This window comes from Camarhynchus parvulus, chromosome 7, assembly GCF_901933205.1.
Source record: "Camarhynchus parvulus chromosome 7, STF_HiC, whole genome shotgun sequence".
NCBI classification, from domain to species: Eukaryota; Metazoa; Chordata; class Aves; order Passeriformes; family Thraupidae; genus Camarhynchus; species Camarhynchus parvulus.
The window spans coordinates 32,352,710-32,405,147 of NC_044577.1; the positions used below are offsets into that span (position 1 = coordinate 32,352,710).

The 52,438-nt window shown below is 42.7% G+C and overlaps 1 protein-coding gene across 1 annotated transcript; it reads right to left on the reverse strand.

The window, feature by feature from the left end:
• Window positions 1–3,636: 3,636 nt before the first annotated feature.
• On the reverse strand, window positions 3,637–38,567 carry NXPH2 (neurexophilin 2). Its single transcript, XM_030952754.1, has 2 exons — window positions 38,306–38,567; window positions 3,637–6,473 (listed from the first exon to the last, which is right to left on the reverse strand). Exons 1-2 carry the CDS (start codon window positions 38,357–38,359, stop codon window positions 5,730–5,732), a joined length of 798 nt encoding a protein of 265 aa, XP_030808614.1. The 5' UTR covers window positions 38,360–38,567; the 3' UTR covers window positions 3,637–5,729.
• Between the last annotated feature and the right edge of the window lie 13,871 nt (window positions 38,568–52,438).

Genomic DNA, 52,438 nt, shown 5'->3' on the forward strand with positions numbered 1-52,438 from the left:
TGGGATTTGCATCCAAGGGGGCTGAAATGTAGGATTGCCAAGGGCAAGTGGGCAGGGTGAGGACTTAATGCTGGTCTGGGACCAGGCTGCCAAAAAAGCTGCTTTGTTTTCCAAGGATGGTTTGCATGAGAGGCAAGGGGAGCCCTGGGGTGCCTGGAAGGTGTTCCAGGGGCAGCTCTTGCTCAGGGGCTCCTCTGTCATGGCTGTGCTCAGCTCCTGCTGATGCCTTGTGCAGGCTGAGCTAGAACAGAGGCTAGGCAGAGCTAAAGAATAAAGTAGGGATTTATTAAAAGGCCTCAATGGATCCACCTCGGGCAGCATAAGAGCCAGGGCTGCACCCAAGATGAACCAAAATGGTCACAAAATGCACAACCAGTCACAGGGTCTCTCACTTTGATCAGTTTGGCTCCATTTGCATATTGGAGTTACTTGTTCAGTTACAGTTTTAGCTTATGAAGTCCCATCCCTCTTGTTTTTCTCCCTTCAGTCCATATTGTTTGTGCTCTTGGGGCTGAGATTTGGATCATTTGTCCTTGGTCCCCAGCTAGAGCAGGAATTGTTTTGTCTCCCTACTCTGTGCAGAGAGCTCACCATCCCCTAATATGAAGCTCAGAACTGCACACTAAAGCAGCACAGAATCTGAAAAATATAAAAGCTAAAACCTGAGGCATCACTGCCACCAGGCCACATCCTGTGGTGCTCCCGCCCTGCTCCCATGGCCCAACTCAGTGGGAGCTCCAAGTCTGGCCTCCTGACAAGCCAGCAGACACCATGGTGTCCCCATCACTCCTTTGCTGGTAGCTGGGAAAGGTGTTTGAGCTTTTGACTCGGTCAGGGGGATGCTCATCACCCCTGAGCCCTCAGTGCAGCTCAGCTCCTCGTGTCTGGGTGAGGAGTCCCTGTGCATTCCGAGTGGGAAGTGAGCCAGGAGGATCTCTGGGTCCAGCTTTAAGTGTCCCATGTGGGCTCCAACCCATGCCCTTGGTGTGACCAGCACCTGCTCTGGCCAGTTGAGCTCATCTCAGTGCATTTGCCAAAATGAAGAAAATGTATTTAAAAGTCCTGCATTTGTCATAAAATGAAGAAAATGCATTTATAAGTCCCTGAAGCAGTGGAGTTTTTTCCCTTTGTTCTGGCTTGAGGACAAAAGCAGAGAGCAGTGCAAGGGACTGACCTGGTTGCTGTTCCATTCCTGTTGAATAGGAAGGTGCTGATATTTCTTTTGGAGTCTATTTTAGAGTCTCACCACTGTTTATGCAGGTAGGATTTTTTCTTCTCCAGCTAAACTGTTTTCCCATGACTGTGATTGCTTTTTAATTGGGCTGCAGCTGGTGCTGGATTTGTGCTGAGTTGGAGACTGAATTACATCTTTGGAAAAAGCATTTTTTTGTGTGATTTTTTTTCTTTTTTCCTTTCAAAATTCAGTCAGGATGGCTGGGCTTCTTGCTTGAGGGTACCAAGAGCTCTGCCCTTGCTTCTGGCTGACCATCCCCCAATATTTGGGGCTGCAGAGCTGTGCCATGGAGGCAGCAGCCTTGGCCATGTCCTGTGGACTCTGTTCAGTTCCCATCGCTCCTGGCTGCAGATCTGAGCAGGTTTTGCAGCCCCAAGCTCAACAACCCCCGAGGGAGGCATGGTTTGACACCAAGTAGGATATTTCATGATAATTCAGCTCCTCTTCTGTAAACCCACTTGATTTGCTAGCTCCAAAACAAAGGATGCTGCTCCTGATGGACACGTGCAGGAGGTGCTCACGAGAGGGAGAGGTGGGAATGGCAAAGTCTGGTTTTTCAAACTAGACACCCTCCAGCTAAAAATCTACTTGATTGATGTGTGTTTCATTGAGCTACTTAGTGTAGAGCAGCTTGTTATTGTCTTTTCAACTGTGCAAATTTGAATAGAGACGGTGCTAATGACGAATCATTATTATACTATAAATAAAACATTATCCAGATTATGCTGGTCAACAGAGCATAAAACAAATAGCAAATTCTAATGTCCTTGAATTACAATTTAAAAAGAAAAGCAGCACAGGATGCTGATCTGCACGGAGTCGCTTGGTTGCTGTGAGAGTTTTTCCAGTTGCATCAGGATCATCCAGGGGTTTGCTCATTTGCAGATTCACCCTAAAAAGCAAATGTGTAACCCCAGAAATCTGAAGGTCCACAGGACACAATTCTTCAGGGGAAAAGAGAAAAAACCCCGAAGTTGTTACTTCCTTCTTTTAAGTTGGAATGATTAAAAAAACATGGATGTGCATGGTTCCTGCAGCTCTGCACAGAGTGCTGGCTAAAGAAAAGAGCTGAGGCTTTATATGTTTGTCATGAATGAGTTTTATTGGAAATTTTTAATGTTCTCCCCATTGGGTGGGGAGAACAATAAGAAATGTATTTAGCAAGAAGTTTATATATTTAATATGAACTCCCCAGGAAAGTGGTCACAGCCCCAAACCTGCCAGAGTTCAGGAAGTGCTTCAAGCACAAGGGGGGATTTTTGGGGTGTCCTGTGCAGGGCCAGGAGCTGGACTCAATGATCCCTGTGGGACCCTTCCACCTCAGGATATTCCATGATTCTGTGATATTTTCACTGATATAAATGTGTGCAAAACTGTCATGTGGAGACTGGGATTAAATAAAGGCTGTATATTAAAAACTTCTAGATTAAGTTGCTGCAAACATAAATTGTCATTGCCCACTCAAGACACTTGTTAAATATGGTATTTAATCATTCAAGTTTCAAAATCCTTTGAATAAGATCCATAATAGCAACATTTTGAAACTTGTCTGAAACAGTCACCTGCTACCCAGGAAAATGTTTTTAAAAACACAGCCTGTTCTGTGTGAAATGAAATCACATTTATTTTTGTTTACATGGGCAGCATGACATCTGACCTAATCAAGCCTGTCATCACTGCATTGTATTTTGCTTACCCTGCTGGGTGTAAATAATTTCTTCTTAAGCAGATTTTGACTGCAGTAAGAATGTAACTGCTTTTTTTTCTTTTGCTGTGACGTTTTCAAAATTGATCTGAAAGAAAAACCAACCATCTGCTTTTAAGCTGATTCATAAAGTATTGTGGTTGGAAGAAGAGTGGTGGGGACTTGTTGGGTGAGATGGGGTTTGGTACCACAGCTCCCTCCCTCTGCCCCAGCTGCCAGGCTGCTTCCCTGTGCCAGGGCTGCATGGCAGGAGACTGGGGTAAGGTTTTCTCCCATGGTTTGTCTTCCTGAGCCTGGAAACCTCAGCCTGGGAAGTGCCACAGCAGGGAGGAGGAGAATCCAGCTGCCCTTTTGATGAGGAACTGAGCAAGGGCTGAATCAGCAGCGAGCTGCCTTCTCTCCCAGCATGGTCCTGCTTGGGAATGTTGTCCAATTTAAACTTTCCCCTTCACTTTTAATGTACCTGGTGCAATTATTGAACAGTTTAGGATTGTCTTTGTCAAAACATGTGCTTCATTTCTCAAACCTCATGGAATGCTGCTGAACCTACTCTGCCTGGGCTTGTGCACAGTTCACTATAGCACACATTTAAATATCTCCTAGAAAAATTCCAACTCGGCAAAAATTGTTGCTGTGCCTTAGTTTTACTTTGTCTCTTCACACATGCAACATTTAAAACCAAACATCAAACGGGCCACAGGCAAGTGCCAGATTTAATAAACTCTCTTTATTTACATACAAATACATGTACACATGTGTTCTGTATATGTACACATATTTAAGTGTATATACATACATGGTTTCCACATACTCTACAATAAATAGCATGTAGGGTTTTCTTTTAATTGCCTACAGTGCTGAGTAAAAATACATGGCAATAAAATCATGGCTTACAGCTAAGTTACAAAAGCACCAACCACTGAACTCGTAGCAATAAATCCAAGCTCATGTACAGCTGGGGCGAGGACACGCTATACAGAATACAAAGAGACCAACTCGTAGGAATTGACAGGAATAGGCAAACTAAAAAAACATCATTATAGACCAGGAGAGACTCTGTATGAAATAAGATGAAGGAAAACATTTAGATTATTGATCAAACTAAACCACACGTTTAAATTTGTCACCTAAAGAGAAAAACAAATCACCCAGTTACTCGCATATTTTTAACAGAGTAATTTTTTTGTGTGAGTCTTTACCAAGGAAATCAGAATTAATCTCATGAGTGAGTCCTTCCGAGCTGCCACAGTCACTTGTCTGTGTGCACATCACCAAACAGTATTTCAATAGTGCTTTATTTAAGCTGTGTGTAACTCCTTGAACCCTGTGTGCAAGTCTGACTGGAGGCAATCAGCACTTCCTCAGCCAGCTCCTTCCACAGGACCTGTGACATCGAGCTGTCACCAAGGAGCAGGAGAGCAAACTGGCAGCAGCAGCAGCAGCAGATCAATACCCAGAGCAAGCACAGGGGTGATGCTGGAACTGCATGGGCAGAGCCAACCACTGCTGACTGCAGTGGGACCACAGCTGGTGGAGCACAGCCACAGCTGGACCCTCCCTTGCTGCAACTGCACTGCAGGGAGCTGGTGCTGCACTAGGGGAAAGCCTGGCTGAGTATTTATATTAAAAGTTTCAAACCTGCTTCATGAGGTGAAGGTGCATAGATTTTTGTTCTCTCTCTTTGTCATGGCTGATACTTTGACTTAAGATGTGCAGTGCAGTGCTAAGGGAACAACTGGTGCCAAGAAGGAGAAAGCTACTTGTTCAGGTATCATCCTTGTGCTGTGATGTGTTTTCCTTGCTGCACTTTAATGCTCAGGGACTGGATAGCAAAATAATTGTTTCTTTTTCCTGGAAGTCAGCCCCTGCTACAGTTCAGAGAATCACAGAATGGTTTGGGTTGGAACAAATCTTAAAGATCATCCAGTTCCAACCCCCCTGCCACGGGCAGGGGCACCTTCCACTAGACCAGGTTGACTTAAACAGAAATTATCTTTTCCTCAGGTATTTATAGACCCTTTGTTGCTGCAAAATTAATACTGGGGTGTGTGTGCTTGTGTGAACATGTGAGCGGAATCAAACCCAGCGGTGGGCACGGGAGGAAGGGATGTATACCACATGTGCACACCTGTGGGGTCTAATAAACTGAAGCTCACAGAGGTCTAATTACATCATTGCATATCCATGGGTAGGAAGTCTGAAGGAAGAACTACTCACTCTTCACTTCAATGAACACCTACAGCTACTACAACTCATAAAAATGCAGATTTCTCTCCTTTTTTATCAAAGAATTAGCACTTCCTCTTAGTATTTGGGCTTGACTGCTTGAGCCCTCTGTGTAACATTCTTTATGAAATCAGTGGGAGAGCTGTTTATTTGAAGTTTGGGTATGAGCAGCTTTGAGGCTGCTCCATCACTTGTTAATTCTGTTGTCACCTAAAGTTCCCAATGAGAAACAGGACCTGCTAAGTGCTGTCCAATTCAAGTAAAAGATAACCTCTCTGCCGTGGAGTTGTTCAAAAGAGTGATTTTTAAGATCAATGTTCATTCCAGACATAATTTAGTTTGATTCTCGTCACGTGCCTGCCTGGCAGTTCCCTTACGAATGATGAGAGAGCTGAAACGCAACGGCCTCAAAGGAAAACGATTGTTACATAAACAGCTGGATTAGTTACGATACAGCACGAACACAGCTACGGTTTTTAGAGACTTTTTAACCTGATAGGAAACCACATTCCTCTCCAGAAGGTTGATGGGAATGCTCGTTTCTGTGAGGGATCCCCGGGCGGCTCAGCCGGAGGACAGGTAGGGCGTCTCGCTGTGGTAGTTGTAGTCGGGACAGACCTTCTGCACCAGTTTGTAATCTACGCTGTAGAAAGCGATGTAAATGCAGATGACTTTGAAGGGTTTGGAACACAACCAGGAGACATGGCTTTGGGTCTGCTCTTGGTAGCAGATCTTGGAAGGGTCAAAGTTGCACAAGGCAGTTTTTTTAGCGCGGTCTGTTTTCTCGTACTCGATGCGGCAGTTGAAGGACTTGGACTCCTTGGTCTCCAGTGTGGACTGTGGAGATGGCTCAAACTCTACCACTTTGGAGGGCGGCACCAGGCTGACAGAAACATTCCCTAGGCCCGTGGAGTTGTGTCGGAAATAAACGCTGAAGGTTCCGTTGCCGTGATCAACGATTTTCCCCGTGATCAGGAGGTTCAGCTTTACAGTTTTGATGTTGGAGTGGAAGTCACCCCACCCAAACATTTTCTTGAATTTCCCAGTTTTCACTATAGGTCTGCGTTTAGTTCGTGCCAGAGATTCCTGAACCTCCGTGATGTTGGACAACCAATCCCAAAAGTTTTCTATGCTGTCCGAGTAGGACACCTGGCCGTGTTTCAGCACTGGGGATGGTTTAACAAAGAGGCGTAGGGGGTTGATGATCCTGGAGTGGACCACGTTGTCAACCAGTGTCTCTGCAGCATCCTTGTCTTCCCAGTCCAGCACCTCCGCGGCTTGCACCACCCGGCTGGTGTCACAGAACACCTGCTCCAAACAGAAACAGAGAGCAGGGTCAAGGTGGGGAATGAAACAGCCAAGACACAGAAGGAGCCATTGATATTTAGTTTTATACCCATAGGGTCTGAATCGGTCACCTGGACCACTGCAATGAGTAATTTCTACTGCTCTATGAGAGTTCAAGGATTTAACTTAGAATAGCTTATGGAAGATGCAAAAATCTCAATAGGAGCCATCCATGGGGACTCCATGGGGACTCCTGTCCAACCTCTGGACAGGCTGATGGCTGTGATGTGCAAGAGCAGGTGCCCCATGCTCACAGATTTGTAAGATGAATACCTGACTGGGGAAAGTGGAAACCCTGAAGATCAAAGTGGCCCCTCTGCTAAAAGATGGAGTGAAATAGAACAGCATGAATTTCCAGTCCCTTCCTTTTTCTCCCCACAACCTTCCAGCAGGTTTAGGCTTAAAATCCTGTTCTGTTGGTGTAAATTGTCTCCTAAAGCATTTATTGTACGTTTGTCTTTTCTGGTGTTGCTTTTTCCATTTGATCCAAACCTAGTTTGCATGTTTGTGCCCTTAGTTTGACACAGTGACCATGGCCCTGTTTTGGTGTGCTGGTTTCAGCTGCACAGCTGCCTGTGCTTAGCAAGGCCCAGCCTTCCAGAAGTGCTGAGCACTCCCAGCCACACAGCACAGCTCAGTTGTAAGATCCATGACAAGGCCAAGCTGAGTTTGCAATCAGAAAGCAAAACCTCCTTCTGGTAGTGACAGAATGGCCTTAAGCTTTCAGAGTCAAACACACAGGTCTCAGTAAAATTTCCAACTCAGTGCAGACACACATTTCCCAGGTGTTTTTCTGCTCTCTCTGGCAAAGAAGTCCTGTTGGAAATGCAGAACTCTAGTGTATGATCCAGAGGAAGGAAGATCTGTGTTTCAACGGGACAGAAATGATCATCTGACTTTTTTTAGGTCCTTTAAATCTTGAGTATATCTTTGGAGAAGCTTTTTGTAGAATGCCTTTGGAGAAGGCATTTTTAGGCTCTGTTCTGTTTAGAACTGCCTTACACAGTCATCCTAATGTACAAAAGAAAAACTTTTTCAGCTGCATCTATTTCTACAAAATGTGTGAACAGAACAAAGAGAAAATGGGAAGAAGAAAGGACACTGTTGTCCTGCCCACATCCCCAGTGACAAACTGCTGCTGGCCCTTCCTCCTGGCCAAATGCTGCTCTTGCTTCATCACTGATCCCACAGTGCCAGGGTCCAGGTGGATCCCAGTAAACCTAATGCAGGGATGGGGTTTTCACTCTCCAGCAGCAACATTACAGGGTGGAAGTTTTCCTAAAGCAGCCAAAATATGGAGTGCAGACATGGAATGTGTGGGATGGAATTTTGCGCTTCGTGTCTCACAAGGGAAACCTCAATGTTGGGCTTGCTTTTCCCTCTGCTCCTGATCCCAAAGGGTCTCCTACACCTCTGGTACCTCACAGGGCTCTGTTTTTACAATATCCAGCTGTTATTTCTATAAATTGCAATTTTTCATTTCATCATCTGGCAAAGATTAGAAACTCCAAAGCCCTTAATCTTCACTGGGGCCTGTTCTGCAGCAATAGGCTCCAAACCAGAGCCCAAACCCACTATCACATCCTTCCTGATCACCCCTAATGCAGTGATTATGATGAAATGTGGAACAGCAGCAACATTCACAGCTTGAATGTTGAAAGGTGACCATCACTATTGCTAAACCATAAAATCACAAAATGGTCTGGGCTGGAAGGGATCTTAAAGATCATTCACTTCCAAACCCCACCTTCCAGCCTGCCTTGAAAAATTTCAGGAACCTGTTCCAGTGCCTCATCACCCTCACAGTCAAGAATTTCTTCCTAATAACTAATCTCAACCTCCTTCAGCTTAAGGCCATTCCACTTGTCCTATCACTTACTTTTCGCTAGAAATAAATCCACAGCTGGGTGGAAATGCAGTGGGCCAGGTGTGTCTCTGCAAAAATACCTTATTTCCTTCTTCAGATTAAAAGCGGGGGAAGAAAAGACAACAGCGATCACTCTCAGCCCCAGACCTTGTATGTCAACTTTCTGCCTCTATCTTATATTTTTTTTATGGCTGAGCTAGGAACCCGAGGAAATAGGAGATTCTAATGGAAACAGTGACAGATGCTGATCTGTACCAGCCCAAATAGCACTGTCATAATGATGCTGGGGGAAACATGACTTCTGCTGTGATGGAAAGTTCCTGGTGAAGCTCTGTCATGTTTATGTGTGGCTCTTCAGCCACTCCTAAGCCTGTCACCAGCCCAGGATCAGCTGTGTGATGCTGAGAACGCTGGCCATCCCCACTGGCAGGGAAATCACTCCCCTGCTGCAGAGAAGTGACTCTGCTCACATGAAGCAAGAAGTGCTGCACACATTCACCCATACCCAACCTGACCTGAGGCCTTGAGAAGCACAAAAAAGAGACTTTTCTGCTGCATTTCTAGATTACAGCTGGGCCCAGGGGCCTGGCAGTGCTGGAACACCAGAAACTTTCCTCATTTGCACAGCTAAATGAAATGCTATTTAAAATGCTAATGACCACTCAAACCATGGGCACCTACAGCTGGTATTGCTGTTAGCAACTGAGTCACAGGGAACAGTGGTTGGGTATTTTAAGGTGAAATACATGGAAAGGAAGCTGTTTAGTTCACAGGGGAATCTGGCTTTGCTGGTGTCTGCACCCAGCTCTGACTGTCCTCTGGCAAGGGCACAGGAACACCCTCAAACATCCTTCAGGGCTACTTGTCTTGTGCAATGCTTATTGAAATCCTGCAATGGCTCTTTGGCTTTTCTCCCCTGGCCTTTTATGAGGAGATGCAGAGGACATTGAGCCATGTGCTCGGTGTATGTCTCTTCTGGGGGCCCTCACACCAGATGAGATGGCAGAGTGCTGCTTTCCCAGGGCTGCCTTGCTGAAGGCTCTGACAGGAAAAGAAGAAATATGTGGGTATAGGGCTGGGGATGGCTGAAGGGTGGGAAACATTAACACATGCTGAAGCCAGCCAGGTTTGCCACATCAATAACGTATCAGGGCACAAGTATTTCAAGACTATGATGGTGAAATCGCAGAATTGCACCTTGCTAGACTAGTGCTACTTTTATTTATGTAATTGTTACACCAAATGAGGTTTACTCATGGGGTAATGAAACGCACCCCTGAAGCTACAGTGACCTGGGCTATTTCATGTGGTAACAGAACAGCTTTCATAACACAAGAATGTGAAATCATTGATAAATTGAATTATAAGGATGTAATACTCCTGTTTAAGGCCCAGACAGCAATTCCTAGGCAGAAAGCTGTACCTTACAGCTTGAGCTTACTCAAGTTTACTTTGCTTGAGTATTTTTTCCTCATTTTTTAAGTATTTTGCAAGGCTGTGGGATTCTCCAGTCTTGCACAGCCTTAATTCTTGACTCTGCTCCATCCTAGTGCTGTCTTGTTCCACTAATTTCATTACAGGGGTGAGAGACTCAGGAGCTGTCAGAATTTCTGTCAGCTCAGAGGGCTGCAGGGAAGCCCTCACGGCTCAGGGGGGTAAATTGTTGTGTTTTGCAAATATTCAGTAAAAAAAAAAGGAGCTTAACAAAGAACTGCCTGGTTCTGCTCACTGCCTGCCTCAGCAGCAGGAATGAGGGGACACTGCTCAGAGATGTGAATGGTGTTTGTGCTTTTGTAATGTAAAACCTTTGTGGAGTGCAGATTTTTTTCCTGTTTTGAATAAAGCTTTCTGCAGTATAAAAGAACCCAACTCTAACACTTGTTCTTTCCCAAGGCCCTTCCCTCACTGGCTGCATTTTGCTGTTAGTGAGGAAGGGCCCACGGCTTTGTTCAGCTGTTTATTCACATTGGTTAGCAATTTCCGGGCAATAAAAAAATCTGTATTAAAAGAATGCAGCACATGCTGGAAAAAACGACTTCCTCAGCATCTTTCCATTTCACTATAATGCATCACTATAGTGAAAAATATTGCTGGTAGGGTATTTGAAAAATACCAGCTTAGGGAAGTTAGTGTATCCACTTAAACAGATGGCTGTTGCTGGAGTTCTCCTCTGCTGCACCAGTGTTTTCCCATTCCCTCCAAACCATCAATTTCCACACAGAAATCACCTAATCTTTTTCCTTATTACAGAGGCTGTAAAATGGCACCCAGTTACCCTAAAATTCCCATTTGCCTGTAGATATTTTCCAGTAGGAAGCACAACCTTGGCCCCATCCACAGCGCATCTCGCTGTTTTCTCTCGCTGTGTAAACGACGAGAGCAGCTCAAATCAGTGCAGCGTGGTTTGTATTTATGGAGTTTTAAACTTCAAACCTCTGGTTCTTCCTGTGCTCTCCTCTAAAAGATGGTGACTGCTCTTCACACTCTCCCTCTTTCATTCATGATCCTGATCAGAGCAGCACAGGGTTAAATAACATTCCCTGTGAGCTGTTTTTGAGAAATGAGCTGACACTGATGAAACACTGGTATCAGTAAATGCTCTGTTTTCTCCATTTGCCCAAATTTGGGTTCATTTGGAACTCACTCCAGTGCCTTTCTCTGTGGGCAAGGCACTAAATAAAAGCAGGTGTCCCCATGCAAGAGTTAATAGTTCTGGTGCTTTGGGAATTTTATCCAGGTTATTCATCAATCACCAGCAATCATTCCTTTAGCTTCACCCCTGCCAGGAATCATTTAAAAACTCTCAGCAATTAGCTGCAATGAATTGGTCTGTTGGAATAAACAGCTCTGAAGCACCATTCTGCTGCTCACTGGGAGCTTTTTATCCCACTGCTGGAGAGGAGGGGTACCACCACTGCTCTAGCCCCCAGTTTCACCAGTGAAAAACTCATACTGGGGGACAATTCCAATGTCTCCTCACTCTCTGCTGCTTCCATGCCCAAGTGTCCCATGGGTTTGCACTCGTGTCCCCTCTGCAGCAGCACAGGACACCTCTCTGGGTTCCCTGTGCTGATTTTGGATCCTCACAGGCCATGAGATAACGTGGCCCCATCGAGTGGCTGCACAAAAGCCCCAGTTTGAAGGGGGGTGTGTGGCAGGGAAGAGAAATAACTCTGCTTTATCGGTTTGAAAATTCAGTGATTTCAACACATTTATCAAATTTTAAATAATTTATGTCTTGACAGGGCTTATCAATTTTGCAAAGCACACACATTAACCAGATACAATGATCTCATATTAGCTTTTTCAGCATCTTACACTGGAGCCCAGAAATATTAATAAAAACTCAGCCTGTCATCAATTAAATGGAAAAAACCATAAAATTGTGTTCCATTATAGTCTTTTAGTCTTTTTTTTCCCCCAAGAAAATGATGACGGGCTCCAATAATTCATCACAACAAGCTGAGCTTGAACTTTACTGATTATTAAATTTTTTTTCAAAGACAGAGGCTGTGGAGGGTTTTATGGCTGCAGATGTGATTGCTGTCAGGAATGCTGTGAGGAATTTGGGAGCTAAGCAACATCTTTCAGCAGGACTGTGTAAGAGTGCCATGCTTGTTGCATCCAGTCACAGCCTCATTTTTCAGGATGCAGGGGAGCTGCTCTGCAATGAAGCAAAAAGGCAGAGTTGGATGTGGCTTGGAGCAATCTGGTCTGGTGGAAGATGTCCCTGCCCATCCATGGCATGGGTTGGAATGAGATGAGCTTTAAGATCCCTTCCAACCCAAACCCTTCTGTGATTCTACAATCCACCAAGCACTGAGCTGGTGGTGGGCTGGTGGGATGTGAATATCCAGAAGAGAGGCCGAACCTTGTGGCTGAGGGTGTCCTCACTCCTCAGGCACCCAAAATGCCTTTCCAGGTTCTACAGCCTCGTCCTTGCTAGACTCTAAGTAAATAAACAGGTTCTTGTGCCTGGTTTTCTCTCTTCTGGGGTAATGATTTGCTCTTCAAAACACTCTGGTGCAAAGATTAAATTAAGTCAAAATTCAGAGTTCACCTGCTTGATTTCTGTTTCATTTTGAATGTGATGACACACAGGGACTGTGGGGTTCAGTGCACCAAATCCAGCAAGGATATCCATCATGGGGGGAAACTGCAGAGCTGGGAGTCAGGGGGGCTGATCTCCAGCTGGACAGTGGCAGAGTACTGAGACCTTTCAAAATCCCCCAGACAAGTTAGGGAGGTTACAATTAAGAAATCTTTAAAAGCTATTGCAACCTTCTTTCACTCAGGGAAGGTAGCCAGAAACCCCCTGTTCAATAACTAACAGAACTGGATTATTTCAGCAATTTTACCCAGCTTTGTGTAGTTTAAAATACAATGAGAAGATGCTTCAGCAGAAAAGAAAGCCTTCATGATTGAACCTTGCAGCCCATTAGATTTTCTGCTTGTAAACAGAATCACTGAATCACTGAGGCTGGAAAAGCTCCCTGAGATCACTGAGTACAACCAGTGACCAAGCACCATTTCAATCAGACCGTGGCACTGAGTGCCACATCCAGATTTCCTCAAACATTTCCAAGGATGGTAACTCCACCACCTCCCTGGGCAGCCCACTCCAGTGTCCAATCACCATTTCTGTGAGGAAATTCCTCCTAATGTCCAACATAACCTCCCCTGGCACAGCTAAGACCACGACCTCTTGTCCTGTTGCTGGTTCCCTGGGAGCAGAGTGTGACTTCCAGAGCCTCCTTTTCTCCAGGCTGAGCCCCCTGAGCTCCCTCAGCCACTCCTGGTGCTCCAGATCTTTCTCTGGACATGCTTCAGCCCCTCACTGTCCTTCCTGAATTGAGGGGCCAGAAGTGGACACAGCACTCGAGGTGTGGCCTCACCAGTGCCCAGTCCAGAGTCCTGCTGGCCACACCATTCCTGACACAATTTCATTATATATTTTTAAAACAAAATTGACACTTCAAACTCAGCATCATATTTTACAGGGGGAAAAAAAGCCACTTTAAAATTCTCCATTTTGTGCAAGCAAGCAAAATACTATTTTACTAAAACAGCATTTCAGTAAAGAAACAAAACTGGGAGGAAGAAGCAGCGGAAGAGTGAAAATTAAAAATAAAGCCTGCAAAGATTTCCTATTTCAAAACTGTGCCTTTTTCACAACCCTGACAAGTAGTTTTAGGTTATCTGAAGTGTTCCCTCCACCCGCAATCGGATAAATTGCTTAGAGCATAGATTGCTTTTAAATTATATCCATGCTTTGAATTGATCTACCTTTTTGCTGAGAGAACAGAAAATTTGTTCTGAGAAATGTTTCTTGCCAAAAAATGTGCACCAATTCTCTTCTTGAAGACTTTGACTGTTTGGGTTCCCCTTCCCCCGCCTTAAATCTAAATTAGAGATCTCTGAGATAAAAATTAGGTTTCTTGTTTGTATGTGTGTTGGGGAAAAACTTTTAAATTTTTTTCTTAGATATCACTAAGTAGTTTTAGTTCTTCACTATATATGAGGCATTCTGGAAGGGTGGGGAAGTAACAGAAATGTAAACCTTTCTGTGAAGGGTCTGAAAAAGTCTTGTATAAAAACATCAAATTGACATATAGTAGGTACAGAAAACTTAGATTATTACTATATTAGCACCAAATAACTTCCACTGATTCTCAAGTGGCTTTTTCAGTCACTCTGTGCATTTTCTTGATATTCAGGCTGAATTCTCACAATCTGTTTTGCACTGAGCTTCACTGCTACTATGGACACATGTACTGTCTTATGAGACTGAGATGTGCTTTTAGGGTGGAGATCTGGCATTAGGTTAGTTTTAGGGCCATTTAGAAGACAATCCTATCCACCTGGAAATCCTGCGAGACATGCCAGGTGTTTTCAATCTACACTGAAGTTGTGCTGCTTGCAGGTGCAGCTCATGGAGTCATTTAGGTTGGAAAGGACTGTAAAAAACATCGAGTCCAAGCACTGATCCGGCACTGCCAAGTCCCACTAAACCCTGTCCCTAAAACCCACGGCAGCTTGCAGGACCAAAGCCCATCCCAGCAAAGGGAAGCAGGGACACTCAGCCCCTCTGCCAAGCCAGCACCTTCCCACCAGCCCTCTGCTGAACTTTACAGTTAATAATTTCCCCTCCTGCTTATTTCCTTAATGCCTGGGAGATTTCACTCCACGTTTGCAGGACCAGTTCATTAAAATCCTAATTTCAAGCAGTAATTATCTGTGTGTGAGCGCTGCCTGTGGAAGCGGCGCTAGCGCTGACGCGCTCTCAGCTGCAGGAGACTTCCCAGATGCTCCAGTCCTGGAAGCTCTGGGCAGGAGCCACCCTGGTGCTCAGCTGGAGCCTGGCTGGCCAAGATTTCTAGGTGGGAAATGTTTTCAGAATCACAGTTCACCATGAAGGTTGTTTTGTGTGGCAGGGAAAATGTGTGAAGGGAAAACAGCTGTATCTGTTAGAAATGAACCTGACTTTACTGAAGTTGTCATGAGGGGTTTTTTATGCCTTGTAAAGTTTAAATTAAAAATCAATTATGGAAGAGCCCTTAATCTCCTCTCTGGAGTTGTTTTGTGTTTGGATGTTAACTCTGAGACCCCAATGACCTCTCTCAGTGTGAAATGCGACACAGCAAAGGCTGGTTTTCCTCTCTTCCCACTCATGTGCAATTATTCAATTTTTTACTGCATTATGCAGAGGAGAGTTTTAATAATCGAACCAGATTAAAAGAATGAAAGGATGCTTCTGACGAGTTAGAAACAAAGAGAAGCTGTGCATTTCTAGCAGATTTCAAGCTCTGTATTATTACAAGGCGTAAGAGATGATTAACAAAGAAAAATATTACAGTTATCTACTCCCTTTGAGAGCTTAACTAATGAACCTCTACCAGCTGCTCTTGAAAAACCAGTAACACTATCACTATCAATTTCAAGACAAAGCACAGCTGACAGATGTTTGAAGTGATAAATCAGGCTGCACAAGGATTAAAATAACAAGCCCCAAATGGCCTTTAAAAGACAAAGGTGCTGCAGTGAACTATTTTCAGCCACTTTGGATCCTGTCAAAAGTTGGATCACTGATACAATTATCTTGCAAAGCAGTAATGACCAAAGTAATATGTTATGAAAAATCTAACAATGGTGATACTCGAGCCAGGCTTTTGAAAAGTACAGGTTTGATAGTCATTTGTGCTTTTAATGGCAGAACTGAGAATGCCTTGCTTCCCTCAATACTACTTCTGGGAATGAGTGATGAAAAGTGAGCACTGGGCTGAAGCATTAAATGTAACTGAATTGCATTCTTGTACATTTTAATTAATCTTTTTTTTAAAGCAAGAAGTTACATTTTAATAGGCAATGAACACCATTATTTAAATCAAGCATAAGATTTTTGTGTTGCTTCACTGCAGGCTGCAATTTCTAACAACCTGCCAGTGACGTGATGGAGATAAAGATCCCGTTCCTAGAGAACAGCCTGTGTGCTTCCAAACTCCACTGCCTGTAATGAGAGACAACTGCAGCCGGGGGAGAGTGAGCAGAAACAAATCCCAATTTGAAACTATTTCTGGACTTCGCCCCAGCTTTCACAGTTTAGTGCATCTTGTCAGAGCGTGCACTTCCTTGCTAACTCTCAGCTGGGTTAGAAGGAAATGCTCTGTTTAAAGCATTACAAGGTGTTTTTCTGGCACCACTCTTGGCTCAGCCAGGGTCACCACAGAGCTCAGCGTGGAAAGCTCCCAGTGGAAAAGAGCTGCCCTAAGTGCTTTTGGCACTGACATCTCAGGAAAACCATGGTCACCCCAAGTTCCTGGCAGGCTCCTGCTACAGAACCAGTTAACTCAGGTTATCCGGAGACTCTTGAATTCCTCCTGAATCCTCCTGCTGTTTGAAGGAAGTGTGTGGCTGTATCCAAGAGTCCATCAGCTGGGCAGGGACAGGGGAGATTGACTTTGACTAATAATACTGTCAGGTTAAAAGCTCTCTTCCAGCGAACATTTTTGTTGTTTTCTTCAGGGATGGTGTTTCTCCCTGGAAACCCTGCTGCCCATGAGTGCTGTCATTAATACACCCTGAGCAGCACAGTCAGACCAAGCTCTGGGAGCTGCTCTCTGCATTCGTGGCATCTCCCTAAGAAAAATATTTCTGCTTCAAAGCTTTGTGACAGAAGCACGTGGGAAGTGCAGGAGCAGCTGGATTGGTACTGGCACAGAGGCACAGGGCACCCACTGCTGCTCAAGCAGTGAGATCAGGGAGTGCAGCAATGCAAACCACGGGCAAAGTTTGGAAATTCAGCCCAGGGATGTCAGGGTCACACACTGTGGAGAAGCTCCTCACTCACATCCTTTCAGTAAGTAATCCTGCACCACCCCAGGACTGCACCAAAACCTGTCCCTGGCTGGGCAAGCCCTTTGTCACTGCCTTTCCCCACGTGCTCCAGATGACAGCACAGATTTGGGATGAAGGCCAGGCTGAGGGTTGTCCTCCTCCCCACCATGCAGCCAGAGTGGAAGCTGGGGCTGTGCTGGAGCTGCCTGTCCCCATGCCTGCTCACAGCTTGTGCCCTCCCTGCTCAATGTGTGGAAGGCCACAGAAGTTTTCTAAATTAAATTAAAATTCTTTTCCCTTTTCAAAGCACTTAGCTTGAGATGGCACACTGGGGCACTTGGAGGTATTTCATTGCTGCCTACACACATGCATGCATGCTGCTTTCCTAAATGAATTACTCCCCTAAAGAAGAGAAAATCACTGACTGAGGCTGCCTGATTATTAAGTTTTAAGGTGAAACAATATTAGCTTTTGCCTGGCATGAGCCAGCCACGCCTGCAGTCATTGTGTTCTTCATAATGGTGTACTAACAGTGGCTTCATACTGTGAGGTCCTATTGAAACCCAATTTTAATCTCTTTTAATTTATTCAGGCATTTTTTATGTCCCCAAGAATAGGAAAATCAGAATTCCTTTTAGGAAAAAACAAAATAACACGTTTAGGATGTTTTGAAAATGACAAGGTTCAAATCTGAAATCCAGTCACCATGTAAGTTTTAACAGGGCTTATAGAAGTTGGTCAGTCATCTGCCCTGATATAATAAATCCATGACTTGTGTTTAACAAAGGGAGATGAGTTTGACACCTAGATTGCCTGGAAGAATGTCACAACATGTGCCTGGTTTGTTCCCTTGCAGGAATTTACCAAGATAATTAATATCTGAGATCGCTGTAAATGCACTGTAAGAACAGAAAGAGGATCTGAAGACAGAAAGACTCAGATCAGATGAAAATGTTACATTCTAGCACAATAGGAGTTAATACAAATTGCTGTCATTTGCATGCAAAAATATAATTTCAAACCTATTTGCTCCACATCTGTATCAAACAAGAAGGGAGCACATTCAACACATCTTTACATCTTCCAGTCTTTCTTTTACTGTGAATTACAGTGCACATAACCCCAAGTGTTAATTTGGTCTCATTTCACTATGCATTTGATGTATTCCAATTGGCATATAAAGAATAACATTTCCAGGTTGTGCAAAAGAACTGTACTAGCAGGGTGCTTGCAGTTGGTGAAACAAGCCCTGACAGCAGATACATCATCCAGGGGAGCTGGGGGTGAGGAGAATGGTGCTCTAACATGTGGCTTTTAAGGCACACATGTCTGAAACATAGATCCCAGAAAATGTACAATCCTAGCAACAGGGCAGGGGGAAGTGTTCTCTTCAGAGGCTCACTAGTGGTGTTTTACAGGAAAGGCTGTATAAAAGCATAACCTGAAAAAATCTTTCCTGTGTTAGCACAAATAACGCAAATATCAGTGGATTAGTGGATCCAGCCAGCTGGATCCCAAACCTGCAAAGCCCCCAAAGGCCTGAACCTGAGGTCAGTTTAGATAAGCCCTCAGTGAGAAATCTCAGCTCTGTTGGCTTGTCTGTCTTCAGTTACAAGAGGCTTTTTTTCTCAAAGTTCAGATAATCATAGAATCACAGAATGGTTTGGATTGGAAGGGATCTTAAAGATCATCTTGTTCCAACCCCCAGCCATGGACAGGGACACCCTCAGCCAGGAAGGTTCCATGGATACTCCTATCCCCATTCCCCTAACAACCCCTTTGACTTTCCCCTGCTCCAGAATTTGACCATGCAGCGTGACAAAACCAAAGTGTTCCTTAAACACCTCAGTTCTCCGATTTCTTTGGGGGTTATTATTTTTTTCAGCTGACCACAGTCTTGAGCTCTCTGGCAAATTAATTAATCTGCTTCCAAAATAGACTTTGCTAATTTAAGACTTACTCTGACAATTACCAATTTGCAGTAGTCAGTTCTCACTACTATTTAAGAAGTTGAATGAACCAGTTCATAAGGACCCAAAATTGCTAATAAGACTTATAGTCACTGCTTAATTCACCACACTAACTGAACAGGACAAAGTGAGGTGTTTTTCATTAAATTCTGAGTCTGTATAAGAAACCTAAGCCCAGGTCATGAGTAGGTTTGGGGATGAGTGTTAACAAGCGCCCTGAGTAATTTCAACCCCCAAACATTCAGGGGTTAGGAAGAGCAGGTTTTTAGAACAAGAGATGTGAGATGTGAGCTGATAAAGAGAAGCTACAAGAACTGGTGATGTGTAAGTGATGCCAGGCTTCAAAAGTCACGCAGTCCTTCTTGTTCCTAATGCATGTTTTCCCACAGATTGTGGAGATCAAAGAAGGAAACAATCTAAATGTAACTGCCTAGACCAAAGCTGGTAATAAGTGTATGACAGACATAAAAGCAACTCCGCTGTAAATGTTTTAAACTGTCTCCTGTGGATACAAAAGGTGGTTCTACAGGGACAGGAAGTAATTCCCTGTATTAAAATTTAATGTGTTGCCCTGTGTGATCAATTACAAAGCTATAAATATGTATGTGCGTGACTGAATCGGTAATAAAAATGTGATTTTATAAGTCTCTGAGTCTCCATGATCAGGCCAATAAACTTGTTACATCAAATTACATTGCAGCTTCTGGTACCTCCAGGAGTGCCAGTTCTTGTGATGAACCATTTCAGGAAGGGCTTGTCTGCCCGTCCTACCTGCCTGTGATGCTGCAGGCATAAGGAAAAATGGAGCACAGCCCTGTGCCACTTCCCTGTGTGCCTGGAACACCCATTGGTACAAACCTAATCTGGACCAGTCACCAGAGTATATGCAAGGTAGTCTGCTAGAGACTTTGGCTCAGAAATTGGTAAATAAATCTGGTTTCCCCATTCTTCTTAGCTGAGTTTGAGGCTGGGAATCTTCCAGCTCCTGTTTGAGGCACAGCAGCTTCTCCTGTCCACAAGCCATGCATGGAGGAGAGCAGGATGGCTGCACTCAGTGAGAAACAAGGATTGTTATTATCACCCACCTTTAGGGAACAAGGAGCTTGATTGTGCTACTTCACTGAACAGAGTTAGTATTTCCATACCATGCTGCAGAAAAGAAGGATCTCAGCAGATCTCTGTCCAGCCAGCAAAGTGCAGCACCTCATTAGTGCAGATTAGTTTTATGTCTTATAAAATAAGCCCTGGTTCGACTTTGCCCAAAATTCTGCAAAAATCCTGACAGCTGAATACGGATCAAAATGTCCAAAAACTTCTGATGTTCATTGCTGCTAAAAACTTGGGAGGAGATGTCTTCTCTGGAGGGCCAACAACATGCTTCACTTGGCTGCTTTTCTCCATCTCCATGGTCACTACATGGGATAAACAGGCTGGAGGGACAGGAAGGGTCCCAGTGTCCCCAGTTTGCTCCTCTCTCTGGTTTGGGATGCTGCTTCCCTGCCTCGCAGCCAGGCTGTGATGCTCCCACCAGTGTGTGGAGGTACTGAAAGGTCAGATCAGGTCTGATGTTCTACATTTAGGGACACACTTGATTTCCTGCACAGTAATCCAAAGTTAATGCACTGCACCTGGGTCATATTTTTGTAAAATGGTCTTGCATTTTGCATGACTGTACAAGGAAAAGATCCCTTACCAGAAGTCAGACCCGTGCAGACAGCCACAAGTTTCAGTAGGAGCTAACAGGGAAGCATGCTGGCTGCAGGTTTAACTTCTGTCTGGTAGCTACAGGCTAGGAACATGCAAATAACTGAGAGGTGTGATTGTGGCAAAAGTGAATTGTAGCACCAGCCAGTCCTGAGAGAATATCCTCTGCTGCAGAGAATGGCAAACCCCTTTTGCCTTTGGCTTTAATGATTTATATTATGTAGTGAGTGAATGAACAAGATACACATGCTGTTTTTATTGCTCCACCCATGTCCTCAACTAAGCATTTCTTTTTTTTTTTTTTTATCCTGTGGCTAATATCACAACTAAACTCTGGTATATAGTCTGAGTATTGATAAAAAAATCTCAGCTGTTCTGCATAAAATACTTCTTGCAGAATGATTCCTTCCTGATTTCCTTCATGCATATATTATTTACAGAGCAAAAAACCAGAGGGAATCAAATCACACAACCTAAAAAAGGAGTGAAAAGCAGGGCCTTACTTGCTCCCAGCAGTGAAGAAATGTAGTGTTAAGACTTGAAACTCATTTCCAATTTTCTGTGTTCTACCATGGTCTCTAAACAGCACATTATCTCACACACCAGATGTGCAGCTGTATCTAGGAACTACAGGGTGCAATAAGTAAGGAATTTCAGCCCTATTTCTTCTTTTATGTTTTAAGTAAAATACTTATTCTGATTTTAATTTAGGTTTTTTCTTGGGTTTTTTTTGTGTGCTTTGTGGGGTGGGAGAGAAGGGAGGAGTTTGCTGTTCAATTATAGAAATGGAAAAAGGAAATCACATGGGACACAGAGTGTTTTAATGTAACAACACAAGAGAAAACAACATCCACACCTCTAATTTTATTTAAATTGGTGCAAAATGAGAGTATAGAAGCAACTTAATAAACACTTAAGTGAAATTTTCCCACAAGTTAGCAATCTCTTGGCTGCCTCTGGCACTGAAATAAAATGGAGAGATCTTGAAAGTTATTTGAACCACTGTCAAGCGCTATTCTGAAAATACTACTTGGATATTAAGTAATTTGAACACATTACAATAAATGTTACCCTTGTGTTACTAGGAGGTTTATTTTTATTCTTATAACAAAAATAACCATGATGATAATGATGATGATAATAATAATAGTACTTTTCTGTCTCAGGTAGGATGAAGCAGTCCAATGGTGTTGCAAATGCCTGTTTTTCATGTATGAGTAGCCATCCTGGAAACAGAAGACATAAAACGTTGCACCAGGATGAATCTAAAACCTGGATCCAGCATGCTAATTTTCTGGGATGTTAATAATATTTGGGAGCTGGAAGGTGGAATATCAGCTCAAGAGAAAAGAGAGGCCACAGAGGGAGAAAATGAGTTTTAGTCTTCAAGGCACATTTTTGCCTTGCTGTTTTCCCAGGAAGGTTCCTGAGTCTGCCAGGAGTCACGGAGCACTCCTTGGGTTCCAAGGAAGGTTTCTGTGGGTTTTCACAACACCTGAACACCAGCGTGGTGCTGTTGTTCCCTGGCTCTGAGCATGGTTTCTGTGGAAGCTGACAAGGGTTGGCTCCTCACAGGATCAAACGGCTGCTCACCTCTAAAGGAGCCGAGCCTGATGCGCAGTGCTTGCAGTCATCCACAAACAAATGAGCTAATTAAATTATTTTTTTGTGTGTGCTCTGGTATACTGCATAGTCCAATTAAGTTGCGAAGCCAATCATCTTGAAATAAATCAACCACATTGTTACATAATTCTTTTTAACAAACAGAGACATCATTATATGAACTAGGTTCTAAGGGTGCCAGATGCTCCTAAACAGGGAGTCTAATTTATTTTGCTGATTTTAAGAAGCAACCTATTCATGTGTGATAGCTTTTGTCATCCAAAATGCTAATTCTTGTCTGAGTTTAAAGTAGGTTTCTGTCTTTCTCATCCATAAATGAGAGCATAGAAGAGCTAAATCTGAACCCTCTTTAATTCCCCATCACACAATCACACAAAAATCTTGTCCCAAAGCACTGAATAAATGTCCTTCTAAACACAGCTAATAGGATTGCAATGGAAAATAGGCCAAAACCACTTCTCAAAATTATTGTTGTCAATATGAAGAAAAAACATCTGATCTCTGAAAACAAAGGTTTTGCTGAAGAAAGAGCACTTGCTGAAAGGTTAGCATCACGCAATGGGAAAAATGGGATGGACTTGAATTATGTTCAACCTTAGAGCAGAGCAGAGCAGCCTGGCTGAGGGCTCAGAAGGCTCTGGCAGACTGGGAAGCCTCGTTCCCTCTGTAAAAAAAAGAGAAAAGATTACGTGCTTTCGATTTGATTAACGTTTCAAGGATACTATTAAGGGAGTAGAGATGTTCCCTTCCAACACTGCCAGTGACGCAGGCTCCTCCAGAGGAGAGCAGAATGCACACATCTAACTCTGCAATCAGGCAAGCCTCTTTTTATCTTTTTGCCCTTGGTTAATGCTTCTTTTTCTCCCAGAGAGAAGATTATAGGAAACAAAAAACCTGTGTTGGTTGTTTTTTTCTGATGCATTCATTGGAGGGTTGAGTGACTCTCACAGAAGCCAAGGCGTGCAGAGCAGCTTTGGTTGGCAGCCCTCTCCTAACCCATCTCCCAGGGTTTCCTGAAGGAATCACTCTGGACCATTACTAACCTGCACCCTCAGAGATGCACAACAGCACTGAGGAGAAAGAAATGGGCATTACTGAATATTTTCTGTGCACCTGTGCTTACCATTCTGACTTGTTCCTGTTTGTTTCAGACCACAACAAAACAGCCTTGCTTTGTATTTTCACTTGGCCAGTGATGATTGAAAGTGATTTCTCTGGATAAAAGCTGAAGAGAAAAACCCTGTGGTTTCCATTTGGACATTAGAAGGTTGATGTGTTTTGCTGTCACATTCTATTTTTAAATGCATGACACTGCACAGGTGTTCAGACTCCAAATCCTTAGCAAAATCTGTCATCTTTCTGCAGCTTGTCACTACATCAGCTCACAGACTGAGGAGAGAATGAAGTTCCTGTATGGCAGAAAACTGCAAGTGCTCAACTGCGGTTAATGATAATTTCTTTCCATAGCTGAAAAATATCCCTGCATTTGATAAATTTTTCAGATGTTATAACTGCTTTGAGGTTCATTTGCCTATCTAGAATTTCTCAAATTATTTTTCTACAGGCCCTCAATGTGTAGGACACAAACTAACATTAAAAATGTGAATAATTTTTGCAGGAGCAAAAGCTGTTAGTCTGAGTCAAAGACCAGGCTGGAGTTTTACCTCGGTGCTTGTTCTCCATAAAACTCTGAATTTAGAAGGATGAGACTTACAAAGAATTACACATCTTCCTCCCATGCCTGCCTTAAACATGTATTATTTTTGTATCTGTAGGCATTACTAAATGTAACGCAGCAAAAAATTTAATAATCAGCATTTTAAGAAAACCATTCTTGAGTTTTCAATTTAAAAAATGGGGCTAACCCCCACTAATGCTGTTCTCCAAATGTTTGTTGAATCTCATGCAATGCTAAGGTAGAACACTATCCCACTCAGCTCTCTACAGTTCAGCAGAACAGTATCACACTTTGCTCTACAGTTCAGACTGTAGAGAAAGGTGGGAATGACGCAGCTCTTACAGGACTGCTCCAGGCAGCAAGCAGATGCCCATTTCTGCCCCACCTTGTCCACAAGGAACACTTCTTTCTGCCTTTGTGGGGCAATCCTCTCTTGAAACTGGAAGACCAAACTCAAGACCTTCTCCCTAAGTAAAGCTTAGATCTCCTGAAGAGACCTGATGTGAACCATCCACGTCCTTCTAGCCAAATTAGAGACAAAATTGTGAATGAAAACTATTCCTTTGCAGATGATTATTTAAATTTTGGCTTGATGATCATTTAGTATCCATCACTATACAAAACCAATGGTGCCTGTCTCAGTGATATCATATTGAACTCCAAGGAATCCATCTGACTCTTGCACAGCTAGTTCAAGTCCTCTGAAGTTTTATTCTATTCCCTACACAATCCCTAGTATCAGTCAGAGAGAGCAGGGAATTGGGGTCCCCTGAGCAATCTGAACCCAAGTATGGCCCAGAGGGTGGGTGTCATTCAAGTGTGCTGGAAGAGCCAGCTGATGTTATTGTGAGGCTTTTCACTACCAGATCTGAAAGGTTTTGGAGACTGGGAGAGGGCCCTGACAACCAGGAAAGACCTCAAATACAGCAACTGTTTTCAAAAAGGCTAAAAAGAGTCTGGGAGGTGACCAGCTGCTCAGATTCACTTCAGCCCCCTGGGAAATCATGGAGCACATCCTTTCTAAAGTCTGACATGCTAAGGAAGGGCAAGATGATGGCTGGGAATAGGCAGAGTAGATTTACCATGGATTTACTAAATTTACCATGATTGACTAAACTGGTTGCCAAATATTTATCAAAAAACAAGATCTGTAGATGAGGAGAGAGCAGAGGGATGTCACCTACTTTGTTCAGGTTTTTGACAGAGCCTCCCAAGCACTTCTGCCTCCAAGTTGGGATGTTGCTGCCTTGATGAGGGAACAACTGAGTGAAAAGCACTGGAGTGAGGCTCAGAAGGCAGTGGTTAATGAGGCACACTCCGGGCAGACAGCAGGAGCAAGGGGGGTCTGGTTCTCCTGTAAGACTGCAGCCTGAATTCACAGATGGACCTGGAATCACTCTGTCCATAATCACTACCACTACTGAAGAGATTTGACGTAGTTACTGGAAATCACAGTATAACAGAATAACTCCCCCTGGAAACTAATCTTCCCAAAGATGATTTAAACAATCTTGTTGCTTCAGATTTCATTAAAAAGTTATTTTCAAAATATACTGTTGACAGTTGTTGATGTTGGACCAAAGGTGATTATGTAAGTTCCAGGCTTTGACTGCCAACAATTAATTGAATTCAGCCATTTTTTCCATTTGTTTCTAATGCATACATTCCTTGAAACAAGTCATATTGGTGTTGTAAAACTTAAAGGACAGAATTCACCTGCTAACTTCCCGGGATGCTCTTACACATACGTACAGAGTATGTCACAGGATGAGCTGTTCTTCCTTGCTAGGCAATAAATCCAGGACTGTTTCCTATTTGAGCTGTCAGGAAGACAGTGCATTTCTTGAATGCTCAAAAGCATTTTGAATAAAACAGATTATTTTTGTTTTTGCCTGGTGGGTTTCAAAATATGACAGAGCAGACATACACTTAGAACCATGTGAAAGAAGAATTTAATCTCAAATGTTTATTTACGAGGTTTGTATGTATATTTAAGGAGATTTAAAAAGTGTTTTTAACCCTGTGATCTCCTGGTTTAATCTTTCACCCTTCACTTGGATGTAGCACCTGCAGACCCCCCTGCTTTCAGGATTCTGACACATCACAGAGAGGGCTCAACCACTTGGCCCCAGAATTGAGACCACATCATGAAATTAGCAACCAGAGCAGAAAGAAAGAGACAATTATGGGCTTTTATGAGTTACATCAATCACTTGGATTTATTCATTTTATCTTACAGAAGATTAATAGATATACAGAACATTAATATACTTTTGCGGCAGTGTAATTTATAAAGGGCAAAAAACTTTTAGGAAAAGCTGTGATGCAATCTAGTATTAATATTTTGCTGAGGGGGGATGAAACTGTTAAACTATTCACCTTGCAAACAGTACTTAAAATTGACAAAGTACAGCTTAGGAAGGTTATTCTGTATCTTATCTTCCAGGGTCAATAATTCTACACTTGGAGCCTTCTCTGAACTGATTTGTCTATATTTCAGATAGCAACACACTTTGATGTTCCTAACCAAATTGATGCATTTCCCCCACACATTTATTGTTCTTATTTCTAACTGCTGAAAGAAAAACTAGCACCTTCTCTAGCTCTTAATGGAAAGCTTATCTATTAAAGATGATGACTTGTATGAGAAAAGGTGGTGGTTCCAGGCAAAAGGACTATTTTACAGACTACTCTAAATGTGTTTCTTTCAGTAATAGGAAATCTGAAGCAATATCAGGTTTATATCAACAGAACATGTGATTCTTTAACAGCCTCTTTCAACAGAAGCTTTTCTTACACACTGCCAGCTACGAGAGTTGTCACTGCTTGCAAAGAAATGTGTCCCTTGGGAATGGCTGGGATATTTCTTTAATAGGAAATTAAGGACCAAGCAAAACACTTAGGTGTACCATCTGTTTATCTGTATTTCCTGCTGGTATTTTTCTTTTCAGACACTATCAATTTTACCCAGAGCACTGACAGACCTGAAGAGCTTGCAATGGAAAAACCTCATTGGAGAGACAGGTAATGTTTCTGGTAGATACAAGAATGTTCTCCCTGAGCTCTGAGCTGACCAAACCCTCTCAGCTGTATTCATCCTCCTTTTTGTGGCTGTGCCTGTGAGCTCATGCATGGTGCTAACACAGTCACGTAGTTCACATCTTCAGAATATCCACAGAGCACACACAGTGTCCCATCCTCATGGGCTGGCTGCAGATGGCCAGGAAAAACCCAACCTGTCTACATCAAATGCCCATTAAAAAAAAAAAAAAGGCAGTGAAAGCATCACAATTTGAAGTAGCAAAAGTATTCCAAGAGAATCATTCAGAATATTATGTCTTCCTCCTGAATCTAGCCCATTTTCTAAATCTGAGAAATTGCCATATTCTCTAAGACTCCTCTGTGTCAGGGTTAAAAGATACTGTCTAAGCAAATTGGGTCAGCACATATCTTTCCAGTTAGATGTTCTGTGAAAACCAACAGGAAGAGGGAAGGGGAAAAAAAAAAGTAAATTATTCCAAACACCCAGAATCAGAAGATCAATAAAGAGGTAAAACTTGCTGTGACTCAGAGTGCTAATGTTGCAGATCTTTGAGGAAAAGGCGCCCAGGAACAGGCAAATAATGCAGTCTGAACAAAGTGTCTCAAGAGTGATAGAAAACAAGATAGCTAAGCATAAAGGGAAGGAATTAAGAAAACTTTGTGCATAGTATTAGGAAAAACTAAACAATATGATACCATCAGCTAGGGATTATCATGGGACCTTCTAAAAAAACACTAAGGAAGAATTAGGAAGTGCTTAGCATCAGCAATCCTACATCACAGGAAGGCATTGGGTAGTTTTCCAGGTATCCATCTGACAAGGAGAATGACAAAAGCAGGGAGAGTTTGACAGACAGCAAATGCAGTTCCTCCCCAGTTTCATAACTAATGCCTAAATCTATAATCTCTAAAATCACACAGTAAGACACATGACCCAAGTGGTCTTTACATTTTGAGGCTGCAAATTCCCCTTAGTTTGTTTAAGAGCACACCTCACCAAGCACCCAAGCTGCCAATCCCTGGATGGGCTCTCCCAGGATACAACCCAGGCATTCCTTCCTTGATTTCTGCTGAAGGATCCAATCCAGGATGTGGTTTTCACACACCTTTGACTTAGGTTGCAAAAACAGGAAAAAAAATGCTTGCAGTGATGCACCTACCATGTTTTATTTTCTAGTGTCTCTTTGCAGGAGTAAGAACATCCTCAGGTAGGTGCAGAAAAAGTCACTTTCCTGCTCACACTGAGTTTGTACATATTCCACCTCCCACCAAAATAAATGAACATATTTGTACCTATTGTGTCTCTTCAAGGTAGATCCAAGCAGGTTTCAGGCTTGCTGAGGGCAGGGACTGAGCACCCTGCTGTAGAATACTGTCTCTCCTGGTAAGTTTGATACTGTCTTGACAGATCCAAGCTCATTTTCCCTTCTGCCATCTTAACCAGGGGATAAGCACTGGCTTATTTGTACAGAGAGAATGGAGATACCACCCGTTTGTTCATCAGTCATTAAAAGCTGTTCCATCTTAAGCCAACCTTTAAAAAGTCTGCTAGTGCAAGTGGAAGCAGGCATCCCTGCAATCCCTGTTCTGGACCTTTCCTTCTGGCTGAATTCTCAGGTACCACACACAATCTGCAGGTGTTTAGTTCAAAGTCATGATATGGATAACCTCCGCATTATCTTTTAATGACTGAATTTTCCAGAAGTGTGTGTAGAGAACTCCTGACCACATTTAGTCAAGATGTTATTCTCAAATTGAAGAAACAAGGAAAATAACCCAAACAAACCAACTGAATTTATGTAGGTTTTCTTGCCCCACTAAAATTGATCACTAGTCCTTTTCCAGCTGAGTATTTTGAGGAGGAGTCAGAACCAAACAAATTATACAACAGCATGTGTTTCCATTAAAGGAAAGATTAAAAGCTCTTTTGCAGCCTCCACATGTCTGTCCAAAACACCAAAATGTGGATACCCAGGAAATCCTGGTGAATTTCTGATTGCCATACATGTGTGATTTGGCTTTCAAACTTGTTTCTGTTTCAAATACTATTTTAGCCCATTCCCTAAGAAAACCAAGCTTCCTGGGATGTTGTTGCCCATCACTGAAAGAACTGTTCAATCATTCTGTGCACTTCAGTTGGATCAGAGCTGGTGATCTCAAGGATAATTAAATTTCTGTTAGACAATTGTAGTGGATGAGACAGGAATGGGGACATAGGGCACAGGCTTTATTAATAACTGATCACAGATTGAGTTTATCTCAATACTCCCTGAAAACATGAAAGTATTTCACTGGTGTAGGACAAGTCAGTCAGTGACTACTGAGCTGTATTTTCAGAACTACAGTTTCAACATCTGAACAGAACAAAATTCCATCTCCCTCACAGTTACTGGTGTTATTGAAAAAAATTAAGAACAAATCTAGTACTTACTTTGGATGGACAAGACAATCCAATCCATCAAAACACAAGAAATGTAAATATAATGGCCATTGTATCTTTGTCCCCATATTAATCTTATTATTCCACCAAAAATACAACTGTGCTGTTCATTGAAAGAATATTGCAAACTCACCAGAAGGCAAATTTCTGCAGAATGATGTCCTTAGCCAGCATAAATACAAATTTTGCTATTTTAAATTCATTCTTTTCTTCATTGTTCAACATCAAGTATTAAAAAAACAGCAACACTGACCCTCAGTCTAAGCAAGCAGAGTAAGAGATCTCATCCAATACCCACAAAAAGGTTTTGCTGAATAAAAGATGGAGTTTAAATTCCCTGGTTACTGCAGTGTTAGGCTGCCCATTGCTGATAACACATAGGTCACACATGTCTGAATAAAAGGATTATGGGGTGAGCACCATAAAATGGATCTGAGTATGAGGTATGTCACGTTTCTTCATCCTTACGTTTAGAGGCATTTTATTTAATTTAAATCAAATAGGTCCTAACTCAACAATGCATTTATTCCCCTGTCAGACACTCAACACATTGGTATTATTTTAAGCTAGCTTAGCTTGGCGCCAGCTGGATACTGAATTCTAGTCAGAAGAAAAATAAGAAAAGACTTGAAGAGTGAGATGGATGAGAATGGCTTTCCCACTCTTTAAGAACTTTAAGGAAAGGCATTAACTGTGATTTCACCAAAACTGATGTAAAAAAAAAAATCTGGGATTATGGGTTCTAGGGAGAAGGAGAGAAAGAGCAGAGAAACTAAAAACCTTCTGTGCCCCAGGAAAGTAATGTGGTAGAAATGCAATTTGTTGCATCTCTTGGTCTGGATCTCAGTTTTACACAGCACAGCTCACTGCCACAATAAGACCTTCACAGGCAGAGGGTGTCTCTACACAGAGGGGAAAAATATGCTTTTTAGGGCAGAATCTACAACATCTACAGTTCTATAAAACTTGCTCCTTAAAAACCAATCCTCACATCAAATTCCAATCAGGCGCTTTAAAAGTGGATATCCACTCAGACTTGGAATCGTGACAAATGAGTTAAAAAATGGACAATTTGAAATGGAAACACTCTGGAAATACATTATACAACCTAGGACCCAAAGCTGATAAACCTTTGGACTGATTTGCTACCAGACAGCTTGGACAGAAGCCATCAGTGAGGGGTGAACAGATGACCATTAATAGATTCTGGAAAGGTTGCTACAAAAATTTGTTTCCTGCAAAAATAATAAAATAAAATGTTTCTAAAAATATGTTTTAAATATTTAAATTTTAAAAAATGAAGCTGAGTAGTAGAAAGGAAGGCAGGCTTTCTACCTGCTCCTGGGCTGCTGTACTTTGGATGGAGGGGCATCTCCAGGAGGAAGAAGAAAGCAAGGAAACTGCTGGTTCTCCCAGAGGAACTGAGCATCCTCTGCCTGGAAAAAAACTTCAGGAAGATGGAGCACAGAGGGAGAGAGAAACAGAGGGAGCAAGCAGGCAGCTCCCAGCAGAATGCAGCTTAGAAAAGCTCCCTGGAGGGCCAGAAACTTCTTCACAGCAGTGAGCAGACCCAAGCCAGGGGAAGGCGAGGAAGACTGATGGATTTGTCATTCAGCAATAGAAGACAGTGCAGCTTGACTCAGAATTAACTCAAAAATGGATGTTTCCAGCACTGGAAGATTAATTCAATGTCTGGAAATCGACACAGCAGCTCAGCAGCGGGCAGCAGAGGCTGGCACACAACAGCAGCTGCAGCACAGCATTTGTCCCAGCCCCACAAGGAATTTAGCATCGGTATTTTCCTTGCCTCGAATGGTGACAGAACTGATAGTAGTCAATGGGCAAAATGGAATCAGTTTCAAAAAACACTGAGGTGTTTCAATCACCTCATTTAGAGTAGCCCACGCTACCACACCCGATAAGACAGTGGTGCCACAGCAACATTATCTACTGCCAATCTTTCCACAAAGCTGATTAGCATTTTGTTAGTTTAATGAGTGGAAAACAACACAGGCTTTAGCCCTCTTGCTGGCACTCTGCTTGAGAAACTGAAGGACTGGGCTTCACTCGTGCCTTGATCCAAATTACATCACTCCAAAAATGCCCCTGTTATCATATAGCCAGTTCAGATTCAGAAACTCTTTGCCTTTGTATGGAGATGGGCCAGGGAAGGACAGAGTCAGTTATGCAGAATATTCTTCTGGTCTACTGGGTGAAGATAAGAAATTTGCCTCTAGGCTCTGTTTTATTCTTTTACTTTCCCAAAATAATGATGACACACATGTAACACACCTTGACTATAAAGTGCTATGAACTCCAGTTACAATGCACTATAAAATTACTGGTATGTGCATACAATTTCAGAAGTTTTCTTCTAGCAGTCAGCCACCCAACTGCCTGGAGTAAGGAGAAAATTCAACTTGGGAACAGCTTCCCTGGGTTTAGGCTCCCAATGGCAAAGAAACCCACCAGTAACAGCTACAGCCAAAGGACTGAGACCAAACCACTGCCAATGAGACCCTTAAATTCCCACTGGGAACAGGAATTCCAACTTTCCAAACACCTGTTAGGAGCAACAGAATCAACGAGCAGGTTCTTGCAAGGAAAAGAGAGACAGGCAGCATTAAAGGACAAAAAACTTCAAGGTCTGATATTCCACCCACCTGGGTTTGATGCACAAGTAGAACTCTGTTACTGTGGGAATATTCCTAGTTACTGTCAGTCTGTCTGTCCTTCTCTGCCTGCAGTAACTTCTCAGGCTCACTCCACCTGCCCACAGGGCTGTTTTACATCCATCATCTTTCTCTCTCTCTCATATTCACCTCTTATTCCCTCAGCAAAGTCCCAGGGTTTTTTTTTTTCCTCCAGGTCAGCCTCAAGCACAGCCAGCTCCTTCTCTATTAAAACCCCTTAAATCTACTTAATAGCAGAACAAATATAGGAGCACCTCTATGCACAGCGTTTTATTTTCCTAGATAATGGGTAAAGCAAGATGAAATTAAGGTAGTGTTTATACTGGTGATTGATGATATTAGAAATACCTAGTCATCCCTTAAAACAAGTACTATAATGTCAAGAAATTCACAACTGATTGTAAACATAAACCAAACATGCTGGATCTGGACAAGCAGAATGAGAGCTTTTGGAGCAGCCTCAAATCTGTACTGTAATGATACAATAACCATAATTGGCCCCAATGCACATAAAGCCTGATTTTAGAGACATTAGATTCTTCACTTTATTTTTTTATTTCTCCCTATTCTTTCATTTTCACTTCCCAGCTAATAATAGCTTCTATTACTACCAGTCATTTGGAACAAAGAGAAAACCTATCTCAAGAACTACAGCTCTTACAGCTCTTTAAATCCACCTTAAATTATAGTCAATCGTTCCAATTCTATATTTACAGTAAGCACTGCCATTCCAGGGAGAGCAGAGCATCACACCAGCACTGAAATCCCTGCTGCAAAGACAAAACGACTCAGTCTTTACAGTTGACCCAACTTCACAGCCCTTCATTTCCACCCAATTCCTAATTTGTTTCCTTGAATCTCTTTGTTAAGTGCGACTGAGCTTAGAGCCGAACACCAGCCCGCAAGGAGATTCCCCACAGGAAAGGAATTAGCAATGTTTTCCAAGTCCTGACCTGCAGACTGGACTTCACAGTAGTGATGCTCTGCTGGAAGCAAAAGCTGCCAGCAGGTCACCCTTTATTTTCACTCTGATTGATCCTTTAAGCACCTAAACACTCTACATAAACTATAGCTACAAACCCAGTGGGAAATTGAAGGAATGGAAACATAATGGGAAGGAAGAATGGGGTTGGGGAAATAAACAAACATATTCAAGATTCGAAGTGAGAGGTCAAAGCTGCCTCAGAATAGGGTGTGTTTGGAAGTCAGGTTCAGGATGAATTTGTAACAGCCACGTGAATGGGAACTTCCACCTTCCTGTTTTCCAATTCTGCTAGATGTGATCTAGCAAAGATTTTACAGCTGGTGTTTGTGTTTTGTAATGGGTATATTGAAGCAGTGTGTTAAAGTGGGCAAAAATCAGGATACGAAGACAGATTAGCAGAGCAAATGGACTGTCCTGCGTAGCACAAACCCGAAAAAAAACCTTCCTTTTTCATCGCTATCTCCGGTTTTGACACATTGACAAGTAGGCGTGAAAGATCCAAAGCCACAGGCTTCCCTGAGCACAGGAACAGCTCACTCACTTCTGAGCAAGAGGCAATCCCCATCCATGGAATCACAGCTTTTGTCTTTAAACCATTCAGCGCAGAGTAGCACTGGCCTTTGCTTACTGCAGCTCTTTACCACTAGTGCCCCAGAATTACATCTAACCCAACACCTGGAGCAAATAAAGGTCAACACCTCACGCACGGACCACAAGCAACTTGCTGGCACCTCACTGCAAATTCCCCAAGCAGCTCTTGCTTCTCCTTGTACAGTTTTGTTTGTGAAGTGTTGATTAAAGGTAACAATTTTAACAGTATAGGAGGAATTTGGTGTACCCAGGGCAGAGTTGCAGCTCTCTGATGCTCTCAATGTTCAGGTCAGCAAGTGGTTTCTGCTGCTCCCTTTCAACTCCCATTCCTGAGTTCCCTTCTTGTAGGAGGAAAACCAGAAAGGTGGGAGTGATGAGAGCATCCTACTTTAGCACTGGGGATTCACCAATCCTTCCATTTCACTTCCCTGTCTGTTACACTTACAGCACAGCTCTGACATCTCTCCAAGTGCTTTACAATGGCAGAAAAATTCCTTGTGTGTTACAGATGGAAAGTTTGAGACACGGATTTTGCCTAGGCAAGCCTGGGGTATCTTGTGGCCTACTGGACATCAGTCAAAGAAGTCTTGCTGTACAGATTTTAAACAGGATCTGTGATCTTTTTGTGCCCCAGTCAACCTACAAATAAACTGAAAAGGATCATGGACCCAGCTTCATGGAGCTAGGACAAAAGATGTGTTGTAAGGACAGGTTGAGTTGTGAACCTCCTCCTAAACTAAACCTGGCCCCATCCACCTTAAGACACAACTCCTTATTCAGAGTAATAAATTCTCAATCTGCTGAAACCAGCGTTTGTTGATCTGTCTCCAGCTCCAAATTACCTGCAATTCCTGAGTTATCTACATTACTTTATTACACAAGGCTTGTAATGCCCACAGCACCAAAAAAAATTACCAAAGGAAGCCAAACGAAAGGTTGGGTCCAATACATTTTATGACAAAGTTCTCCCTGAAATTAAGGGGGGATGGAATTTCATCTGTGCACTTCCAGATGACCAGAGGGAAGCATTTACCTTTCTGAAATGGCGCTGAGAGTCTTGCATGGTGCCTATTTCTGATACTCACTGCAAGGGCATGCTACCTGGACCACATTTGCAAGGCTATGGAGACAAAATTAAAGTAGCCAGAAGGAACAGATCTCTGTGTTTCTACACCTCACAGGATATGCATATTTTAAATGGAAAGGCAGCTTTAGCTCAGCTTTTAATATATTTCTTCTTATGAAGCAGTACCTTGCGCTATAGCAAATATTCTTTCAGCTCAAGTTGCTAAGAACCTTAAATTCTGTTTAAAAAAAAAACCTCTGTAAAAATGTTGTTTCATTGTCAAAACCTGCTTTGGTTATAGCTATTTTCAACCTTTGAAATTCCAAGACAAACAATGTGTCATTGAATTTCACTCATGTCAAATGCTATACTGCTAAACTTGGTGGAGAAAAAATTTAAATTAACAACTTTTGTCTTTTCTGTTCCTAATTATTTCTCATCTATATAAACAGTGCTGGGGGAAAAAATCAGCTCTTTTTTAGGGTTTGTAAAATGATTGATTCCTAGATTTCTAATGCAGTAACAACTTTGCCCAATGCTAATGCTAAAGAGAGTTTATTGATAGAATACTGAAGCAACTTTGACTATAAGCACTGGAAGATGCCGCTGTGAGCCTTTCTCAATTTCAGACCACAGAGATGAGAGAATAAACCAAGAGTTACAGTGCCTGGCTACCCCCAGAACCACAGGTCCTGCCTGGGACTCTGTGTGTGTGTCTCTGAAACTACACCTTGCCTAGACAAAGGGATAGTGCCAGGTTTTTTTTTTTTTTTTGTTCCAACAAGAATTCTTTAAAATGACAACTCGTATTTGCAGGGAAGTAGAAGAAGCCCCCCTCCTCCTTGGAGGTATTTAAAGCTGACTTAACAAAACACTAGCAGGGATTCTATAAACTGCATTATCCTAATGCTTCACACACTTTAATTCTCAACATGTAGAACTCCATTACTTCCAAAGAGATAACTAACAGAGCATTCAGCAATTATGTGACAATTGGAAAAGCTTACTGAAAATTAATAGTAAAGCAAGAGCACCTATTAATGATAACACAAAACAGCAATTTTTCATCTTCTTATCAATAACAGCCCAGACATGCACGGACTGTGCATTGCAAATTGCTGTTTTGCTCCATATTGTCAACAGAAGGTAAACCTGGCTTTAAAAATTAATGAATTTATACAGGAGCAAGTTAGCACCTTAACCTGACTCAACAGCAGCCTTCCTTACTGTTTAATATATCCAAATATGCAAAATATTTCAGGAAATTTATATGTGCAATTGCTGCATGCATACTGCTACCCCATATAATAATCAAAATAATCATCTAGAAACATGCTACAAAAATATAACTGTGCTGTCTTAAAAGTATAAAACATGAACTTCTGACTGAGCAATATAGATACAGCATACAAAGAATCACCTAACACTGCTTTCAGAAATTCAGTGAGACACTCTGCCATAATCTCCTCAGATTTGTGAAGTTTCACATGGATTTCATCCTAATTTATGCATCTTTAACAAGTAGGTAAGTAGACAGCACACTTTGATATCTGAAAGGAAAGACAGCATTTGAAGTTCAATCTATTAAAATAAAAAGCACTTCTCCCTTCACTGAAAGGCAGTGACAAAATATTTCCCATTCTAACACTCCTGATTTTATAAAAAAAATTAAGACTGCCCCAGCAGGAAGGGTTTGATGGTAGCATTTCTGGCTTACTGAAATGCTGCTGTATTGCACCACTGAAACCCAGGATGTTTTTTTTCTTGGCTGAAATGCTGAGCCTTTACTGCAATATCAATATTATCCACACTGATTTTTGGTTAAAAAAGGAAAGAAAAAGTCAAGAATCAGTAATACCAATGCCTCCCTTCTAAAGCTGCTAATCAGATTCCAGGAAGCCACCAGTCCCTCCAAATTCTGGCCAGAGAACAAAGAATAGCACAGACTTGCATTCAATGCATTACCACCAACATAAAACATTTCTTAATTTATAATAAGCTGTAACTTAAATCAGGTGTTCTGGTAACAGCATGCCAAAATACACTTACACAACTTTTTAGTAGTAGGTTAGCATTAAAAGGTACACCTAAAATGCTTCAAAAATCTCACACATTCTCATTTTGCTTTACTTTATTATTTAAACTGACTTATATAAGGTATAAAGCTAATTGACTCCAAAACCTTGCTGGTTTGTACCTAAAGAATGCAGAAAAAATGAATCCTCCTGGGTGAGCCGAGTGCCACATCCACCTGAGAATCTGCAGTGGCTATTTATGATTTTTGTTTGATTCAAGGCAGCAACTTTGCTTCATTTAGTCAGCCTTCACTCACACACTCACAGCAAGCAACTTCCCAACATCACCATTGCACAACAAACCCCATCCCTGATGGCGCAAGCTCCAATTGAGCCCTTTGGTAGCTCTTAAAAAGAAATAAAGGAAGAAAAAAGGATGGTGCAAGTGAATGAGAGAGGTTGTAGGTGTGAGGAAGGAGTTTTTATTTAGTTCCCTCCTGCTCAGCAACTTTGTAATCCATTTGCTGCTCTCCTTTCCCCATCTCTCACCCCTGCGTGTTGGTTAGTTGGAAACTGGGCTGCAAGAATGCGAAGAATGTAAACAGCCTTTTATTGTCCAAAAGGATGGGAGTGTGAAAGAAATGTGCGCCTTATCGCAGGGCTGCAGCTCGCTACTTCATTGCTATGATAAAGTGCTGGAGCAAAAAACATTACACGACAAGCACAATCCAAAACCGGATTAGAATTTGACATAAGCTTCCTCAAAAACTAATCAATCACCTCACACTGTAACACTAGACTCCAGTTCTTAAGGAGGGTGTTTAATCCCTTCAAGGTTTATTACACACTCCCTATTGACTACTTCGTGACAAACTTTCGTGTCCAAGGCAGCCGGGGAAGAGAGGCATAACTTTTGCAGCAGAGGTATTTGTGAGAGTAACACCAAAACTCCCCCCCAAAAACAGCAAGCGCAGTTAAAATCTTTCTGAAATAAAAGCGAAGATGGCCAAGCTCTTTTGCAAACACGTTTTTTTTTTTTTTTCTCTTTATGAGCGCCTCACGAACACGAGCATCAGTCCATTTGTTCCGTACCACCAGCGCCCCACGGACGAGGCGCTGGGCGGGAGAAGTTGAGCTCCTCGCCCGCCTCAGCCGCGCACCTCGCTTCGCCTCCCTCCCTTCAGCGCTCCGAGTCTCGCACTCTGCGCCTCACCTCGCCGCCACGTCAGTCCCCGCATTCCCCCACCGCATGCAGAGGAATAGTCACCACAGCACCGGCGTGTCCCACAGTTTCTGATAAAAATTAAGGAAACACCCCGGGCGCGCCGCAGCAAGCCCAAACTAATGGGGGAGCTTCCCGAGCTCTACCTGCGCACCCAGCTCTGTCTTGCATGCGGAAAAAAAAAAAAAGGCGCTTGTGGCCAGCAGAAAACTTTCCGGGAGCGGGCAGTCTCGGCGATGCTCGGCACACACAAACACTCCCATCCCTCCCATCCCGGTATTTTCCAGCTCCGCGGCGGCTCCCGGCGCATCCCGGCCCCCGGGGCCGCGCTGGGCTCGGGCTGCGAGCGTCCCGCATTCCCAAACGGGGCGAACAGAGGCAAACAAAAAAAGAAAAAAAATGGAAAAATAAAGAGAAAACCAAGAATATGTTAGGGGCTGCGGGAGGCAGGTTTGGGGAACCGGGCTCCAGAGGAGACCGCGCCCGCCGCGCTCCCGGACGAAGGCACCGCTGTCCGCCAAGCCCCCCGTGAGAGTCCGGGGGCCACGGGGATAGAGACTTACGAGCTGGAGGACGCCCTGGACCACGACGAGGGGCAGGGGCTGCAGGGGCACCATCCTGGCTGCCGGTCTAGGCGGCGACTCCCCCGGCGCGGGTCTCGCTCATCGCCGCTCCGGGAGGAGGACGGGGGGCAGGACCGAGCGCAGGGACACGCCGCCCGCCGTCCCCGCTCACGGGGCGCTGCCAGGCAGCGGCCAGACCCCGGCACTGCCGCGGCGCTCGGCTCGGCGCCGCTCGGCTCCGCGGGCGGCCATGGCGGGCGGGAGGCGGGCTGAGGCGGGCGGGAGGCGGCGGCGCTGCCCGGCTCCCCGCGGGGCACGGCTGGGCCCCCTCACAGCCCGCGGCCGGGCCCCGCCGCCCTCCGCGCCGGAGGGACCCGCCCGGGCCGCGGCTGAGGGGAGCGGTGCCGGGGGCGGCGCGTCCCCGCCGGGCGCTGAGCGGACCCCGCTGCCCCGGGCGGGGCGGCCCGGCCCTCACGGCAAGTTTAAAGAGGCGGCGGCCCCTCCTCCGCCCGCGGCCGCCCTGCCGAGCCTAGGTGCGCCTCTGCGAGCAGCCCTGGGCCGCCCGGCCCCACCGCTGTGGGGAAGCGGAGGCAGGTGAACAGACTCGACGGCCATGCCCTGGTCCCGGCTTTATAGGGCACTCCCGTCACAGCTCCTTCCTTCGGGGGGATCTGCCCCCGGCACACACAGGCGGCTGGGCAGCCGTGGGGCTTGTGGGGAAACCCGACGTGGTTCTGCTTGGCGGCTGTGGGCAGCACGGTGGGGCGGCCCGGGGACACTCAGACTGCCCCGGGGACACCGAACCTGCCCTGGGGCCTGCCCTGGGGACCCCACATCCCTGTCACCTGGAGCCGGTGTACACATTTGAGTGGGCACAGGCACAGGGTCATGTTTAATTGGGCTCCTTGTGCAGGGCCGCAGGGTCTGGGTAATGGTGTGCAAGTCTGGGGAGCCCCGAGGGCTGCAGGACCCATCTCCAAAGAAGTCACTGGGGTCAGATCCATTTAATAACAGAATTTAATGACTATTCACCAGATCCATTGTTGAGATAGCTGTGAGCAGGCTGAAGCTGTCCCTCTGTTGTAGTGACACCTGTGTAAGGTGGCAACCTCGAAAGGGGAAATAAAGTTTTGGGTGCAGGAGGCTGGATGGAACAGTGACCCCAGCCAGGTTTGGCACACAAACCACACACACAGCTTGGGCTGAAGCATTGCCACCATGGCAGGTACACTTGTGCCAGGTCTGACAGTGCCTGTGTTTGCTCATCAGTAATTCCATGCCGTGATATGTGAGCTCTCTGCCACCGGGCTGAAGTGCAAGTACTGGTTTCAGTTTCCAAACCCTGCCTGCCATTTGTAGATTACTTTCCTCTTAATTCTCAGTCTCATCTTCTTACTAGGTCTGTGTTCAGGTTACATTTTGACAACCCTTGTAAGCTCAACTGCTAAAATCCTTGTCAGTGGAAACAGCTTTGCAATCCCTGTCGTGGCACTTGAGAGCAGCCATGATTTTACCAGGTAGTGATTGTGGTTTTTTGGTTACATCCCACTGGTTCCCTTCCTAGCTCTGCTGCAAGGTGGCTTGAAAAGGTATCATGTGGATGTCATTGAGCCATCGCAATCATTTGAGTTTAGACAAAATGCTTTATCTATAACAAAATAATCTACTTATTAAGGGAACATCTTAAAATTAGTTCATTTGCAGTAGATTCAAAACGCAGAGAAAACTGAAATAGTGATGGTCACCAAGTCAATGTATTATAATGAATTTAATAGAGTTACTTTTTGTGGAAAAAGTTCAAGAGGTTTTTTTGTTTCATAGAATCGTAGATTCACAGAAGAGAATGTTGGAAGGGACCTTAAAGTTCATCTTGTTCCATCCCCTGCCTTGCGCAGGGACACTTCCCACTGTCCCAGGTTGCTCCAAGCCCCATCCAACGTGGCCTTGAGCACTTCAGGGATGGAGCAGCCACAGCTTCTCTGGGCAACCTGTGCCAGGACCTCTCCACCCTCACAGGGAAAAAATTTCCTCCTAATCTCTACTTTTTACTCTGCTCCTGTCAGTTTGAAGCCATTCCCCCTTGTCCTGTTGCTCCATCCCTTGTCCCCAGTCCCTCTCCAGCTCTCTGGAGCCCCTTTAGGCCCTGGGAAGGACTCTGAAGTGTCCCCAGAGCCGTCTCTTCTCCAGACCACAGCCCTCAGCTCTCCCAGCCTGGCTCAAGCACAGAGCTGCTCCAGTCCTCAGAGCTTCTTTATGACCTTCTCTGGACTTGCTCCAACAGGTCCATGTCCTTGGGGCCACAGGGCTGATGTCCTGCAGGTGAGGTGACACCAGAGTGAAAGGGGGAGGATCCCCTTGCTCGACCTGCTGCCCACGCTGCTTTTGAGACAGCCCAGGACACAGGAGAATTTCTGTGCTGCCAGAGCTCATGTTGAGCTTTACATCAACCTTCTCCTTGGGGATGCCTTTGATCCTTCCTCCACCCAGCCTGTACTTATGCTTGGGATTGCCCCGACGTTATTTTAGTGCCACCATTTGACATCCTGTTTAATACACAACGATCCGAATAGAATATGCTAGGATTTACCCGTATTAGAGTTTAAATCCAGGAAGTTGCTTAGATGGAGAACAGTCAGACGCTGCTCTGCGTGTGTTTCACAGGGACAAATGACACTTTCTGCGGTGCCGAAATCGCGGGTTTTGCGCTCAATCGCGGGGCCCTGTGGCCAATGGACACATCGCGGGCGCCCTCTGCCGCCCGCAGGCGGTACCGCAGCTCCGCTCGGGGCGCACCGCTTTGTGCCGCCAAAGTCAAGAGTTGGAAAGGCTGAATTCGGATCAAGTGTTTTGAGAGATCTCGTCTGTATTTAAAAAATAAAATTTTTAAAACAAATCTGTGCTCTCTGAGTTCAGGGAAAGCCGAATTTCTGTAATTGGCTTTTAATGGAGCAATAGCGTTGGAACTGAAGTACTGCAGTTTTATCCTATTAAATACAAACTGAGTTGATTCAAATGACATTAACTTTGTCACACAAGCTACCAGAAGCCAGCCTGAAATCATACTTTTTCCAGATTAAGCAGCAGTAAGTAACTGTAAAGTGCTTTGAAGATGAGAAGCATCATGCAAAGTGCTAAGTATTATTGTTATCTGCATTATTTGCCAGAAAAGTCACAGTAGTGCTGGCTAAGAAGAGAATGGAAGGCCTGTGCTTTGCATTTCCTGTCTTTGCCGTGCTAGCATGATCTTTAAACCTCATTTAAATGGGGATGGGCAAATTTTCTGGTCTAATTTTAAGGCACAATAACTGATAGTTGGTTCATCTCAGGAAATAATAGTTGTATACTGCAGGAAGTAATCCTAATCTCTCTAGAAATGGATTAATGAACCAGCTGTGGAAAAAAATAAACTAAAGGCTCAGGATCCTCCTAAACCATCTTGGCTGCTACAAGACAGTGAAAAATACCTGATTAACTCATGATCTCTAATGCTTGTGCACCAAGTCAGTAATAACTTTTATTTCTTTATCAAGTAATTTGTCCACACAAACAAGTTTGTTGCCTGTAGTTAGCATCAAACCCATCCGTTTTCAGCCTCAATTCAAGTCTCAAATCTCATTCCTCTGAGTTAATTTAAAGCATTGATGTAACTTCTACTTCTCTTAGTCCAAAGACTCCTCACTCTGTTTCCAGCTGCTGGGAACAGCGGACTGGAAAGAGCTGCCTGTGTCATTGAGTCCATCTCCCTTAACTGCAGACGGTGAAGTGTGGGGGTTTTGGAAAATCTTCAAGATCCTCCTTTACATTAGCTAGTTAGGAGTAGGGGAATTTCATGCTCCAAAAATTCACACCTCTGGCATTTGAAAACCTCTTCCTAACCTCTAATTTTCAAATTTGCTGTATTTGATAGCTGGATCCTTTTACAGTCAACTGCTTTATGTTAATGAGCTCTTCTTCCTAATTATAATGTATAGCCCAAAAAATTTAAAAGGTACAGATTCCCTTTCAAATTTTATTAATCATGTGAGCCAGGCAGTCTCTCTCAGGCAATAGCGCTCCATTTCCTGTATTAGTCTAGTAAAACTTTTCTTTTATCTGCTGCCATTGGAATAAATATTTTTTTTTTAATGTGGGTGAGCATTCAAATTTAGATGCTGGAGCCTTATGGAATGTCATGAATGCCTAGTTTGCCTCTGTTGAAAAGAGAATCTTTGATACTCCCTATGACAGTATTTTCCTTGTCTAGAATGCATTATATTTTCTCTGGATTGTTCCAGTTGTTCCAATGTATTATCCAGATCCTTCACACTACTGAGTGCCTGCTGCTTCTGTGTGAGCAGCATATTTCAATAGCAATTCCTGCCTTGCTGGAATTGCTAATTAATTTATTGACTAGCTAATCAATTTATTGAATACTAGTGGTCCTAAAGATCAATCTTTAAAGAACCTTATTAGTTATTTCCTCCCAGACCTTGAACAAAGTCTGTTAAACCATACCTTACCCTCTTCACAACTTTTTCCTAATCATCCTCTCCAGCCTATTTGTTTCCCTCCATGACATCCAATTATATTTTGGTTGAAGTGCTGATAAATGACTCTATTTCTTTTGTCTATAAAATTAGTAACCTAATCAAAGGCAGGTAATGAAATATTTGTCATCCTAGAATAATCTACCTTTCTGAAAAAAACCCCTTAAATCAAAACCCAGATGAATTTATCCCTTACTCTTTTTCTCTGCGTTTCCAAGCCCTTTTTCTCCTCCTTCAGGTGGCTTTCAACAGCTTTGCATATTTCTAAAACTCATATTTGCTGATACTGTGTTTCTCTTCATATTCTTAGGAATTAGATTTTCATTTGCTGTTCCACATTTATAGCATTCCTGATTTCACAGTTTTATTACTGATCTGCTCTCTCTGACTTGCAGTTTCCCACGTTGGTTATTTCAGATTCAGGAGTGAGAATTGTCCACTTCCACATCTCTGCTTGTCTCAGCACATCAGCCTTTAGAATTCTGTTTTACCCAGGGTGTTGCAAACATTTTCTCCTGCCCTTTGATTAGTAATATTTGCCCTAAGATTGAGGATATTCATTCACATTGAAAGCTAAAGTAGGAGATTAATTTGAGGGAGATTGGTTTCCTTCCAAAGAGAGAATGCCTTGGGTTTTTTCCTTTCCATGTACTTTTGGGTGAGGCTGAAGAGTCCTGGCTACTTTTTCATGTGATCTTTCATGACTCTCATTTTATTACATTTTCTGACCTCTAATAAATCCATTAACTTTGATTGTCAATACTTTGCCTTATTTTAGTGGTCTGTGCTTATTTTTAAATGCTAAGCTATTTTTTATCTAGATAATCCCAACACAGTTGGCACTGAGACATTAAGAAGCCAAATTAAACTTCTAGAGTTTATAAACTATTTTAGAAATGTCAAACAGGCAAATGGGAAAGATTTTGGAAGGTACATTAAAGAGAAAAGTAATGATGAAAATCTGCTTGCAAGGAAAATGGGTTGTCTGTAACTGGTTAAGAAGAGCTATTAAATAAAATTGTTTTTAAAAGTCATAGTAGCTAGAGTTATTGCAGAACTAAATATTCAAAGAAAGCAATCACAGCATTTGAGGTCAGAGTGACTGCATTAACACCCTCGGGGGTTTTTCCCTACCTTCAAAATTTTTAATATGTTTTGCTCATCAGAAATTGATACATTATTTAATCAGTTAATTTCTTGCAAAGGAACATTTTCTCATTTATAATGAACCCTCATGTGAGATTCATTTATGCTGTGGCTACCCTGTTTAATTTATCTCTAAGGTTCTAGCTCTAAAATTGCTTTATTTTAAGTTTTGTTTTTGTTTTCAGAGTTTTTTCGAGAATCTGATTTTTAACTATTTATTTTCCCATAGAATATGTAGAAACCATAAATGTGAACCGTGTGCTTTGCATTTAACCCAACAGAAAAAATATGCAAATCTGCATTATGACAGAAATATTTGCTGTGTAATTCTATTAAAAAAAATCCAACTTTATAATATGGGGAAAAAAAGTCCCAGAGCTGTGCTAAAATTTTGTCTGTGACTTGGGAGATTAAATTTGCTGTTGCATTCATTTAGTACTGAAAAAAAGTACTGTTCAGCAGATGCTTCCAAATCTACTTCCCTTTCATTTTATTACATTTCTAAGTCATAATCTTTATGTAAAAATATGCATTGTTTTTACTGTCACCTTTCATCTAAGGAGTGATAAGGAAATATCCATATAAAACGTGTACACTTACTAATATCAAGGTGAACTCTGGCTATTTCTAAAAGACAACTCCAATATAATATTTTTAATAGGGTTTCAGGAAGGTAGCAATATAAATAGCTTAAAGGGATGATAGCATGCCCAAGTGAACTTTGTCAGAGATAGAGAGAAATGTATCACATTATGCCTTAAAGAGGCCCCTTGTGGTTTTTAAACCCATAATTTTTTCTGGCCAAATTGGCCAAAATAAGGATGTCTTTATTTACATAATTTCCAGCATAAGTGACTTGAATCACCAATGGAGACATTGTGCCCTGCATCTCTTTTCACATTGTTTATCAGCAGATGTCAGATTGTGTTACTCTTTTTTTATTGTTCTAAATCTACCCAGGCTAGAGCACAGCACATGTCCCAGTGGCCTTTGGTGCCTTGAGAGATAAAATTGTTCATAAAACATCCAGAACATGCCTTCTGTTATCAGAACAATTAGAGCAGGTTGACAAATGCACGAGCTCTTAGGTTAAACACATAATTGGTTACTTTTGAAAATTGACACAAATTCTTGATTTTCCTTATCATCTTTCACAAAGCCAAAGCAATTATTCACAAGATGTTTTTGTATCCCAGAGAAACAGGGAATTTTTTGATCTTTCCTCATGTCAGGCCACTTTGAAGGAATTTGTGTTTCGCAGATGCTGCCTGTAATCTTGTCACCCGGAGGCTGAGGTGGAGAGTAAGCACAATTCCTTCCACCTTCCCTTCAATTGTGACCTTCAAGGTGGGGTCAGAGCTATTGGGGGAGGAGGGAATTGCCTTTGGAAGGTTTGGTCAGTAGTGGGGAAACCAACACAAGCCTCTTTTTCTTTAGAATCCAGACCAGAACCACTGAGGAATTTGGAACTTGGAAGCAGTGCTTTGACCCTCTGGAAAAAAACAGCTTCCCTCTAAGGATAAGAGTGTGAGAAAGGCAAACTTTAGTTTCTGGCACAAGTGTCTTGGAGAACTGGAAAACTGCTGCAAAGGTGCAGGATTTGTTCAGGATTATAATAAATCAGAGGGCCTCAGGAGTCTTCCCTGAAACAAGGTAGTTTATGTTGTTTTTTTGGTTTTTCATTTGCTGGGATATTTTTTTAAAAGTCTGTGATCTCTGGAGACTTGGTGCTTGAAATAAAATAATAAATGTGCGTTTGAGGAAGCCTGGCTTGGAGGAATTGTTTTGGTTTTTTACTTGACCAGAAACTCAGGACAGGGGCATGAATTTGCAATTAAGTTTGCCATGTATTCCAGTCAATGCTGCTTAGCTTTGCCTTTTGCTCTGAAACCCATCTCAATAAGGGCAAGATGTCTAAAAATGGTGCAGTGATACCAGCTGGGTTATCTAAGGAGAGCAGCAGTGATTTTTGAGGAACCTATTGAATTCCTGTATAAGGTCACACCAGTTTGTTCTGTGTTGACCTCAGACTTCATCCAGCTCAGGGCATAGATACCTGCATGAAAATTATAATACAGCAGGGAAAGTTACATAACCTTTGAGAGAACTGGAACAGAACAAGCTTCCTCAGTCCTGGAAAAAGTGGCAGAAATCAGCCTAGGTTGGTCTTGAGAGCACAGGAGTCCAAAACTGCACCTTTGGGTATCACCAATATCACCAGGCCTGGTGCTGCTGGACTGAACAGGAGACATCCTCCTTCTGCTCACGGGGAGACAAAGCTGTAAACTTGGTGTGACTGGGGGATGAGGAACAGAGTGTTCCTGCTGCTGACTCTGAAGAGCTTTCCTTTCACTTACAGCAGAAAGAGGCATATATATGTCTTGTTGCATTCATTTTTATCCACTCAGTCTCTGACAAATCTATCATGCTCTCATTTTTCTTGCAGAGATCTGTCAATTTTTTACGGTTGTAAAACTAAGTTGAAAAGACCCATGAAAGCCTCTGCCAATTTTAAAAGTTTCAGAGAAAGAAAGATTTGACAGATCAATTTTTCTTTTCTTTTGAGAGTGGAATCAGGAGGGAAAAAGACAAGAAAATATCTAGGTGGATGAGAAAAGTTAGGTTTCTTAAATCAAAAGACATTCTTCAGAAATGTTCCCAAAATTAAAACTTTAACAGACTTCTTTGATCTGATGATTAGTGGAAGCAAGTGCTACTATAGCTTTTCAGCCAGCCAATGTCAATAAAGTGATGAATTAAGGAAAACAAGATTTGTGGGATTAAGTAATTTATAAAAGATTGGGATTTTATCCCATCACGTAATTTCCTCCTTATTCTCACATCACATAAGGCACATTGTAGCCAGATTGCAAATATTTAAGTGTAGCAAGTAGAAATTTTCAATAATGTTTTCAAAATTCATTATAGGCATCAAACCCATTGGTATAAACAGGTAGTTTATACTCAGTTCTTTTTCATCAGTATTGATGCTGCAGTCATTTCAGGGCAATACTGGATATAAATATAGACAGGTGAAATCTGACATACACAGACTTCTCCAAAGTTATGTCCAAAAGCTTTGAAGTTACCAGGGATCCTTGTTTAGTAATTGCAATTTCCACAAGCTGGCAGCATTTGTAGCAGTTTTCTAGAAACATTTACCATGGTTAATTTTCTATGACAACCAATATTCAGGATAAAATCAATTGATACAAGTGCTTAACAGAATAAGTTTTGCAAGACAGGTTTTGCCAGACTCCTTACTATGAGGAGTAGATGAGTGCTGGGACATTAAAAAGAGAAAAAATAGTAATGGTGACAAGACTTATGTCTGCTCTGTTTGTCTGACCTGTTGTCCAGAGGTTTATGGATTCCTTTCAGGGGTCAAGAAGAATAGCTTGGATAACATACTTTTTATAAGTTGGCTTACATTGACAGTATTGGAATATTGTAACATTTTAAGAGCCTTCCATCTGAGAAAAGATGGAAAACACTTATTTAGCTGTTCAACTGAACAAAGCAGTGGGGTTATGCAGTTAGATGTGATTGCCTGCTAGGATATGGAAATTTCTTCATCTCACAAGATAGACAGAGTGCCACAGATGAGGTTGTTACATCCATGATGACTTTTTTATTTCCTGTGCTTTTCCTGCAGTGTCACATCTGGCACATGTTGCCTAGGCTGTTTGCAAACACCAAACTTTTCTTGCTGCTGCATCCCCAGAGTGTGCAGGTTCTTATCTGTGAGGGCTGGCAGTGCTTTATCCTTCTATTGCTCATCAGGGCAGAGAGAGTTAGCTAGTGCCTCTTCCCTTCCATTTGTGACTGCCTAATGAGACTCAAAATATGATCAGTCACTCTGTAGATCGTGTTCAGTATTAAAAGCAAATCACTGACTCTAGGCAGGAGGTCATTCAGCATTGCCACTAACAGCTTTTGATATTTCTGCATTAAAACCCAAGCCAAGCATTATAGGCACTGAACCATCTGCAGGCCTAAGTAGGCTTATTGTTGCTTAACTTCTTAGTGCAAATGAAGAGGTCTGTTATGTACTTCTGTCTGCTTTTGTGAGAATCCTCTGCTGCTCTCACTGCTGTGTCAGAGTTGAATGAGATGCAAAGAGGTTCTTTTATTTTATTAAGTGTGTGTTGCTGCTCTCTGCTTCCTCGCAGCAACATGATGTGACAATGAAAACAATGGCTCTTCCTAAGAGAATGTCAATAGTTTTCCAGAATAGCTTCTTGTCCCTGTAACCTCCTCCCAGTGGTTCAGGTGTCTGTGATCCAGGATCCAGCAATGTTTGTGCAGCCCCAGCTCAGACTTCTGAGAAACCTGCTGACCTGATGGCAAGAGCTGGAAATGCCTACCCAGAATTGAGCTTTGCAAAGAAACAAAGTGAAACTGAAGAAATAAGGTTGGTGAGAAGGGCATAATTGGCAGCTCAGGGATTCAAAGAGGAAAAAAAAAACCATGGAAAAAACCACGGAAAAGTCCTAAGAAGAAAACAAGAGCTAAGATGGCAGCTCTGCAGCACCAAGGTGTGGTGTTTGTGAGGTCCCCAGGATGAAGTGAGAGATGAGAATCTGACTCTATGTTCTCAGAAGGCTGATTTATTATTTTATGATATTATATTATATTAAAGAATACCATACTAAAACTATACTAAATAAAGAGAAAGGATACATCAAAAGGCTTAACAAGAATGAGTAATAAAACCCCGTGACTGACTCAGAGAGTCTGACACAGCTGGCTGTGATCGGCCATTAAGAAAAAACAATTCACATGTTTGGACAAACAATCTCCAGACCACATTCCAGAGCAGCAAAACATGGAGAAGTTGAGGCTTCTCATCTTCCCAGGAGAAGAAATCCTGGCAGAGGGACTTTTCAGAAAATATCATGGGCACACCAGGTTCAACCTGTCCCAGGGACAAACAGAGAAAAGTCTCCTCACATGATCTTCCTGGCTGGCAAAGGTTGTTTGGAGCAGTCATCTGGAGTCATCTCTGGAGCAGTGAACTTCTCAAGGTTTGGATTGGTAGCTCGTTATTCCTAGCAATTGTTTTTGTGTATTGGACAGTAATGAAGTGGTCTGTACTTTTACATGGTGTGTCCCCTGCTTCCTGATCTCTTTGTGCCTCTTAGAAGTTGCCTAAAGTGACGCAGGATGTGTTATGTACCCAATAATTTGACTGCAGAGCAAACTGCATCAAATCATGCCTTTGCTTTATCTAAGCTGATTATCTCATGCCTCATCTTTTTTTCTCCTTTTTAATTCCTTCTTCTCCTTCAAGTTGAGGCCAGGTTATTAAAAATAATCTCAGACCTTTTGTGCTTTTGAAGCTTGGTACAGCATCGCTGGCTTCTGCAGCTGCACTACCCCTTTGTAATCCAGGCCTGATTTTGAGATGTGGCTTCATTTCCAAAGCATTGGTGAATGCAGGGGAAGTACAAGAGGGACAGATGCTGTATTTGAAACTTTTCTGACAGTGTCACAACTGAGAAATTGTTTTATAAACAGTTAAATGAAATATTTTTTAGATACAGGAACTTGCATAAGGACAAGGGCTGCCCAGTGCAGGCAGTGTCAGAAAATACTCTATGAAAGACTGGGTGAAACCTGAGACATTTTATTTAACAGTAAAAGGATGAAGGCTTAAACAGAAGAGTGAAGTATTTTGTCCTTGATGTGGAGCAGCTCTAACCTTCCAGCTGTGGTAATGTTGGCTGTATAGTGTATGTAGTGTAAAGTGCATTTCCACCTCCAGCACTGCCACACAAACCAGGTTTCCAACAATTTTCCAAAGTCAAATCTTGCCTGAGGTTTCTGTCTCTGTAACAGAGACTTCATCAGGCCAGCACTCACTACTGTGTCTGGGTTGCTGAACTGAAGGTACTTCATTGCCAAAATCTTCCACTGATGCATCTGGCATGGCTATGGAAGCTCACTGAAGGTGTGATACACAATATATGTTATTAACCTCAACAAATTATAAGGGCTCTGGAGCTAAAGGGTGCTTATAAGTGAGCAGTCATATAATTTCTTGTCGGTGGAAAAAGTCCTAACTAAATACTAGCTTGTCTGAATTTAGAATTTAAGAGAAATTTTTTTGATAACAAAGTTCTTTTGCTGAAGGTCTGAAGGAAAACGAGGAGATACTGTCACAGCAGGCTGCCAGAGAGCATTTTGCCCCAGAAGGTTATCCAAGACAGGACTAAATCCTTTCCAGACACAGACTCAATCAAGAAAAGCGTTACACGTTGCAGCCTGAAAAAGCTGATTGCAAACACTAGAAGTTGCACATCCATATGAACATTGCCAAAATTAAATATATTCTTCCTATTCACACACTTCACTGGAAATTCATTCTCTTTCTCATTTGTAGGTCCTATATTTGCTTCTTGTTAGTGAGGTCAGAGAGTGAGAATATGACTCCACAGAGATTTTGATCTGTTGTTTTCTAGCTGTATTTAGGTGCCAATTAACCTAAACATTTGAAGCTGTCTAGATCAGATATCATTACCTGCAACTCAATGGCTGTTCTTACAGCTGGGCACAGCACAATTATATTATTGCCTCTGCTAAATTGTGCCTCAATTTCTTGCATGTTTCTATGTCCAGAACTCTTTCCCATGGATGAATTCCCATTCAAATTTATGCCAAATTCTGCTTATTTTGATGGCATCATAGTTTGTCCAGACAGAAAATACCATTTATATATATATATATATGTGTGTGTGTGTGTGTCTGTATATCTATATAAATGTGTGTGTGTTATATATATATGTGTGTATATATATCTATATATCTATAATATTTACGTTATATATATCAATATACAGATATATCTTCCATATACATATAGATATCTACAAAGAAACCTCTGTTATGCTACTTCATCCACTCTGCTTTAACTCTACTATTAAACTTCTGCTGTGTTAGTTTTCCTTAACTTTGAGTATAGTCTTTGAATTTCCAACTCTACAGAAAAACTCTGAGCATTTCTGAAGGCAGATAAATTAGACTGGCTGTAGGGAAGGAGGCTTTGCAATCTATTTGTGCTGAGATATGTTCCAGCAGAGGTTAAACTGGGCTATCATGTGAGGAGGCAGAAAGCTGGCTTGTACCTTTAGGGACAGCTGGTGAATTCTGGCATGCCTGCTCGTGCACTATTAGCACTATTTAAATATATAATGACATTAGATCCTGTTGCCCCTCTTTTAACCTTATCTTTGTTAAATGCTGCTTCAGAGAAGGTCCTTCCCTTCCCCCCAGTGTTATACATCACATTTATTAAGATCTGAAGAAATACAGGAGAAAACACCTGGAGAGAGAAGTCAGGGAGGAAATAGAGATTAATGGTAAGGTAATAAGGAAAAAGAGGTCATAAAAAAGAAATCAAAGGATGGGAAGGATATCAAAGACAGAAACAATTGTGCTGTCAGTTGTCATGTTGCCTATAAGGTGTGCTCAGAAACTGCCAAGCAATAGTTGCAAGTAGGATATAATGTGGCAGCATTAGAACCTGGAGAGGTGGAAAATATCCTGTGTTTGCCTGTATTTATGGAATTAGGTTGATGCTGACCTTTTACTGCCATTCTTTGCTATAATTGATGCCATTTTAATTGTCATTACCTTGGGATATTTAAATCCCATCATCATTTTACTCCATTAATACTGCTTAGCAGTACAAAGGATTTTTGCAGCCTTCTTTGTCGCTCATCTGCTGCAACTCAAAGCACACCAAATTTCAAAGGCATATTGAAATTTTGACTTTTTGAGTCTGTGGCAATAACTGTCTAATCCAAAGTGATGCTCTCCATGGATGAGCAGCTGGTTTCGACTTCTGTTCCTTGCCAGATGGGCTTTTGGAGATTAAACAATTGGAGGAAGCTTGGGGGAGAACATGCTCCTCCTGACAGACCCTGGGAGTCCTGGGGCAGCAGGACTTGGTGGGGAGAGGCCCTGATCTGGGTGCCCAGAGCTCAGAGGCTTGAAGGAGCCTGTGACTCAAGCACATGAGCCCCTCCAGGAGCTCAGGATTTACAGGCAGTGCTTCCATCAGTGCTGCGCCCTCCAGCTATCCCGGCATGGGAGCCATGGCCACTGTCCTCACAGGCTCAAAACAAATGGACTTGCTGCTTTAAAAACATCTATGAGCTCTCACATGCTGCAATGCCCTTCTGAGGCCTTGTTTTATTAAGATCAATTGTGTGATATGTTGTAATTTAAAAGCACTATGTTGTTTGACAAAAGGGTTTTTTCTTTCCCCACAGTGCTGAAGCAGCTCCTACTTGCAATGAGGAAAAAGTGGAATTTTAGCTGCTTCTGAGGGACAGAATAAGGCTAATGAAATCATGTCAGGTAAGAAAAATACACCAGCAACATAAAATAGGTTTCTTTAGCATTTATTTTGGAATGGCCAAGTAATTCTGGCTGTAGAACTAAAATGACAAAGGAG

What these genes read in the sequence shown, in the direction of transcription:
- NXPH2 (XM_030952754.1), bottom strand. Translation starts at nt 38,359, where the DNA reads ATGGTGCCCCTGCAGCCCCTGCCCCTCGTCGTGGTCCAGGGCGTCCTC. An exon ending in TCCAGGGCGTCCTCCAGCTC is followed by an intron (nt 6,474 to 38,305) that starts GTAAGTCTCTAT and finishes TGTTTGGAGCAG; the next exon opens with GTGTTCTGTGACACCAGCCG.